The sequence below is a fragment of the Rattus rattus genome, chromosome 1, assembly GCF_011064425.1.
Source record: "Rattus rattus isolate New Zealand chromosome 1, Rrattus_CSIRO_v1, whole genome shotgun sequence".
NCBI classification, from domain to species: Eukaryota; Metazoa; Chordata; class Mammalia; order Rodentia; family Muridae; genus Rattus; species Rattus rattus.
Window position 1 is genome coordinate 260,831,636 of NC_046154.1, and position 68,566 is coordinate 260,900,201.

At 50.3% G+C, this 68,566-nt stretch overlaps 4 protein-coding genes across 11 annotated transcripts in view; 3 read left to right on the forward strand and 1 right to left on the reverse strand.

Annotated features, from left to right (window-relative positions):
• The window catches only part of Rarg (retinoic acid receptor gamma), a 21,683-nt gene extending 14,047 nt beyond the window's left edge, over positions 1–7,636 (forward strand). For both annotated transcript variants that reach the window (XM_032884713.1, XM_032884707.1), the window contains 7 exons: positions 1,072–1,220; positions 1,835–1,976; positions 2,583–2,743; positions 2,831–3,007; positions 3,276–3,480; positions 3,909–4,067; positions 6,359–7,636. In XM_032884713.1, coding sequence (XP_032740604.1) covers positions 1,072–1,220; positions 1,835–1,976; positions 2,583–2,743; positions 2,831–3,007; positions 3,276–3,480; positions 3,909–4,067; positions 6,359–6,558 — 1,193 coding nt within the window. In that variant the 3' untranslated portion in view covers positions 6,559–7,636. The remainder of the gene's footprint in view (positions 1–1,071; positions 1,221–1,834; positions 1,977–2,582; positions 2,744–2,830; positions 3,008–3,275; positions 3,481–3,908; positions 4,068–6,358) is intronic.
• A 2,833-nt stretch (positions 7,637–10,469) lies between these two features.
• Positions 10,470–26,217, forward strand: Itgb7 (integrin subunit beta 7). The gene is made up of 15 exons (XM_032890930.1): positions 10,470–10,531; positions 14,474–14,677; positions 16,810–17,011; positions 17,097–17,267; positions 18,540–18,781; positions 19,073–19,231; positions 19,449–19,544; positions 19,711–19,800; positions 22,384–22,533; positions 23,367–23,560; positions 24,264–24,487; positions 24,776–24,995; positions 25,142–25,347; positions 25,607–25,767; positions 25,891–26,217. Exons 2-15 carry the CDS (start codon positions 14,477–14,479, stop codon positions 25,996–25,998), a joined length of 2,424 nt encoding a protein of 807 aa, XP_032746821.1. The 5' UTR covers positions 10,470–10,531; positions 14,474–14,476; the 3' UTR covers positions 25,999–26,217.
• A 345-nt stretch (positions 26,218–26,562) lies between these two features.
• Znf740 (zinc finger protein 740) lies at positions 26,563–37,291 on the reverse strand. Of its 7 annotated transcripts, none has more exons than XM_032884759.1 (8): positions 36,998–37,290; positions 35,918–36,237; positions 35,493–35,570; positions 33,119–33,268; positions 32,686–32,811; positions 32,165–32,288; positions 31,767–31,885; positions 26,563–29,545 (listed from the first exon to the last, which is right to left on the reverse strand). In XM_032884759.1, exons 4-8 carry the CDS (start codon positions 33,200–33,202, stop codon positions 29,456–29,458), a joined length of 543 nt encoding a protein of 180 aa, XP_032740650.1. In that variant the 5' UTR covers positions 33,203–33,268; positions 35,493–35,570; positions 35,918–36,237; positions 36,998–37,290; the 3' UTR covers positions 26,563–29,455. The 7 variants fall into 7 exon arrangements, with proteins under 7 accessions (XP_032740650.1, XP_032740646.1, XP_032740639.1 ...); XM_032884755.1 differs by having other exon boundaries at positions 35,715–36,237; XM_032884748.1 differs by lacking the exon at positions 35,493–35,570 and having other exon boundaries at positions 32,686–32,775; positions 36,998–37,291.
• A 15,435-nt stretch (positions 37,292–52,726) lies between these two features.
• On the forward strand, positions 52,727–64,953 carry Csad (cysteine sulfinic acid decarboxylase). Its single transcript, XM_032884777.1, has 15 exons — positions 52,727–52,803; positions 52,990–53,126; positions 53,379–53,505; positions 53,589–53,679; positions 54,014–54,120; positions 54,507–54,622; positions 55,218–55,297; positions 55,568–55,622; positions 62,216–62,332; positions 62,410–62,474; positions 62,699–62,780; positions 63,107–63,306; positions 63,431–63,482; positions 63,622–63,711; positions 64,472–64,953. The coding sequence occupies exons 2-15, from the start codon at positions 53,001–53,003 to the stop codon at positions 64,643–64,645; spliced, it is 1,482 nt and encodes a 493-aa protein (XP_032740668.1). The 5' UTR covers positions 52,727–52,803; positions 52,990–53,000; the 3' UTR covers positions 64,646–64,953.
• The last annotated feature ends 3,613 nt before the right edge of the window (positions 64,954–68,566 follow it).

Genomic DNA, 68,566 nt, shown 5'->3' on the forward strand with positions numbered 1-68,566 from the left:
GATTTTCAAATGTCCTGAGCCTCCGAGGGTGAACCCCACACTCACCCAGCCTGTGGCCCGCTTGTTCTCAGCAGCCTCCTGTATCAAGTGTGGCTTCCCCTTACTCTGGGCCTTGGCTAGCACTCCATATAAACTGCAATTACTGTTTTCTGAAGCAGTTCGGCAGAGAAGACTGGCTCAGAAAGGGTCTGGGGCAGCTCCCTTCCCCCTCAGCTCTGTTTACCCAGTGTCACCTGACTCTCTGCTACACCCCAAACTCCTCCTGGACCTGAGGACCTGAGTGAATCCCTGTCTTCCTCTACAGCTTCTTTTACTAAGGGCCACATAACTATGGTCAGAGTGCCTAAGAAGAGAGCCTTGGCTCCCCTGTCGCTGGAAGCAGGACGTTGAGCCGGTCACTCAGCTGCTAATGAACCCCTTCTGACCTGAGAGTCTTTCAGGAGTGACTTGAATTAAGTCATTCAGCCAGGTGCCAGCTGTAGGTAGCCTGAAACTGCCCCATTTGCCTCTACATCTGCTGCCCTCCCCCCAGTTGCTTCCAGAGGCTGAGGATGGTGGAACCGTGGGGTTACCAGAGTCAGGAGTGAGCCCTAACTAACCCTTCAGCTCTATGCCCCTCCCCTTTTAAAAAAATGTGTATGGTGTTCGGTCTGTATGTATTTTTTGTGTGCCATTTTTGTGCCTGGTGCCCATGGAGGCCAGAAGGGAGAACTGGTCCCTCCAGAACTGGAGTTAGAAATGGTTGTAAACCACCATGTAGATGCTAGGAATTGAGCCCTGGTCCTTTGGAAGAGCGGCTAGTGCTCTTACCTGCTGAGTCCCAGCCAATCTTCGACTTTATGGAAACAGAGCAGAGACGTTGACTCCTAGGTTGGGCCTTGGCCTGGAATTTGAAGAATTGAACATTAATGTAGAAGAGTTGGCCTGATGGGTGGGGGTAGGGGGCGGTGGTGGAGCTGGAATTCCCAACAAGCTACAGAGAGGTGGTCTGGGCTTTCCAGGGAGTACAAGAAAGAGAGGCCGTGGGATGAGGGTGCTTCTGCTGATCTTCTCACGATGCTTTCCCTTCAGCCGTGGAGACTCAGAGCACCAGCTCCGAGGAGATGGTGCCCAGCTCTCCCTCACCCCCACCACCTCCTCGGGTCTATAAGCCGTGCTTTGTATGCAACGACAAGTCTTCCGGCTACCACTACGGGGTCAGCTCCTGTGAAGGCTGCAAGGTGCGTATCTGGTGGGGCCGGTGAGTTTAGGACTCAGGGTGGCCTGGGCTTATGATCAGACATGGGAATGCAAGGTTGGGGATGTAGCCTAGTTGGGGAAGTGCCCGTTTGGCATACTCAAAAACTCCCAATAGACCCTCCTGTGCCAACGGCCTAGAGGCGGAGGCAGGCAGATCCCTGTGAGTTCGAGGCCAGCCTGATCTACAGAGCTAGTTTCAGGACACACAAAGAAACCTTCTTGGAGAACCGAAAATCAATGAATAAATGACTAGATAAATAAAAAAATTATTTTAAAGACAGGGGACCCAGGTGCTGTGTTCACACGAGTTTGTTTTTGCCTGTGAGGGACGAGGGACTGCTCTGGACATAGATGATTAACTGACTGGGTGAGGTGCTAAGGATCTAGCTCAGTGGTAGAATGCTTGCATAGTGTGCAGAAGGTTTGATCACACATGCATGTGCGCATGCACACACACACACACACACACACACTCATGCGCCCCAAACAAACAAAACACTAGACTGGTCAGGTCTAGCTAGGGCCACTTGTTTTGTTTGAGAAATACAGGTATGCCCAGGACCCTGTTTAGTGACACTCCTGCTCCCAAATCCAGGGCTTCTTCAGACGCAGCATCCAGAAAAACATGGTGTATACGTGTCACCGCGACAAAAACTGTATCATCAACAAGGTAACCAGGAATCGGTGCCAGTACTGCCGGCTACAAAAGTGTTTCGAAGTGGGCATGTCCAAGGAAGGTGCGTTCTCCCCCATCCTGGCCTACCGTGTGGTTGTCCCTATTGCCTTCCCTGACCCTAGCCTGCCCTGTAACTGCTTTCCTCATCGAGACCAGTCCCTATTAGATCAGTTCCCTTCACCCTGTAGGCTGCAGCCTTTTACCATTCTCCGCTCTCTTTGAAACCTGGTGGGCCGAGGGTTTCTCTTCTGTTTGGTGGGACAGGAGGGCTGGGCTCATCCCTTCCCTCTCCTGTTCTTTCACGGGACAGATCCTGAGATGGCTCTGAGCTGGCCCCTCCTTTCCACCCCCCCCCCACCATTGTACTGCCAAGGCTATAAGTGGATATCCTGCCTGCATATCCTGCCCCCCTCCAACCCCCAGCTCCTGCAGGGCAACCGGAAGGGCAGGATGGAGCCGAATTGGCCTGGGGAGGGAGCCTGGCTGTAGGCTCTGGGTGGGGCTGGGGCAAACCAGCCTGGAAATAGGAGCCTATGTATCGGAGAGGGAAACTAAGGCACTAACATGTGTTCTTAGTGAGAACTGAGCCCAATAAGCTAGTCTGAAAGAGGAGGTCCAGCGGGAAAGTCTGAGGGCCCTGATCCTTCTCTTTGCCTCCAACCCCAAGCTGTAAGGAACGACCGGAACAAGAAGAAAAAGGAGGTAAAGGAGGAAGGCCCTCCAGACAACTACGAACTGAGTCCACAGTTAGAGGAGCTCATCACCAAGGTCAGCAAAGCCCACCAGGAGACTTTCCCCTCACTCTGCCAGCTGGGCAAGTACACCACGGTGAGGAGTGGGCAGAGTCTGGGGGTGGGGCGGTGGGGAGAGTGCCCAGGGGGAGGCTTCATGTCTCATCTCACTTCTCCCCTGCAGAACTCCAGCGCAGATCACCGGGTGCAACTGGACCTGGGGCTGTGGGACAAGTTCAGTGAGCTGGCCACCAAATGCATCATCAAGATTGTGGAGTTTGCGAAGCGGCTGCCTGGTTTTACAGGACTCAGCATTGCCGACCAGATCACGCTGCTCAAGGCCGCCTGCCTGGACATCCTAGTGAGTTAGGCAGACGAGTTCTGGACCACTTTGACCCTCTTCTACCACCGCCGCCGCCGCTGCCTTGTCCTTCCCCCTTCTCCTCTACCTAAGCTCTTTTTGTCTTGGCCATTGCCTCCTGGTTTGCCTAGCCTCCGCTTCCCAGTCTCAGAGTTCCACCTCTCTGCCTTACTCCTCAGGTTCTGGCTTTACTTACTGGGAACCGAACCTACTTAGGAGTCCTTCCTCGGGGGCAGCACTAACCGTTGTCCATACCCCCTACCTCCAGATGCTACGGATCTGTACAAGGTATACCCCAGAGCAAGACACCATGACATTCTCGGATGGGCTGACCCTGAACCGAACCCAGATGCACAATGCTGGCTTTGGGCCCCTTACAGACCTCGTCTTCGCCTTTGCCGGGCAGCTCCTGCCCTTGGAGATGGATGACACGGAGACTGGGCTGCTTAGTGCTATCTGCCTCATCTGTGGAGGTGCGGGGGCGCCCCCTGGCGTCTGCATGGGTTCCCTCTCCCACCGGACTCCATCCGCAGTTTGGCCAGGTGGCAGAGCTTGGGGGTCACTTCCCTTGAAACTATTCCCGTCGATTCCCGTCGACCAACTGTATCCTACAGACTTCTCAGCTTATGTGTAGCCTTTCTGGCTAACCAAGCGAAGGGAAAAAGAAGGAGGCGGAGTCCTGAGGACTCTGAAGCCCTGGGTGCAGTGCTGGGATAGGAATTTGGTAGGAGTGATATCCTAGAACAAGGTCCTTACGACAGGGGAAATAACCCGGAGGGTTCAGTGACAGGAGTAAGGGTTGATGAGACCATCTGGCTTTGAGGCCCTCAGAGTAAGGTCTGCTAGGCATCAGCCGCCTGTCCCTGTGTCCTTCCCCGTCTCATCCGTTGTCTTTGTATAGACCGAATGGACCTGGAAGAACCCGAGAAGGTGGACAAGCTGCAGGAGCCCCTGTTGGAAGCCCTGAGGCTTTATGCCCGGCGACGGAGACCCAGCCAACCCTACATGTTTCCAAGGATGCTCATGAAAATCACAGACCTCCGGGGCATCAGCACTAAGGGTTAGTTCTGAGTCAACCCCCCTCTCGCTCCCCAGAGCTGCAGGTCTCCTGAGTCACATAGGCGGACAGGCACAGGCAGGAAGAGAAAGGAACTGAGAATCCAGTGACCTCCATGGTGTCCTGGCTTGACGTCTACATCCTAATGGGCAAAATTTTTGGGGGGAATTTGGGACAAATTCTTTTCGGTTTTGGTTTGGTCACTGCTCTCTCTGTGTGTGTGTGTGTGTGTGTGTGTGTGTGTGTGTGTGTGTGTGTGTGTGTGTGTTGTGTGTGTGTTGTGTGTTGCTAGGGTAGAACCCCATGCCCTGCATATACTAGGGAAATGATCTAAGTGATCTTTCTTTACTTTTTCTTTTTTTAAGATTTATTTATCTATTATATGTAAGTACACTGTCGCTGTCTTCAGACACACCAGAAGAGGGCATCAGATCTCATTACGGTTATGAGCTACTATGTGGTTGCTGGGATTTGAACTCAGGACCTCTGGAAGAACAGTCAGTGCCCTTAACCACTGAGCCATCTCTCCAGCCCCCTCCTTTACTTTTTTATGCCTTATATTTTCTGTTTGGAAACTAGATGGGCTAAACTTAATCCCACCTCAGAGCTTACCATAAGGACTAAGTGACTGCACTACATAGCATACTTAGAGAGGAGAACTTAGAGCCATGCGTGGTGGGTGGTTCATGCATGTCATTTCAGTACGAGGGACGCTGAGGCAGGAGGCTTACTTGGAGTTCATGAATACAAGGCTAGCCTGGACACTTCTACTATCACAGTGTTTGTAACATCATGAGTATTTGATAAACATTTCCATGAACGTTATTAAAAACCGGCCTTGCAAAAAAAAAAAAAAAAAAAAAAACCAGCCTTGCAACAGCTGGAAATCCTGGGCATTAGAGTCTGGCTGCCCTGCTGGGAAACGGAGCTGGAAGTCGCATATGGTGTGTCTTCAAAAAAATATATTACAACTCGGAGGTGATGGGGCACACCTTTAATCCCAGGCCCCAGGAGGCAGAGGCAGGAAGGACTCTGTGAGTTCGAGGTTAGCCTAGTCTACAGAGTGAGTTCCAGGACAACCAGAGCTGCACAGAGAAACCCTGGCCTGAGAAACAAACAAACAAACAAACAAAAACCAAAGAAATATTTTGTTTATTTATTGGTTGATTGATTGATTGTATAGGGGCTGTTCTTGGTCACTGCATAATGCAGAGATCAGGGGCAGTCACTCACGGGAGTAATTTCTGTTCCACATTGGGGGGGAGGGGGGAGCGCCATAGCTTGTGTGTGGAGGTCAGAAGGCCAACTTGGTAGAGTTGGTTCTCCCCGTTCAGCTGGATGTAGGTTCTCGCATCAGTCAGGTTGTCAGACTACATAAGCACATTATACACTGAGCTGTCTGCCATCTCACAGACCCACAGTGCAGTTTTGAAAAGATGTCGAGCATGGTGGCTCACGCCCAGCACCCAGGGGGCAGAGGCAGGCAGATCTCTGTGAATCCAAGACCAGCCTGGTTTACACAATGAGTCCCAGGACAACTAGGACTACACAGAGAAATCCTATCTCAAAAGAACAAGCAAACAAACAATAAAATAAAATAAAGGAAGGAAGGAAGAAGAGACGACCGGAGGTCTGGAGAGATGGTTCAGGTTTTAAGAGCACTGGCATTTCTTCTGGAGGTCCTGAGTTCAAGTCCCAGCACCCTGTGGTAGCTCGCAGCTAATTACAGCTGTAGTCCCATGGGATCCGGTACCCTCTGCTGGTGTGCACAAGTACTGCAGACAAGTCACTCACAGACACCCTGAGAGTTAGGCATGGTGATTGTAGCACACTGGAGGCAGAGGCAGGAGGATTGCTACTGGTTCAAAGTTCAAGGCTGGCCAGAGCAACATAGTAAGACTCCATCAAATCAGAGAGAGAGAGAGAGAGAGAGAGAGAGAGAGAGAGAGATTGATTGATTGATTGATTGATTGATTGATTGAGATTGAACTGAAGCTGCATGCTTTGGCCTGCACCTCTGACCCCGGAGGATGGCTGCATGCAGGTTTGAGGTCACATGACAGAGGTCGGCGATATCCAGGGTTCCTGTCTCTAAAGACAGCGGAAGCTTGAAAGAAGGAGTCAGGCAGCAGGCTAGGTGAAGTTCAAGGCAGGGTGGGAGCACCCATGGAGCACCACAGGAAGTAAGAGGGTGAAGTCTCACCAGGAGTGGCAGGTCTGAGCTGCGAGCACCTGTGAGGCAGAGGGCGGGACTCCACCCATGCACTTCTGATCCTCCTTGCTTCTCTCTGTAGGAGCAGAAAGAGCTATAACCCTCAAGATGGAGATTCCAGGCCCGATGCCCCCCCTGATCCGAGAGATGCTGGAGAACCCTGAGATGTTTGAGGACGACTCCTCGAAGCCTGGCCCCCACCCCAAGGCTTCCAGTGAGGATGAAGCTCCAGGGAGCCAGGGAAAACGGGGCCAAAGTCCCCAACCTGACCAGGGCCCCTGACCTACCCAACTGTGGGGTTGGGCCCCAGGCAGCAGACTGACCATTTCCCAGATACCGCCAGTGACTGGGGGAGGACCTGCCCCGCCCACTCCCCACCCTTTCAAGAGCTCGTTGTTTTGCCAAAGTTTCTAGGGGTGCCTGTGTTCATCCCTGTCCTGTTCTAACTGGCTCCCTCTACAGTCCCAAGGGACTGCCGCGCACCTACCCGAAGAGCCGGAGAAGGGGCTAGCCTGGGTCTAGACTCTAAAATCTCAGCACTGCCTTTCAGATTCAGGCCACAGGTTCCCCACGCAAGAGGAAGCCCCGCCTTCCCATAGCCCTTTCCTCTGCCAGGTGCTTGGGCCTCTGGGAGCAAACAGGAACACTAGAGACCAAAAGGGGGGCCCTCGGGGAGGGCTGAGCCCACCCTTGCGCCCCACCCTGAGCGCCTGACGCCGCGTGATGAAACTGCCTCGCTCAGTGCCCTCTGTGCCCCATCCTAATCCTCCTGCCAGGTGTAGGGGCAGGCTGGGGCCTGCATTTCTGGGGTGGGGCCTGAGGGAGAAGGGAGAAATGTGAGCCCATTCTGTACCTCTGCTGAAGTACGGCACTCATCCTGGGCCCTCCATTTTATAAGCCTCTCCCTTACTCCTGTCGCGTGCCTTGGCCTCCCGCCCTCATAAACGCCATCAGGCAGGGCCCTCCTACACTACAGAGGGGCCAGGGGTCCCTCTCCTAGTGCCTTCTACCCTTGACCCCCCAGAGCAGCTTGGCCCCGGGGAGGGGAGATGCTGCTTAGCTGATCCCACCCTGACCCAGAGGAAGGCCTCTATTTATTTATTAGCTTTTGTTTACACCCTGGAATGACCCCTTCCTCCAGGGGTCTTGGGAGGGGGAGCCCAGGGCCTCTGTGACCCCCCCTCCTTTCTTTCCCCAAGCCCCCAGTTTATATTTAGCTGCCAAATAAGATTCTTGCAGGCTCCCCCTTTTCTCTGGGGGGTTAGGGTGCTGTCCCCTCCCCTCTGTTTACATCTCCTACCCCGCTGTTCGCATATTGCTGAGTTTTCTATTTTTGCAAAATAAAGTGATGGAAACTCAACAGGGCGTGGATCCCTCTAAAGTCACCCAAGTCAGGGGAGTGACCTGCAGGCCTGGAGGAGAAGCTGGGCCCGGTGGTGGAGCTGCTAATGGACTTTATAGTTTTCTTAGGGGAGCAGAATACCAAGTATGATTGGGGGAGGGGGCGGTGGCAAGGGAGGGCTGCACGGTGTGGGAGCCACTCTGAATGGCCTCTCCCCCACCCCCATAGCCAGCAGTGAGTTCTTGCATTAGGTGGGATCCTGTGGATTCATGCTACACCTAGTTATGTATTTGCCGGCTCTGGGCAGTGATCTGAGCTGCCATTTTTTTTTTTTTTTTTTTTTTTTTGCAAATAGTCCCGGCCTGAAAGACCTGCCACACTTAAGCTTTACAGTGTTTTTAGAGTTCGTTTGTTTGAGAAAGGGTCTCACTGTAACTCACCCTGGCCTCCAACTCGAAATCCTCCTCCCTCAACCTCCTGAGTGCTAGATCACAGGCCTGAGACACCACTCTTGGCTCAGTGTGGAACTGAGTCTCAGGGACCTCTCCCATCCTCGGCGACCACACTATCACCTTATGACCCACTCATTGGTGACTTCTCTTTCACCCTGTGACCTCCGTCCCTTCCACAGCCCTCAGGTCACTTCGTCTCCTAATGTTCTTTACCTTCTCCTTCAGGCCTTCACTCTGCCCCATCCCTTTGGAAGACAATTGCCCTCCACCACTGCCCCTTGCTCTCTGTGACTCCCCCTACAGCCCCCACTGAGCCCTGGGACAGCGCTTTCCTTACCTTGCTCCTGGCTTCTCTCCACCGGTGACCTGAGCTATGGGAAGGAGGTGGGTGTGGGACAGGGGAGGCAAGAAGAGGAGGGGGGAAAGCAGAAGAAGAAAGTGAAAGAAGATTTAGAGGAAACCACAGGGCCAGGGGAAAAGAGGGCATTGTCATGGTTACCATCGGTTGAGGGGGAAGGGCAGAAGGTCTGGCTGTTCCTTAACCTGGAGCCAGCTAGGGCTCACCCAGAGGACTCCCCTCCTGTTTCTTCCAGCAGCTCCCCTTTCCGGAGCATCTATTTGCAATAGGAATAGTTTTGCTCTGTGACGACAGCAGGGGAGCCAACAGGACTTGTCTGTGCTCACCGGGAACGTGCTTCCTGTAGGGAACCTCTACCAGCACTGAAGAGCAGCACTGCTCTCAATGGTCAGCTGAGGTCCAGGAGAAAATCCCATTTTTATTTACAGAACTCGTTCTCCCCTTAGTTATCCGACCTCACCCCCAGCTGCTGTTGCTGCACTCTTTCCCAGACTCCACCTCTGTCCTGGCCCCTGGACCCCCAGTGGTACCTGCAGACTTGGCCATCTGCCTCTCTCTGAGTTGCCTACTGAGACCCTTAAAGCCTCTACCTTCTCTCCCCTTAGACCCCTCCCCTCATTCCTACAGATACTGCCTCTCCCTTCCAAGTGATGGAGACTGAACCCAAGGGCTCTTGAGAGCAAGTATCTTCCCCCCACCCCACCCCCGCCCTCATCGTACCAGGTGGTCTCTTAAACAGGCAGCATCTTATTTTTACCACGATCTCAGTGCAGATGAATTAGCAGCCACGGGAAGTTCCCCCCTTCCTAACGTCGTGACCCCCTTAATCCAGTTCCTCACGCTGCAGTGATTCTCCCCCCCCCAAAAACAAAATCATCTTCATTGCTTCTTCATAACTACAATGTCTGCTTCTGTTATGAATCATCGTAACGCCAATATCTGGTATCTCGGATGGTCTTGGGCAACCCCTGTGAAAGGGTTGTTCAACTCCTATGGAGTCGTGACTCACAGGCTTGTGAAACCCTGGTACAGCTAAGGAGTTTTACTACGTCCTGTTCATCCTGTTGACGAGGGACAGCCAGGATTTTTAACTCAGACAGGTTGGCCTCAGAGCCCAAGTAGTTTAGCGGTTAGGAGTTCGAGACTTCTGGGGAAAGACCTCCACGCAATCCAGATTATAATTAGTTAAATTTATTGATACTGGTAGTGGGACAGCAATCTCTGAGCCAACTTAGACACTGTCACTCAAAGGGGGACAAGGAAAGGATTTTTTTTTTTTTTTAAAGATGAAGACCACCACACGGTCTTGAGTATTGGCATAAGCAAGCCAAGAGCTGTTTGGCTCTGCCAAGATTAGGCTGTCAAGGGGACCTCACGGTAGTCCTTGAATGTCTGCACAAGAATGTTAGAGAAAACAAAAAACAACATCAACAACAGCAACAAATACCAGTTACTCCAAAACAAGTACGGATGTATGCTTCTGAGGGGAGGCCAGTGTGTCAGGGTCATTAGGAACTTACCTTCCACGGACTGGTGTCAAAAGACAAATGGCTAGTGGAACCAAGATGGCTACCTAGCATAAAATGTAGTCATCACAACACAATGGTCCCTGAGCTTTCCAAAGGAACGTAAGCCATCTTCCTTCGTGTTTCTTCCTGTCTGATGCCTTCCTCTCTGAGATACTGGAGAGATCATCGATTTTGGAAGGAAGCTGACCTGGATTTAAATTACAGCCCAGCCCCTTGGCTGCCTGTGTGACATTTTGTGAAGTTGGTCTCTCTTTAAATTCTCAGCCTCAATCTCTTCAGTCTGTGGTATGTGTGGGGGCAGGGGTGGGGGCACCGCCACTATCTGACACGGTGCTTGTGACCCTTAATTGTGCTCCTTGATAGTTTAGCACATGAGCAGAGCTTAGTAGATGGGACTTCTAGGTCCTTTCTTTACCCAGCCCTCTCCTATCTGCTCCACCTTCTGATAGATCAGTCACCCTCCGAGAGTCCCCCACCCCAGGGTGTGTCACTTCCTCCTCTGCAGCCTCTAGATCTGTACACAAAGGCTGCTGCTACTGCCACCAGCAGAGGAAGGGCTGCTCCGCCAGCACCTGTGAGTACCATCAGGGCAGCAGCCCACCCTCCTCCTCCCTACTTGTTCCCTACCTCTCTGGAAGAAAGCTGTGATCTGGGCTCTCCAGTGCCCTGTCTAGTCTTGAGGAAGGCTCTGAACCCCTCTTTGCACTCCCGTGGTCCCCGTTATTCCTTTCTCTGCTATCACAGCCTCCTGCTGCTCATCCATTCGTTTCTCCAGGGGAGCCAGAGGGAGGGAAGGAGATCATGATGCTATACATAAGTGTTTTCTGTGAGCCAAGGCTTACCCCAGCCAACATGGGCTTTCTCCCTGTCTGTCCCTGGCTGCTCCTTGCAGCTTGGTGCCTTTTGCACAGTCCAGAATCCTTCCCATTTGGTACTTTAGCCACAGACCTCTCATTCCTGGCCTACTGAGGCTTGAATTACACATGTGCACACTCACACACACTCACACACATGCATGCGTGCACAGCAGGAGACAGACAGCAAGTGGCAAGATATGCATGGATTGCCAAAGAAGGAAGAAGGGGACAGAATTGAGAGGGGCGGGGGAGGCCATGTATGAGTTCAGAGGCCCCTTTAGAAGAGATGGGTGGACTTGATGCCTCTGTCTCTGGAACAGGGTGGAAGTGGAGCCCCATCTATGAGATAAAGTCAAAGCTAAACTTTGTGCTGCAGAGTCTCGAGCCTCCCTGACCACAGCACAGAAAGCACGCAGGTCTGAGGTTTCAGTGAGGCTAAGCCTGGGGTCAGCCTCTCCCTGAGAGCAGAAGCTCTGTAATGTACTACACCCATCTGAGGTCACATGGGTTGGTGAGCAGGATGGGGTGTTCAACGGCTCAGTACCCCACCCTTCCCCACACTCCCTGTAGAGAGCATCAGTTCTTGACCCTGGACCCAGGCTGAGGAGAAGGTGGGTGCTTTTCGGTAGACTCTTGTACACTTCTGGTGACCATGGGAACGCCACAGCACAATCCCTAGGGAGCTGATGCTGTGGATGATTAGCAATGCTGCGAACCAATGATGGCTGCTGGGTGCCCCTGCATGTCTTCCAGAAAGTTCCTAGAGAGTCATATGCACATGTGTGAGAACCGCATGTGCTTTCCTGAGTGTCATGATTAGTAACAGTAGGCCATTAGAAACCAGTATGTTTTGGAGGCTGGAGAGAGCGTTCAGTGGTTAAGAGCACTCGTTGCTCTCACAGAGCATCCAGGGTTGACACCCCCCACCAGCACCCACATATCGCTTAACAACCATCCATAAGTCCAGTGGCAAGGGACCTGACGCCTCTTCTGAGCTCTGAGGGCACGCGTGTAGTGCAACGATTTACATACACATCAAGTAAAAGGAGTAAATCCAACAGCAACAACAAAAACCTAAAAGGAAGGGAAGAAACTATTAAGTTTTTATGTGAAGTTGAAGGTGGAAAGGAGGGGTTTTAACATGCTACACAGACGCTGGGCTAGGCAGCCACATTCATCAGACCCCAAATGATTGAATGTGACGCTCATCACAGTGGGAATTTAAAAGGAAATTCTTGGGGTTTTTTTGACAGTATCTCTCTATGTAGCCCAGGCTGGCTTAGAACTCCTCAAGTAGACCAGGCTGGCCTTAAACTCACAGAGATCCAACCTACCTCTATCTACAGGTCTAGACCGCTAATGCACACACTTAGCTTTATGTCAGTGCCACATCCTTTTGATTATTTATTTTTGATTAATTTGAACGTCTTTTGAGACATGTAGTCTAGGCTGGCCTTGAACCCCTGTTCTCCCGGTGCTGGGATAACAGCATGCATTGCCCCATCCAACACCTTTTATTTTTGAACCATCACCCATTCAGTTTTTATTCATTTTAAAAATTTTTTTCCTTCGAGACAGGGTTTCTCTGTGTGGCCCTGGCTGTCCTGGAACTCAATTGGTAGACCAGGCTGGCTTCTGCCTCTCAGGTCTCTGGGGTTAAAGGTGTGTGCCACCACAGCCAGCTGGGCCTGATCAATTTTTAAAATTAACTAACTAATCAATGTTTGCAGTGCAACCTAGGACCTTACGCATAATCACACTTCCCACCACCGAACTCTCCAGCCACAGAAAATTTGGCTGGGTATGGCCACTCACACCTGTCATCCTAGTACTTGAAAGGGCAAAGCCATGAGTTCAAGGCCAGCCTGGGCTACACAGTGAGGCTCAGGCCAGCCAGGTCCCTGTCTCCAAAACACCAACACCAAAGCAACAACAGAAAAGCAACCGGAGGGTTTGCTTAGTGAGCAAATATGCCTGCAGATGACGAGCCTGCTGCCCTGTCCCACAAGTTGTCCTCTGACCCCCACAAACACGCTATAACATGCTGTGCTCTGTGCATGCTCTCTGCTACCAAGGAGAATAACATGCAAAACAAAACTAAGCTAAATGCACCACGCTGGAGATATAGCAGATATAATGTGACTAAGAGGCTCTTCTCAAGGACTTGGGTTCGGTTTCCATGACAGCTTACAGCCATCTATAACTTCTGCCCTCCAAGGGCACCAGCCACACACGTGGTGCACAGACACAATAATAAAATGAAATATAAATCCCAACATCAAAGGGGGATTTCTTCTTAGGCATCCTTCCTCTGGCTACTGCGTTCCCTGTGTGAAGCCACCTTTCCCTGAGCACACAGGTCCCCATCTCTACTCCTCGCCTCTCTTCCGCTCTTCTAGACTCGAAGGCTGCCGAATAGTTTACTCAATTCCTTCACTTGACAGATATGGAGGCTGAGGCGGGGGAAGTGAGAGGCAGGCAGGGCTCGGTGTGCTACGGAACCATTGAGGGATCTAGGTGGGATAGAACCTGGTGCTGCCTGAACTGCGGCCTGGAAAAGATTGGGGTGCAGATGTTTCTGTTCCAGACTGTCCCGCCCTCTTTCCTTCCTGCCTTCTTTTTGTTTTTGAGAGAGATCTCATTGTATAACCCTGCCTTGCCTGTAGCTCACTGCGAACACCAGGCTGGCCTCAAAAATCACAGAGATCTATCTGTCTCTGCGTCCCACATGTACCACTGGATTAAAAAAAGAAAAGTATGTGGGGGTTGGGGATTTAGCTCAGTGGTAGAGCGCTTGCCTAGCAAGCACAAGGCCCTGGGTTCGGTCCTCAGTTCCAACAACAACAACAACAACAACAACAACAACAACAACAAAAAAGTATGCATACGCAGGTGTATCTGTGTGGATATGTGCATGGGTTCAGATGCCTATGGAAAGGGAGTTACAGGCAGTGGTGAGATGCCTGAAGCAGGCTGGGAATAGAATTCAGGTTTTCCAGAAAACAGTGTGTGGTTTTCCACCCCCTTAGATTTTATTGATTTTTATTTTATGAATATGAGTGCTTCTTACTGTATGTACATCTATGCACCACATGCATGACTTAGAGGCTGAAGAGTATGTTGGATCCTCTGGAACTAGAGATACAGAAAGTTGTGAGCTGGCATACCATGTGGGTGCTACGAATGGAACCCAGGATGGAAGGGCATTTTTTTTTTAAAGATTTTATTATTTCATGTATGTGAGTACACTGTGACTGTCTTCATGCACACCAGAAGAGGGCATCAGATCCCATTACAGATGGTTGTGAGCCACCATGTGATTGCTGGGATTTGAACTCAGGCCCTCTGGAAGAGCAGCCAGTGCTCTTAACCACTGAGCCATCTCCAAAGCTCACAGACCCTTCCTTAAGCTACTCTGTCCACCCTGGGTACCTGAAGCCTATACAAAGGCTGATAGGTCTCTGAGACCCCTCCCTTGCTCTGGCATCTGTCCTTCCCACCATTTTGGAAAAGCTGCTGAATCCATAGAGGGATGTGAAACTGAGGAGAGATCCCGAGTTGGGGTAAGGTGTGGCTTGGCAACCACAAGCTAAGTTTAGAGGACCAGAGCTTGGGCCCTCCCTGAGGACCCATGTGTCTGTCTTTATATTCCATTATAGGCCATGGTGGATTCATCAACTGTTCTCATTTTTCTGCTCGTTCTGGGCGGAGGTCAGAGTGAGTTAGATACCAAGATTACGTCCTCGGGGGAGACCACAGAATGGGAGGATCCTGACCTGTCTCCACAGGGATCCTGCCAGCCAGCTCCATCCTGCCAGAAGTGTATACTCTCACACCCCAGCTGTGCATGGTGCAAGCAACTGGTAAACATGGGTCTGCGGCTCCTGAACACGTGGGGATGCGTGTTGGGTGGGCATATTTGTGATTTTTCTGGGTATACTCCTCAGTCTCACGTGTGGCTGAATTTGGACAGACAGGATTCCGATGTGTGACTCATATGCACATAAGTTTCTGTGCATACGTGGACGGAACCCGTGACCCATGAGCTCAGAGGAAGATGTCCTTGTGGGAGTTCATGCTTCTGCATGTGAGAAAGTGGCCTGTTAAATTCTGTGACAATATGCAACAGAAAAATATCTCTTATGAATTGAGAGGCTTGGAATTCAAGAGCAAAGTGCTGGCCCATTTGGTTCTCTCTGGACGATTTTTCCTGGCTTAGAGATGGGCCACCTTCTTGTTATATTATTACATGGGAGTTGGGGTTTGGGGAGAGGGTCCCTCTGCTGTGGATTCTTTTAAAATGATATTTATTTTATGTGAACGTGTGTTAGTATGTGGATGTGCACCCCATGTCTGCAGGCATCTGTCAAGGACAAAAAAGGGCATTGGATCCCTTAGAAGTGGAGTTACCATGTAAACCACCATTCGGGTGCTGGGAATTGAACTTGTGTTTCTCTGGAAGAGCAGTGAGTGAGGTTAACCACTGAGCCACCTCTCCAGCCCTACCTGTCACATCTGAAGAGGGCACATCCCATCGTGAGGGTCTTACCCTTAGGACTTCACCTAAACCCAACCATTGCCCAAAGGCCTCACCTCACATACCATCACAACGAGAGTTAAAACATTAAACCCAGGTGGGGAATTGTGGCACATGCCTTTAATTCAAGCACTTGGGTGGCAGAGGAAGCAGGTCTCTGTGAGTTCGAACCCAGCCTGGTCTACAACACAGATTCTAGGACAGACAGAGCTACATATTGAGGTTCTGTCTCGACAGTAGTAGATAGATGGATGGATAGATGATAGATAGATAGATAGATAGATAGATAGATAGATAGATAGATAGATAGACAGATGGAGGGACAGACAGACAGAGGGACAGACAGGTAACCACAGAGAATTTGGAAGAAGAATCTAGTCCATAGCAGAATGTGCATGATGGGGCTTCTGAGTCTGCCTCAGGTATGAATGTGTGGATCACTATTTCCCAGCATGCAACTTGGAGAAGGAAGTAAATGAAGGCTTCCAAAAGCCTGTGGACTTAGGTGAGAGTGGTGGGAGGAGGCCAGTGGGAAGGCCTGGGGTACCTGAGGGACCAAGGATGCTGCGGAGTGTGTAATCCTTGCTGGTCAAAAAAATGCTGTTCTTGATGGATGCCTTAAAGAGGAAGTGCTCCAAGAAGAGCTTCAGCGGCAGTCTCTCACAGGAAGATGGAGACTTAGATCAGTGCAGACTTGGTAAGTAAGATATAGGGCACACTGACAGGCAGCCATATTTACAACTGCCTAGAGGGACCAAGAAACCATTGATAGTGAAACTGGAAGATAGACTCTGTAGGCAGGGAGGTAGAGGTTCTAGACAGTGGCTAGAGAGATAAGACTCTGGGGACAGACGCTGATCTGTGTCTACCTCTTCCGTTCCCTAGGGGCTGGCACCAATGCCCACCGAGAAGCCACCTAACCATTTCCTTCCCCTGTGGCTTGTCAGTCAGTGTAGGGTACCAGACATAGTGAGTGTGTGTGTGTGTGTGTGTGCGCGCGCGCGGGCGCGCGGATGTGTCTGTCTTTATCATCCTCCTTCCCAGAAACTGGTGTGATTGACCGACCCCCTTCCTATTTTAATCTGGTCATGCAGGGGAAGTTGGACTACGGGGTGGTTTTTCTGTATCCTTGAGGTCCCAGAGATCTCAACCGGAAGTCTGTGGCTCTAGTGAGAAAGGATAGGTGGGAGGCTGCGGGGAAAGGGGAATTGAGATCAGGAAAAGGGGGAGGGACTGCTACAGGAAGTTGGGTGCTGATGAAGAAGAAAGGACTATAGGTTTTCCACAGTAGCTGTGGAGTACGTGAACTGTGAAAATAAATCAGGGCTCTGGGAAGCTGGTTGAGAACAGAGCGTGATGTGTAGGTGATTGCAGGCGGTGTGGTTTGCAGGATGGTGTTGGTAGTCGGGTTGAGGGCCATGGGAGCTGGGGTTCAGTGTGCCTCCTCTTGGTGTACAGAACTTCACTGCCTCGGGGGAGGCAGAGGCGAGGCGCTGCGCGCGGCGGGAGGAGCTACTGGCCCGTGGGTGCCCCGAGCAGGAGCTGGAGGAGCCGAGAGGCCACCAGGAGGTGCTGCAGGACAGGCCACTCAGCCAAGGAGACCGCGGCGAGGGGGCCACCCAGCTGGCCCCGCAGCGGATCCGCGTCACGTTGCGACCAGGTGAGTCTCGGGCGGCACAGGGTGCAGGTCTGTGCTGGCCTCGAATGCATTGGGCTGCAGAATCGAGCCTCCCCTTCTCTATCAGGGGAGCCCCAGAAATTCCGGGTCCGCTTTCTCCGAGCTGCGGGATATCCCGTGGACCTGTACTACCTTATGGACCTGAGCTATTCAATGAAGGACGACTTGGAACGTGTGCGCCAGCTCGGGCAAGCCCTGCTGCTCCGGCTGCGGGAGGTCACCCATTCTGTGCGCATAGGTGAGCATGTGCTACCCAGACCCTGCCAGCCCTTGTCACTACCTTTAGCTTCTACCACCACCTTAGAATCTCCCAGTATTTAACAGACTCGACTGTTGGATCTTGACATCTCTCCCAAGAGATACTCATCTAGGTCTAAGCTCGAGGGCCTTTAGGATTGACCGTTGGAGGATCCCATGCTGTACACGAAGGCCAGCTGAGGCGCAGAATCTAAGAGACTGTTCACACAGACATCCGCCCACCTGGACACTACCCTTATGCTACCTACCATCTCAACACAGTGTTTCTGGATAATCTAGATGCAACGTTCCTGTTCCTCATTCTGTAATGATTTTTCCCCCCATGGTTCAAAGGCGCCCCCTTGCCAGGTGGTGGTGATGCACACCTTTAATCCCAGCATTCAGGAGGCAGAGGCAGATAGAGCTCTGAGTTTGAGCACAGCCTGGTCTACAGAGCCACTTCCAGGACAGGCGACATAGAGAGACCTTGAATCAAAATAAACAAGCCCCCTCCAAAACACCTGCTCTGTGACACCTGCTGCTTCTACATTCTTTTCGTTCGTTCTTTCTTTTATTCTTTCTTTCTTTCTTTTTTTTTTGTTTTTGTTTTCTTTTTTTCGGAGCTGGGGACCGAACCCAGGGCCTTGTGCTTGCTAGGCAAGCGCTCTACCGCTGAACTAAATCCCCAACCCCCTTTCTTTTTTTTTTAAAGATCTATTCATTTATTATATATAAGTACACCAGAAGAGGGCATCGGATCTCTTTACAGATGGTTGTGAGCCACCATGTGGTTGCTGGGAATTGAACTCAGGACCTCTGGAAGAGCAGTCGGTGCTCTTAACCACTGAGCCATCTCTCCAGCCCGGCATTGTTGTTCTTATGGGGATTCAAGCCTTTTCAGCTCCTTCAATCCTTTCTCTAATGCTTCTACATTCTTTTTTTTTTTTCCCTTTGGTTCTTTTTTTTGGAGCTGGGGCCCGAACCCAGGGCCTTGCGCTTCCTAGGCAAGCGCTCTACCACTGAGCTAAATCCCCAACCCATGCTTCTACATTCTTGACCCTGGTAGCCTCAACCTCTAGGAAGCCTGGCTGCTGCTGTTGGGTCCTCCTCTTCATCTCCCCCATTCCCATGTTTTTGAGCCACATTTTCGTCCTCGCCGTACCAGGTCCCTGTCATCTAGGTGTAACCTCCTGTCTGAGTGTTTAGCAGGGACTCTTACATCCCATCGACACCCTGTGACCCCTGGCATGGCCTCATTGCTTTCCGCTTGCAGGTTTTGGCTCCTTTGTGGACAAAACGGTGCTACCCTTTGTAAGCACAGTGCCCTCCAAGCTTAACCACCCATGCCCCAGCCGGTTGGAGCGCTGTCAGGCACCCTTCAGCTATCACCACGTGTTGCCCCTCACCAGGGATGCTCAAGCCTTCGAGAGAGAGGTGGGACGCCAGAACGTCTCTGGCAACCTGGACTCACCCGAAGGAGGCTTTGATGCCATTTTACAGGCTGCTCTTTGCCAGGTGAGATGGGGTTAGAATCGGAGCCCAGGAGCTGTCTGGGGCTAGGACTGGCTGTGACAGGTATGAGGTCCATCCATATCACCTCACTGAGGTGTGCGTGCTTACCCTAACAGTTATCTGGTAAGGTTATGCTATCCTGAAGAAGAGGCACCTTTCCCAGAGCTTGGAGCAGAGAATTAGAGATGGGAAGGGGGGACAGACAAACCAACTTAGAACCATCCTTCCGATTTCTTCGACTGGGGTGGCTCAAATGCCACGGCCAGGTATACAGGCTGCCCCCTTACCCCTCAGGAGCAGATTGGCTGGAGAAATGTGTCCCGGCTTCTGGTGTTCACTTCAGACGATACGTTCCACACAGCCGGGGATGGGAAACTGGGTGGCATTTTCATGCCCAGTGATGGGCGGTGCCACCTGGACAGCAACGGTGTCTACACTAACAGCGCAGAGTTTGTGAGTCCTCCCTCCCTCCCCCATCTGAGCCTCAGCTCTTCTTTCTGGACTCTTTGGCTCTCATGATTCTCACCGGATAGCATCCCGTGACACTGCCGTCTTTCGGGGTCTCTCCTGCTAGTGGGATTCTGGGTCCTGGCTTTCTTTGTTCAATCTGAGCTTACTTGGCACACTGGAGGGAGACCAGCAACAGTCGCCTGTTCCTTCCTTGCCTCAGGACTATCCCTCTGTGGGCCAAGTAGCCCAGGCTCTCACAGCAGCGAATATCCAACCTATCTTCGCTGTCACCGGCGCAACACTGCCCGTGTATCAGGTGAGAGTTCTCTGAGGAAAGGCCTCCAGTCCCCTCATTTCTTAGCCCCTGACTCCTCCCACACAACTCTTTCAGACCGCCCCCACCCCGCCCCCTCCCGCGCTTGCGCAGGAGCCCATTCTCTTAAAGCTTTATTCACCGTCTCTCTCCCCTCTTCCCAACACAGGAGCTGAGCCAGTTGATTCCCAAGTCTGCTGTCGGGGAGCTCAGCGAAGACTCCAGCAATGTGGTGCAGCTCATCATGGATGCTTACGACGTGAGTGGAGAGTAGGGGGTAGAGGCAGGGCAGGGGAGAGGGAGAAGGGTCCTCCGGGCATAGCTAAGAGTATGAGAGAACTTTGGGTTCTGCACTTTCGCAGTTCCTACCTACAGTTTGCACATGACTGCCCTTAGCTGTTCGTATACTCACATCCACAAATGTAATTATATGTTGTTGTTGTTGTTGTTGTTTTTTGCATATGGAAGATTGAACCTAAGGTTTTGTTGTGTTAGGCTATCACTCTGCCGCCAAACTACATTCCTTGCTGAGCCATAAGTCTATCACTTTTTATTAGTGTAAAAAATATGTAAGGACCGCTGGAGAGAAGGCTCAGCGGTTAAGAGCACTGACTGCCCTTCCAGAGGTCCTGAGTTCAATTCCCAGTAACCACATGGTGGCTCACAACCCTCTGTGATGGGATCTGATGCCCTCTTCTGGTGTCTGAAGACAGCTACAGTATACCTAAAATAAAATCTTTTTTTAAAAAAAGGATAAGAACATACATGCAGACAAAACATCCATATACATAAAATAACTTAAACATTTAAAAATGTAATATTTATACATACATATAATGTGTTTGGACCAAATCTACCACCCTGTTCTCTCCTCTACAGTTCACCACTAGACATCTACCATTTCCCCCTCTTGACTTCACATGATCTTTTTCTTTTTTGAGTATCCATGACTCCATTTAGTGTTACATGTATATAGACGAGTGTATATGTATGTACACGCATGTGCAAACATGTAGGTTTTTTGTTGTTGTTGTGTTTGTTTGTTTGGGTTTCTTTGAGACAGGGTTTTTCCATGTAGCCCAGGCTGTCCCGGAACTCACTGTGTAGCCCCGGCTGGCCTTGAACTCAGCGATCTGCCAGCCTCTGCCTCCTGAGCACTGGGCTCAAAGGTGTGTGTGCCCTTACCACTCGGCTGAAAAAAATTCTTGTAATTTGTAATCTATTATTTTGTGTTTGTGTGCACGTGTGCACGTGAGGTAGGCGTACATGAGTACCACAGTGCATATATAAGGCCAGAGTCAAGTTTGTGGGGTTAGTGCTCCCTTTGGACCGTTATGTTAAGGGTTCTGGGGATCTAACTAATCCAGGCTCTGGGCTGACCTGGCAAGTGCGTTTACTTGCTGAGGTGCCTCGCTGGTCAGAGCCTCACTGGTCAGAGCCTCGCTGGTCAGAGCCTCGCTTTTTATTTGGAGGCGTCGTGTATGTAGCATTGATCTGATTGGTCTACCCATACTCTTGCTTGGATTACCTTAGATTACCATCCTGTGTCACTGGGTCCTGCACCCCACCTGCTTCATAACTATTATCACCCCCATTTTACTGAGGCAATAGAGACAGGAAGCTAAGCATAAAGAATGGGGGACTCAGAGCTCACACTACATTTGTAACAAATCAGGGACAGAATTTTATAGAGCTTGAGTGTCTCTGAGCAGGAGGCTCATTTCTGCTCTAGACTGCAGATCTCTTTTTACTTTTCATTTATTTTATTTAAAGACTTATTTATTTATTATATATAAGTACACTGTCGCTGTCTTCAGACACACCAGAAGAGGGCATCAGATCCCACTACAGACGGTTGTGAGCCACCATGTGGTTACTGGGATTTGAACTCAGGACCTCTGGGAGAGCAGTCAGTGCTCTTAACCGCTGAGCCATCTCTCCAGCCCCCTACTTTTTATTTTTTTTAATTACAGGGTCTCTCTATGTAGCCCTGGCTGTCCTGGAACTCGTTGTGTAAACCAGGCTGGCCTTGAACTCACAGGGTCTCCTCTCCCCCATTCGGGGAGTCAAGGTGCCTAGCACCTTGCCTGGCTGTACTACATTTAATATCAAGGACCATATTATTATCTGGATGTGGTGTCACATGCCTGCCACTTCACACCTGGGAGGCAGAGACAGGAGGAATTTCCAAGGCCAGCTTGGGCTACAGGAGACCCTGACGTAATAAGCAAGAACAATGTGTCCTTGACCTCGGTGAAATGAGTGGAGATACAGAACTTAGTGGTTGCTTGCCCGGCATACCCAACGCCAATCTCTTGACCGTGGCGGGAAGTCTTGAGACAGTGCTGGCCTTTGCAGAGTAACCACACCGAAACCACGTCTGCCCGGTGGATCTTACCCACCATGGCTGTGTGTTCTGGTTTGGGTTTGATTGACAAACACACTGACCGCATGGACTGTCACACTGTGGCCCGGGTAGGTCTAGCCCTTGGGTGTTCCAAGATGGTTCTTCTTTCAGAAATGACTTCTTTTATTAATTAATTAATTAATTTATTTATTTATTTATTATATATAAGTACACTGTAGCTGTCTTCAGACACAGCAGAGGAGGGCATCAGATCCCATTACAGATGGTTGTTAGCCACCATGTGGTTGCTGGGATTTGAACTCAGGACCTCTGGAAGAGCAGTCGGTGCTCTTAACCACTGAGCCATCTCTCCAGCCCCAGAAATGACTTCTAACTGTGCAGAAGGGATCAGGTGTGACTGTGAGGGCAGGAAGCGGGGTGCGTCGGGGGAGGGGCTTGCTTTCACACGATGACATCCTCGCTCTCTTTCCACAGAACCTGTCATCCACCGTGACTCTTGAACACTCTTCGCTCCCACCTGGAGTCAGCATCTCTTTCGAGTCTCACTGTAGGGGTCCTGAGAAGAGTGAGGGTGAGGCTGGGGACCGGCGGGGACAGTGCAATCATGTCCGAGTCAACCAGATGGTAAGAGCCAGCCAGCCAGCCCAGCTGCAATAGATATGATTTCCCACTTACCTCCACGGGGGAGAAGTGGGCGTGGAAGTGGGAAACAAGCAGAAGAACCCATGGGATCGCCATTGAGGAGGGGTGCACTTTCACTTGTTCTTAGTTTGCTAAGGGCCAGGATTCTGTGTGGTTGGTGGACTCTGTGTGTGTATGTGTGTCTGTGTGCGTCTGTACATGAGGGTGTGTATAGCTTTGTCTGGTCCTCCTGTCTTCAGTGTGTGAGGATGTGTGTGTGTACCAGAGGTGGTGTGTGTACATGAGTGTGTATGTACATGAGGGCGTGTGTGTGCACAGCTTTGTCTGGTCCTCCTGTCTTCAGTGTGTGAGGATGTGTGTGTGTACCAGAGGTGGTGTGTGTACATGAGTGTGTATGTACATGAGGGCGTGTGTGTGCACAGCTTTGTCTGGTCCTCCTGTCTTCAGTGTGTGAGGATGTGTGTGTGTGTGTAGGACATGAGTGTGTGTGTACAGTGTGCACAGCAGTCTGGTCCCTGTCTGTGTGGGAGTGTGTGTGTGGTGTGTGTGCATGAGTGTGTGTACATGAGGGCGTGTGTGCACAGCTTTGTCTGGTCCTCCTGTCTTCAGTGTGTGAGGATGTGTGTGTGTACCAGAGGTGGTGTGTGTACATGAGTGTGTGTGTACATGAGGGTGTGTGTGCACAGCTTTGTCTGGTCTTCCTGTCTTCAGTGTGTGAGGATGTGTGTGTGTACCAGAGGTGGTGTGTGTACATGAGTGTGTATGTACATGAGGGCGTGTGTGTGCACAGCTTTGTCTGGTCTTCCTGTCTTCAGGTGGATTTCTGGGTCACTCTTCAAGCCTCTCACTGCCTCCCTGAAGCCCATGTCCTACGGCTCTGGGCCCTTGGCTTCTCAGAGGAGTTGACTGTGGAGCTGCACACACTGTGTGACTGCAATTGTAGTGATGCCCAGCCTCGCGCTCCTTACTGCAGCGATGGACAGGGGGACCTTCAATGCGGGATATGCAGGTGAGGGTTCTATAGACTCCTTTAGCTCCCAGCAAGTGGCTGTCACCTTTATTTCTCCTTTGCTTTCTGTTCACCTGGAGTCACCTAGATATCTATCGCAGGACTCTACCTGAATGTCATACCCCGAAGCTTCCCATAGATGCTAAGGCTTTCACTTTGACCTGAGTCCCCTGCCCCCTTGACCCTTGGTACACTTCTATATCAGTTTGTTTCAGCTGCTCTGTATCCTCCCCTTTTTAAAAAAGATTATTTATTTATTTTACACCGTCACTGTCCTCAGACACACCAGAAGAGGGCATCAGATCCCATTACAGATGGTTGTGGGCCACCATGTGGTTGCTGGGAATTGAACTCAGGACCTCTGGATGAGCAGTCAGTGCTCTTAACTGCTGAGCCATCTCTCCAGCCCTCTGTCTCCTTCCTTGAGAACATGGCCTTAGTGCAATGGTTCTCAATCTTCCTAACACTGCAACCCTTTAATAGAGTTCATAAAATTATTTTTCACTTCGTAACTATAATTTTGCTACTGTTATGAACTGTAAATATCTGTGCTTTCCCATGGTCTTAGGAGACCCCTATGAAAGGGCCATTTGACTCCCAAAGGGTTGCAACCCACAGGTCAAAAACTGCTGACCTAGGATATTTTGAGAGACAGATCAGAGAAGATTGAACTCTGACCCACCCCTCTGCTTTCCCCTCCCAGCTGTGCCCCTGGCCGCCTTGGTCAGCTGTGTGAATGCTCAGAGGCTGACCTGTCCTCCCCAGATTTGGAATCTGGTTGCCGGGCCCCCAATGGGACAGGGCCCCTGTGCAGCGGGAAGGGTCGATGCCAATGTGGACGCTGCAGTTGCAGTGGACAGAGCTCTGGGCGTCTGTGCGAGTGTGATGATGCCAGCTGTGAGCGACACGAGGGCATCCTCTGTGGAGGTACCTAGAGCCTTTGGGATGAGGGGGAGGAGGGGGAGGAGGAGGAAGGGGGGGGTAGGGGAGGAAATGAGGGAGGGGAAGAAGTGGGGGAGGAGGGAGGGAGGGGGGAAGGGAGGGAGGGAGGGGGAGGAGGGCTTTCTAGGGTACTTATGACTCTGAGAGTAAACTTCAAAGACTGTAGTATATGAGTCAGAGGATGTGTCTGGCAGAGTTAGCACAGACTGTGGAAATATGCTGTGCTAATTGTGTGTGAGAATTGTGGTCACCCTCTGCCTGGCTCTTCTCTAGGCTTTGGCCACTGCCAGTGTGGAGTGTGTCACTGCCATGCCAACCGCACTGGCAGAGCATGTGAGTGCAGTGAGAGTGTGGACAGCTGCGTCAGTCCTGAAGGAGGGCTCTGCAGTGGGCATGGTGACTGCAAATGCAACCGTTGCCAGTGCCTGGATGGCTACTTCGGGGCTCTGTGTGACCAGTGCCTAGGCTGCAAGTCACCATGTGAGCAATACAGGTGAGGCCTTTCTTTCATCTCAGGATTTGGGGCAGTGAAGCTTGCTGAGAATTCCTGCCTGCCTGTTCTCCTTGAGGGTGTGTGGTAAGGGCTGGTTGGTAACAGCTGCCCAGATGTGAATCCATTGATTGGCATTCACCGGACAGGGACTGTGCGGAGTGCGGGGCGTTTGGTACGGGTCCCCTGGCAGCCAACTGCAGCGTGGCTTGTGCTGACGTGAATGTGACCTTGACCTTGGCCCCCAATTTGGATGATGGTTGGTGCAAAGAGAGGACGCTAGACAACCAGCTGTTCTTCTTCCTGGTGGAGAATTCGGCCAGAGGGGTCATACTGAGAGTGAGACCCCAAGAGAGTAAGTGGGCAGAGACACCATGTATATGATAAGTGGAGCCTACCAGGCAGGATCTCAGAATTGGGGATGTAAGATAAGGGCAATGGGTTTGAAACAGCTGCAAACCTAGGGCAGATGCAGAGGGAATGTGACTAAGGCCCTAGGAGGGAGGACAGCCTTCAGCTCTGCTGGGTCCTCGATTTTAATGACAGGGCCGGGGAGGCTGGACACCCTTGGGTAGGGTAACTGTGGATCGGCCTTTATGCCTTGTCTCCATCAGAGGGAGCAGACCACACCCGTGCCATCATATTGGGCTGCGTAGGGGGCATTGTGGCAGTGGGATTAGGGCTGGTCCTGGCTTACCGGCTCTCCGTGGAAGTCTATGACCGCCTTGAGTACAGCCGCTTTGAGAAGGAGAGGCAGCAACTCAACTGGAAGCAGGTGAGGCCAGCTCTAAAGCTTCTCATGCCAAGTCCCCCCCTCAGCACAACCAGGCCTTCTAGATTTGGCCTCATGGGGAGAGCCTGAGAGGTGTTCTTACACTGTGCAATGTTTCCTCCACAGGACAGCAATCCTCTCTACAAAAGTGCGGTCACAACTACCGTCAACCCCCGCTTCCAAGGGGGCGACAAACAGTCGCTGTCCCTCCCTCTGACCCAGGAGGCTGACTGACTTAGGATTCTTGTCTTGGAGGACAGTGGGGGCAGTAGGGCAGGGGCAGTGTCTGTTGCAAAGTTTTTTTCAGAGTGGCCTTCAGAGGGCAGCGTAACCACGGCAACAGCTACCCCACGTGAAGGGCTGGTCCTTCCACCATAAAGTTCTGCCTCAGACTTCCGGCCTGTGGCCTGTACTTCACCCCGGGACAAAACCAGAAACAAATAAACAAACAAAACAAAAAAACCAGACTCTGTAGCCTGGGTCTCTCACCTGAGCCGGTGGAGTCTTGGATGACGGAGGCACTACCTTTGAAGGGACCCTGCCTGGCAGGCGTCAGACCTGATTCTGTCAGGCTGTTGAGAGCCTTGTATTTTTTTATTATTTCTAAATAGCGGAAATGGTATGTTTTTTGCCTCTACCTGATGTTTCTCTATGGAAAAAAAGATGTTTTAACAGGGCAGTTGGCCCTGCTGCAAGTTGTAGGGTGGTCGTATTGAGGGAGAAGCAACCCACTGAAACCACTGTGGCCTCTGGAGAAAGCTTCCTCGACAAAGCAAAGTCCTTGAAGAGGACATGGAATGTAGAAAAGCGCCATCCTTTTTATTTAAATATCCTAAATGTGTCACGAAGGAACATACACTGCACTTTAATGGTAAAAAGATACGAGTTTATAACATCTTATAAAAACTACATTAAAAGTGATCTTGTCCATTCGATAGTCCCCTCCCCCATAGCAAAATAAGTATATTTAAAAAAAAAAAAATAGAGCAGGACAGGAGGGGAACTGAAGATAAAAGCCCAGGGCCATAGCAGGGGCAGAGGGAACCCGGGGAGAGAGTGGCCACCGCACTCCTCTAACCCTATGTCAAGCCATGAAGTACAATCAGTAGCTAAATGATGACAAGAGGCTGTTGGGGATGGACGGACGGACTGACGGAAAGGGCAGGCACCAGAAAGGGCAGGATGGCAGGGCCTGATGTGGGAGTCCACCCTAGGACTGGTATTACTCTCCCCACCAACCCCATATCCACATCCTGATGTCTGAGCACCCACCTTCTCCTCATGTCCCCTTCCACACACACCTGAGACATCTGTCCAGTGCTAACGACCCACCCCAGCAGAGGCGGCGTCGGGCCCAGGAACCTTTGCAGCTGTCTGCATTCCCTGGGTAGAGATGTGGCTCCTGGGCTGTTGTATTACCTCCACCCCAGAACCTGTCTGCCCTCACCCACTGCCAACTTCTGAGCTTCTCAAACCTGGCCTTGGAAGTGTGGTTGAGCTGTATGTACACATTCAGTTCTCTCACTTCTCTCAGCCATGGTCTGCAGGGTCTGCTCTGACCCAGTACACACATTCATACATGCAGAGGCACGGGTCACTCTTACAACTTTCAGCACAAACGGATCATCTTCAAGTGGCAGAGAGGGACCCCCACTCTCAAAAGCATTTTTTGGAAGGATATCTTTCTCAATGTATCCTCTTTCCCAGAGTTTTATGACAGAAAAATCCCAGCCCAGCAGAACCCTCTAACAGTAAAGGGTCTGTGTGACATGCGCACGGATGCCCAGGGACCATGTGGTGGATGAAGGTCTGAGGTACAGGTCCTAGAGCATGTCAGAGGGACAGCAGACAGCTAGGACACACGGCAGTGCATGTTCCTCAGACCTCCTCTCAGGTGCTACCAGAGGAGAGCTGAAGGGTGAGACGCCCTCCCTTCTTCCGTTTAGTGCCTCTGCCCTGAAGTTGTGGCAGACCATCCCCCCCAAAATTGGAAAAGACCTTAGGATAGGTTGCTGCCTGGCTTTCATTTGCAAGTCAAGAACTTCTTCCTGGAGGCCGCCATCTCAGAGTCCTACCCACAGCTGCAGCTGCAGCTGTGCACTCAGGTGTAACCCAGTGATTACACCTGAAGTAGGCCTCGGGGCGGGTGGCGCTCAACAAAATCCCAACATCTCCCTTGAGAATCCTCTCTTTAGCAGGAAGAGTGTTATTTCACTTTAGGAAATACATGTTCAGAAGCCCTGGCTTAGAAACACTATGGCCAGTACACTGTTAAATCAACCTAACAACAACCAAAAGCCTCAACACCCTTCTGGAACAAGCCCCTCTGCTCCCTTGTTCTCAGCGAGCTCTGGGAGACAGACGTCCTTCAAGTCTGTCTGTCCTCTAACTTGGTGGCCGAATAAATTTCGGTCAATAATTCTCATCCCTTCCAAGCAAAGAAACACAAGCACTCACAAATCAGACATACAAACAAATCCAATCACTATTCCAGGGGAAGACAAGATGGACAGGGTGTTGGAACAGAGTTAAGGTCAAGAACAAAATAGACATTAGGTGTCTTCCTGCAATCCTCTCTCCCTCTGTAGCATCCTCGACCACCACTCTGTAGGGATGCCTATCAAGGAGGGAGCCAAGGTCGGTTCTTTGAGACTGAAGACCAGACCAGACCTCCATCTCCTCTACTTGAACAGGCGGAGGATTCCAGCAGGGAGAGGGCTCTATCACGCACGTCAGTCAGGACTGTCACAATCTTTGTTCTCACAGTTGTTAGCAAAACTTTGGACTATCCTTGTTCTAAGAGGGCACAAAGGACAGCCCACTCAGACACAACTCCCTGCTCAACTCCGCCTGGGTTCTGGAGTCAAGGACAAGCGAGGTAGCCACAAACCACAACCAAGACCGACTGCCCAGAGAGAAGGGCTGCATGGGCTACCCCACCCAAGTTTCCTCCACAAGGCACTTGAGCTGACCCCATCAGGCCCCAGGGCTGCACAAACCATGGGAATGCCCGTGGCACAACACCGCTCTTCTTGAGGAGATAAAAAAAGGTATGCCCACTCTTCTTGTCCAGCCCACGTCTGTCCTTCCTAGTTTCTCCTTTTGTCCTCACAGTGTATAAGAAGTCCAAGGAAGCTCAGCTGCCAGCCCCCGCCCTGCCTGCTTTCAAAGAGGAAGTACTGTGCAGGGCTGTGGAACACTGAGGGACTACGGTAACAGGAACGGCCAGACCAGCACAGTCCTCCCTGTGCTTCAGGACTTTACCCCTCCACATTACCTGTGTCTCCAGTTTACCTGCTGAAACTGCTTTTGGATAAACAAAAACAAGAGCAGAACAAACGAATACCCCTCCCCAGTCCTTTCCATTTTAGCTGCCAGTTCCAGTCCTAGGTTGTGGGAACACTTCAGTCTTGGTCCTGCACCTGAGTCCCCACCTCACCTCAGCTGAGGTTCAGGGACCAGCTCCCTTGCCCAGGAATGCTGCAGGTGTCCCCGGGACACTCATAGTCCCAGACTAGTTACAGAGCTGAGGCTCTGGAGCCGATGTCCTCAGATGCTCTTCTGCTCGCCGGGGGCCAGTCCTCTAGAAAGGGGGACAGGTCCAGAGTGAGTGGTGGTGGGACGTCAGAGCAAAGGTCATGCTCTTCAGGAGACGCTCCTCATCACTCCCACCACCTAGGGCCCCTCCTGCCTATAGAGAAAACTGCCCATCAGAAGTCTTGGACTGGCATCCTTGGCACATCCGTTTGTGTCTGAGTAACCGGTCTGTCCGAGAAAAACACTGTGAAGAGAGAAGAGGGGGGACTAAGTCACTAAGAGAAGCTCAGAGGCATACGCTGTGTTCTTATTACCTTTGCAGCTGCAGAGCAGAAGCTGTGAACAGAAAAGCTCATTTTGCTGGGCTTTGTGACAAATGTCTGCAATCCCAGAACTCAGGAGGCAGAGATAAAATGCGTGCATAACTGGGAGTTCAAAGCTAGCCTGGTCTATGTAATGAATTGTAGTACAGCAGCCAGGGATAGTTGAGAGAGAGAGAGAAAGAGAGAGAGAGAGAGAGAGAGAGAGAGACAGACAGACAGACAGACAGACACAGATAGACAGACAGACACAGACAGACAGAGACACCCTGTCTCAATAAATAAAAAGAACCAAATGCTGGCCTGGCCCAAGGGGCTGGGATGCAGCTCGGCTGCTGGACTGCTTGGCTGGTACACACGAGGCCCTGGACTTGGACCCCAAACCTAGGACCTGAGCACACCTGAGCACCTGAGGTGGTGCACACCTGGAATCTGAGCTCCTGGGGCCAAAGGCAAGAAGATCACAAGTTCAAAGTCATCCCTGGCTACGAGGCAAGTTGGAAGCCAGTGTGGACTACTTAAGACCCTATCTCAAAAACGGGAAGCAGGGGAGGATGAAGGGGCGGCTCAGCAGGTCAAGCCACATGTTGCCCAGCCTGATGACCTGGGTTTGATCCCTACAAGCAACATATAGGAAGGAGAGAACAATTTCCAAAAGCTGCCTATGCTCTCCACACTTGTGTTGTACCATGTCTATACAGTAATAAATGTTAGGACAACATCAACATCATCATCATCACCACAATGTCTACCACCATCATCACCATCATCTGCTGCTGGTGCTGGAGCCACAGGGCCTGGCCTTTGAACACTGGCTGTATCACTTAGTGATATGACATGGGGCAAATTACCCTGAACCTGTCTGTTCATCTGAGGGAACAGGTTAAAAGCACCCAAAGTGTAGCTGCTTCCTTCATCAAATATCTATTGTTTTGCCAGAGTGGAGATCAACCTCAGAAAAGCACTCATCCCCACCAGCCTTTCAGCACATACTTATCCTAAGGCCAGAGGACTATGTGGAAAACTGGAAGGGGGAGACATCCCTCGTGTTTCTGTGAGACTGGTTTTGCTATTTAACTGAGGTCAGCCAAGAACTTGTAATCTTCTTGCTTTGCCTCCTGAGTGCTGGGATTACAGCCTGTGTTAGCTACCAAACTCAGCTCCTCCACGGCACTCCGTTCTCTCAGCTTTGGCACCGTGATGAGAGATGCTGGGTTAAGGCCTCACGCTGTCATCAGGGGCAGTAGCAGCTAAAGGCTCAGTGTGGAAGGGTGGGCAGAGCATGCAGGAGAGCCAGTTACCACCGCCTCTCAGCAGCTGTCCTGCCTCCCTCGGTCTCTTCCCTACACTCTCAAATCAGACACCAGACCCCACTGCAAAGATGACATCTCACCCTCCTAGGTGCAGGAGCACTGAAGTTGGACCAAATCCAACTCTACTCGTATCTGCTGTGTCTCCGGGAAGTTAACCTCCCTCAACTTCAATTTCCCCATTACATGAAATGAGGGTGGCACGGCTACGCTAAGGAGATAATGTGAGATTAGAACACTCCCAGCAGCTGAGTGGTGGTGCACACTGTTACTCCCAGCACATGGGAGGCATAGGCAGGAGGATCTCCGAGTTTGAGGCCAGCCTTGTCTACAGAGTGAGTTCCAGGACAGCCAGGGTTACACAGAGAAACAGCACCAAAAACCAAAAAAACCAAAAAGAAAAAAAAAAAGAAAAAAAGAAAAACCTACCACCATGTCCTGCACTCTTCTAATTCTGTCAAATTTGTTCTCACAGTGCCTGGCATAGAATACTGGCATAGTACTCAAGAAATGATATTATCAGGCAGATCTCTGTGAGTCTAAGGCCAGTATGGTCTACAGAGTGAGTTCTAGACAGCTAGAGCTACCTAGTCAGTCTTGGGAAAAAACAAAACAAAACAAAACAAAACAACCAAAAACCAATACCACAAAAAGCAAACCAAACCAAACTTCAAATAAATGACATTATGATGATATCCTAACAAGCATTCCCAATGGTGAACACCGTAAGCCCAGAGATGTGTCTCTTTCTGGGGTGCTGATTGTACTGAGGAGGCCCCTGTCAGCCTGGAAGGGCCTGGCCCTATTTATCCAGAGGGATGGCGGGAGAGCTTACCTGATGACATCGTTCACACTGGTAAGGCTTTTCGCCACTGTGTACCCGCTTGTGGCGTTCAAGATGGTACTTCTGGATGAAACGCATATCACATACGTCACACTCAAACGGTTTCTCACCTGGCCCAGGGGCAAAAAAGAAGTGAGCACCAAGAGAAATTACAGCAGGGACTATACATTCCAGTTGTCGTCCAGACACCTAGTGACCATAAACATGTAAGGGTGCTGGTCTCAGTGACACCAAACACAGAGCCATGCAACCTTCATGCCTAACATTCTCCTGCAAAACAAAGCCAGCGGGAATACAAGATTCAGATTCCTCTCCCATCTGAACGCCAGTCTGAATAGAGCAGGGACTCACCAGAGTGAATAAGGACGTGTTGAACACAGCAGACTCACCAGTGTGGATAAGGACGTGCCTCTTGAGGTGATAACTGCTCCGAAAGGCTCCAAAGCAGTGTTCACAAATAAAATTTTTGGGGATCTTTACTTGAAAAGAGCCATTTTGTTCCACTACCACCACCTGGGGGCAACAATCAGGCATGTCACGTGGGTGTCTCTGTCCTCTTCCCAGAGGTGCTTCTACTCTGGGTCCAAGTAGAGCTGCTGGACCGAGAACCTGAGAACCTTTCTGATTCTGTGAAAGGTGGTGCTGTCACCTGTCACACCCCTTGAGCTAAGAGCATCCAAAGGAGGAGGATGGGGTAGATGAACCAGCTGTCTTGCCACAGCCAACACACACAGCGTGAGCAAGCTAGGGTTCACCCTCTGCTGCACAAGCCACACTTCCCACCTGTACCAAGAATGTCCAGCAAGGGTGGATGGCATCGTGCCTCAGAGGCAATCAGGGAAAACTGTAAGTCACGGTCTTAAGGAGATGGCCCCCATTACTAATCTGCATGGGCTTCCCCATTACCTGCCTTTTTAACAGTCTTTTTTGAATGAGAGGCCTCAGCCAAGCTGTCATCATCTTTGCGGTTGCGGGATTTATCACTGTCTTTTCGGTGGCCCTTTGAAGACAAATCAAATCTAGGCTTACAGTCCATCTGGGAATATAAAATGTGAAACCAAATAAAGTCTCTTGATAAACAGTTTGCAAAGGATATAAACCACTGCTTCCTCTCCACACATCTACTTCCTCTTTCCCTCTCCTGGTCTAAGAGTCTGCAGGTACCACAGGGACCTTCCTCAGCTCTCCAGACACCCGCACTCCTTCCTTCTCAGCTGGATCCTAGTTCCCCACTTCCCTAAACAGAAAAATCAAGGCAGAGCCACAGGAGCCACAGCCTAGTGCCTCCAGGCAGGGTTGGGCCACCCGATCCCCGAGCACCATAATGGACTCAAGTGCTGTACCTGACTGGAACACCTCAGCACATCGGGGCTACCTGCCCGCTCGCCATTTTCGGCCTGCTTGCTGGCAATCTGACTCAGCATCATCTTCTTGCTGGCTGCAGTGGGAACCAAACTCACACCTGCTAGGCCTTCACAAGCCAGAAGACTTGCCTAAGTTGAAAGGAGATGAGGTGTCAGGTCTCCTGGCGGGGCAGGGCAGAGACAGGCTGCCATCCTCAACAGACCCACATCTACACCCAGCAACAACTCGCTTCTCTCCAGGGAAAGACTCCCTCACAGCCACGCCTTGCTTCCTCCAAGTCCTTTCTAACTGTCTTACCAGGAGCTACTCCCCCTGTGCACCCCCTTAGGCAACGAATGAAACACTGATGAAGTTAATCATGCAGCATGGACACTTGTGGTTACCAAACAGCACGTGGGATGACATACGACCTAAGACACTTCCCAGCTTTAACTGTAGATATGACATCTGTCTGTCTGACCCAATGAGATCGGAGATTCCTAGGGCAATGTCTTCCTTCTGAATTCTTTTATCTTTATTACCTCTGCCTATTTATTTTGTGTGCGCGCCCGCAGGCCAGTGTCATGGAGCATGTGGAGGTCTGAGGACCATTCAAGGAGTCAGTTCTCTTCTTCCCGTTGTCAGACTGACAGCAAGACGCTTCTGAGGAAGAACCTTGCTGACCCCTCTGCTGTTTTTGAAATATTTATTACTTTTGTCTGTGTGTGTGTGTGTGTGTGTGTGTGTGTGCTTATGCCACATGTGGGCAAGGTGCCCAAGGAGACCAGAAGAGGGCGTCAGATCCTCTGGAGCTGAAGTTAGTTATCTGGGAGGGACTGAGGTGGGTCCTTTGGAAGGGCTGGGCCCCCAACACTGACTGGATTCAAAGCACACTCTGGACAGGTAGGCCTTGTTGGTGCCAACGACATTTGCTCTCGGGCTCTCTCTCACCCTAGATTTTAAATTCCCTAACTGCTGTCAGCCACAGCAAACAAAACCTCCAGGTTCTGGAGTTGAATATACAGTTTCTTTTGATCACTTTGGCCATTCATTTTATTTTTAGGTTTTTCAAGACAGGGTTTCTCTGTGTAGCTCTGGCTGTCTTGAAAGTCACTCTATAGACCAGGCTGGGCTCAAATTAAAGAGATCCGCCTGCCTCTGCCTCCCGAGTGCTGGAATTAGTATGTGACACCACACTTGGCTCCCTTCAACCCCCTTTAGGTCATTTCTAAGTGTGCACTAAATAAAATTTGGAAAGTTAATTCAATAGGGGTGCTTTGAGATTTCTCTTACTCAAGAAAGTCTCTTAGTCAACAAACACCCGGATTAGTAAAAATATTTTCCTTTGGATGATCAATGTGTCTTGGGAATCTCTTCTTTCACTTCCATGAACTTTGAAGTTAAAAAAAATCTTAGTTTTGCTGTTTGGACTTTGCAATTCTGGGCAAGCCTCTCTACCTTTGAAGCCTTGCTTCCCTCAACCGTAAAAACCTGTCAGAGTGCCTACCCTCACAGGGCCAAGGAGGACGGGAGAGGGATGTAGAACGCTTAGTGCCAAGCACAAAGTCAATGCCTGGTAGAAGCAACCTCCTCAGAACAGTAAGCACAGCGAATGCCGTGGAGTAAGCTGCAAACAGACAAAGGGAAAGGCCCAGAGGCTGCAGCACTTGGAAGGAAGCCAATCCCACTACAATCAGGCTGCCATCCTGCTGAGACTGGTAGAGGTTTTCCTTAAAGAAAGCTCAGAGAAGCGCACGACTATCCATTCAGAAGACTGTAACTGTCCCTCTGGTCATCTCGTCCTTCCAATCAATCCATCTGCCACCTTCACAATGACAGCTATCTTCTGAAAGACATTGCCTTGAGGGGGGGGAGGTCCCCACTCCCTGGACAGTAACATCTAATTCCTTAGGAAGACACAAAAAACCCTTGGGCCACACTCTGCTGACTTCTCCAGGAAACAACTCCCCACTTTCGTTATCTTCCCTGTCTCTCTGACGCCTCCAGAAAACAAACCCCCTCCTTCGTTACCTACCCTGCCTAACGATCCCCCATCTCTAATCCTTTAGCTCCTTAACTACCCACCGACCGCCAGTGGCACCCCATGCCCACACAGTCCCTCTGTCTGAATGCCCTCCTGTTTATCTAGCAAAATCCTGTGCTAACTGCAAGCTTCTCTTCCTTTTTCCCATCCAGGCAGAAGTGCCGGCGTGCAGCAACACCCTTCTAGCGCCGTGAACTCCTTTAATCAACGGACTCGGAGAGTCTCTAGTACCAGCCAGCTATCGCGCAGGGCACCGTGAATATAAGAGTAGTAAATAACAGACTGTCTTTCCGTCATCCCCCCTCCCCCCAACTAGCCTGGAAGCTTACTGGGGGACAAGGACAATCTTATTCATCTTTGTACTCCAAGCACAATGCCTTGCATGTAACAGGAGCTCAATAAAATTCCTGTTGGGGAGAAAAAAAACAAATGAAGCATTCACCAGACCATTCACTCCCTTATGCCCGAGTACTTCATGTACCAAGAGTACACCGGGTACAAGGTGCTTTGCCAATGGCCCATCAGCGCCTGTGACATGGTATATAGCCTACCTCCTTCATTTGACTGGAAGCTCCCTGAAGGCAGGGGCTGTGGCCTGTCTCCTTTCCTTCCTCTAGATCTCCCCCTGGTGCTTAATACAGAGCTCGGCTCACTGGGGATGGCCAATACTGTTGACTAAGGCAGAATTCAAGAGTGACACTGCAAACAGGCTTCCCAGTGAACGGTCTTGAAGGAGGACGCTAGAGCTTTTTACCTGAGCCATGCTGACTCCTCACTTAACGAACCCAAAACAAGTTCAGAAATTCTTTATCCAATTTTCCTTAGGACACTGTTGTTTGAAGAACTGTCACCAAATCACAGTAACGGCTCTCCCTCCTGTTCTTTCAGTTCTGTTGCCATACTGAACTGTCTTGTCTTCCCAAAGAACTTAGCGTCCTCCAAAAGGAAAACAGGTGTCCCAAAAATCCGTAGTCTCTCTCTGACTTCTGCTTCTTGCCGGAAGAATCGAGAGTCTACCAGTCTTGGTTTCCAAGTCGAATTCTCTTGGTGAAGCTCTAGGTCTGTTCCAGAAACCTGAAACCAGAAAGGGAGATGAGGCCCTCAGGTGCAACATCCTCAGGCCATACACCGAGAGAAGCTCTCTCAACTTATTTTGCTGGGCGTTCTGAAGCTCGAAAGGAGGACATGAGTCAAGAGCTTTCTTTCTAGGTCAGTAGAAGAAATTGGCCTTCTGGGCCAGAACAAACAGCCAACAGGAGCAAAAGTAAGTTGGGCCTCCTATAGAGAGGATCTGCCAACGGAGTTAGTGCTGGGATTTGCCATCTTAGGAACGGAAGAAGGGGGCGGAGGCCCTTTGGGGCTTTTGTGCGGAGTGGGCCGGCCTGCAAAGCTGGCACTCCACAGACGAGGGCAGAACCGTGGTGGGAGGAAGCTCGGGGGCCTCCGCCGAGCACCGAGGTGGCTGGCAGTGCCCGCACGTGAGCGTCACTCGGAGCTCCCCCGAAGGTGCGTAAATTCACCGCGGAGGTGGGGGGCGGGCGTATGCGCTCTGCAGGCAGCCGCAGCGCGCGGACCCGGAGCGCAGCGCGGGAGCGCCGAGCTGCGCGCGACCCGTGTGCTCGCGCCCGCGCCTACCCCCCCCATCCTCCGGCGAGCCCCCTCTCCCGGCGGGGGCGGGGCGGCGGCAGCCCTCCTCGCGCCCCTCCTCCGCCGCGCCCCTCCTCCGCCTGGCTCCCTCCCCCTTCGCGCGCGGCGCCCCCGGCCTGCGAGCTGCTGAGGCGCTGCTGCCCGCTCGTCCGCCCGCTCGACGCTGCCCTCCCCGCGGCGCGCCTACCTGTCCGGCGCGGTCTCCCGCTGTCTCCTCCGCCGCGCGGCGCCCCCTCCAGGCCCCAGGCGCCCCGTGCCAAGCCCGCGGCCGCCGCTGCTCGCGCCGGGACCGAGGCAAGTTTACAAACACCAACCCGGGGCCCGTTTCCCCGGAAGCACTTCTCCCTCCCCCTCGCCCTCTTTGCCAAGCGGCCACATCCACTTCCGGGCTCGGGAGCCGCGACAGGAGGGGGCCTCCGAAAAGGGGTGAGGCTGGGGACGCGCGGAGAGCTGCAGCTGGCGAGTGGGAGGGGGACGGCAGGGAGGACCGGAGGAGGGTGGTGCGAAGGGCGGCGCGTGCGCCGTGGCGCTCGCGCGCCCCGGCCGCCATCTTGACTGAGGGCAGCTCCCAGGCTCGCCTGGAACCTTTAGGCGCTGCATGTTCTTTGAGAAGGTTCGCTAGGTGGGCTGGCTGGTTCTCGCAGAAACTCCATCCCTCTCCTGTCGCCCCAGGTAGAAGTAGGAACAGTTCGTACCCCTGATCTTTTCTTTAAGCTTGGTCAGGTTTGTCTTTCCGGTGCTTGCAGCTGTCGGGCGCAGACCTGCAGACTGAGGTCAGCTGGGAGGAGAGTTAAGCCATTGCACAGTCCTGCGGTATACACTAAACCACAATCTGCATATGAGTCTCAGAGACGTTCTCTAAATACCCAAGGCAAACGTGCCCTGGTCCTGCAGTCTTGTGACCCGAGACAGACATCTATTCTAGGTGACCTAACTAACTTAGGCTTCCTTTCAAGAAAAAGCCTTTTCCCCTTCGGTGGACGAGTCTTGTTGGAGATTTGGAAGTGCGTGTTGTCCTCTGGGCCAGGTCGCGTTTAGAATATTGAGCCCGCCCTGCACCGTGTTGCCCCACTTTAGCATTAGAGAGGAGTCGACTCCTAACCACAGACCTGGACATTTAAGACCACCAAAGTAAGTTCCATTTCTCTTAGAATCATTCTGAAGCTGACATAAGTAGAAATGTCACCAGGAATGTTTTAAAAACAAATTAGGGACCTGAAGAGATGACCTAGCTGTTAAGAGTGGTTGCTGGGAAATCTTGAGGACAGAGTTTGGATTCTGTTATCCAGGTAACAAGCCTGCTAATGGAAACATTCCTGTAAACCCAGCTCCGAGGAAGGTGGAGACTGGAGGATACCCGGGACTTGCTGGTTTCCACCTTAACTGAGAAAATTAGAGCCCCAGGTTGTGGGAGAGATCCTGCTTCTAAAGGAATAGGCCGAGTGATAGGCAGGGCGTACAACACCCTCTTCTGACTTCTGAGTGTGCACAGGCTCTTGAACTCACGGACATAGCCATATAGTAAACAAACATAGGATTTTAAACACTAGTTTAAGGGAGTGAGTGTGGCAAATATCTTTAATCCCAGCACCTGAAAGGCAGAGTAGGCAGATCCCCGTGAGTTCAAGGCCAACCTGGTATTCATAGCAAGTTTTACCAGCTAGAGATACACAATCTTTAAAAAATCAAAGGACAGCCTAACCCACTGCCGGTCCACAGAATGGAAAAATACATGATCTTTCCCTCTAACCGAGCTCCCGAGGACAATCATTCTTTTTTTTTTTTTTTTTTGGTTCTTTTTTTTTGGAGCTGGGGACCCGAACCCAGGGCCTTGCGCTTCCTAGGTGGCGCTCTACCACTGAGCTAAATCCCCAGCCCGAGGACAATCATTCTTTTACCGTTTCTTATCATTGTGTATTTTTTTTTTAAAACATTCATGTGCGGGGTTGGGATTTGGCTCAGCGGTAGGCGCTTGCCTAGCAACCGCAAAGGCCCTGGGTTCGGTCCCCAGCTCCGAAAAAAAAAAAAAAAAAAAAAAACATTCATGTGCATATGTCTGTTTTGCCTGCATGTCTGTCTGTGTACCACTTGAATGCCTGGCGCCCTTAGAGGCCAGAAGAGGGTGTAGAATCGAGTTCCTGATGCTTAGCCACCTGGAGTAACAGGCAGTGTGAGCCACCATGTGGTAGCCGGGAGTTGAACCTGGGTCCTCTGGAAGAGCAGCCAGTGCTCTCAACTGCTAAGCCATCTCCCGAGTCCCTGTTAGTATATATTTGATAGTGGGGCTAGTTGGAATTCATGGTCTGGCACACGCTCGAGAAGCTTTCAGCTACTGAGTTTTCCCCTACTCAGCGATTCCCCAAGTCTTACCAGTTTGGTGAACTCTGTACAATGAGACAGTCTTTCTGAGTTCGTGCTTTCTTTTTCTTTTTCTTTTTTCTTTTTTTTTTTTTTTTGGAGCTGGGGACCGAACCCAGGGCCTTTCGCTTGCTAGGCAAGCGCTCTACCCCTTAGCTAAATCCCCAACCCCTCGTGCTTTCTTTTTAACCCAGTGCCCTTTTTTTTTTGATCACCTAAAATGTACCGTTCACTATATTTTATTTTCTGTTTTTGTTTGGAATAGGTTCTTATTCTGCAGCTCATGCTGGCTTCAAAGTCTCCTAAGTTCCTCCTGCCTCACCCTGGAGTATTAGGTTTTAAACCTAGCAGATAGACCACGTGAGATATCTAAGCGAGTTCACATTTAAAATTCATCACAAAGGCCGTGTGAGACGATTTCAGACCTGTAGCCTCAGCTGCCTAGGAGGTTGAAGCAAGAGAGCCAGTTGAACCCAGGAGTTCAGAGGCCAGAGCAGCATAGTGTGACTGTCTCAAGGCGGAAAAACAAAACTAAACAAACAAAGCAAAACCCGCCCAAGCAGCAGTTCATAGCAAAGGTGTTGGTTCATGAACTGGGAAGGAGAGGCAGGGGAATCTGAAATCAGAGGTCGTCCTCAGCTACAGAGTGAGTCCGAGGTCAGCTCAGGCTGCCTGGTACCCTGTCTTGGGGAAGAAAAAAAAAATAGAAAATAATAATTCAGCAGTGAACGACCTTACGTGGTTATCTTCTTGCACTTATGCAGACTATGTCACTAAATATGAAATGTGACTATGTAAATACGCCTAGATACTTTGACGATTTATTTTCATGTGTGTATTGTAAATGTATGAATGGCGCGCCTGCATGTATGTATGTGCATAATATGTGTGCAGTGGAGGGCATTGGATCCCTCGAACTGGGAACCACATCTGGGTCCTCTGCAAGAGCAATAAGAACTCTTTACATTGAGCCGTTTCTCCAGCCTCCAAATTCTTCTCCTCCCTTCCTCCAATTTTAATCATGGTGTTGAAAATTGAAACCATTCTGCCGTGAAACATAGCTATATGCCGGGTTTCAAACTTTTTTTTTCTTTACAACATGTAATTTATTTTGCATGTACTTCTGTGTGTGGCCGCATATGTGTCCACGCAGAGGTCAGAGTATAGCTTTTTATTTTTTTCTCGAGATGTGTCTATGTAGGCCTGGCTGTCCTGGAAAACTCTATGTAGACCAGATTGGCTTTGAACTTGCAGAGTTTTGCCTGCCTCTGCCTACCAAGTGCTGGAATTAAAGACAGGTGTCACACCTTCTGAGAGTCAGTTTTCCCCTTCTATCATGTGGGTCTGGGGATGGAAGAGCTCGGGTCACCAGGCTTGAGAGCAAATGGGCTTTACCTGCTGAGCCATCTCAAAGGGTTCAGTGTTAACTTTCTAACAACAAGCCTAGTTGAAAGAACTTTCGGAGGTACCTAACTCCCAGGATCTTTCTGCCTTCAGGCAGGACTCCTCCGGTGCAGGGTCCCTATCTCAGCCTTTTTCAGACTCTGTCCAACATATAAGCAGGCACTGCTGTGATGATCCCTGATGAGTGTGTGCCCATTGGCACTACCTAAAGGACAGTGTGTGGCTTTTACCTGAGCATCAGACTGTGCAGCAGTGCCTCTCTGGAGTGAGTGCCTGCTCCATGACTTGGTTTTGCCTTCAGTCAGGATCTGGGTTCCTTTGCTGGCTGCTAGTTGGAATCCACAGGACAAACACAATCCCTGGGGCTGTTGCCAGTCAAGCGGCAGACATAGACAGTCAATGTTTGCTGAACAAGCTGAACCCATTCTCTTGAGAGCCAGCATGGGTTGCATAATAGAAACAAGCTGTCTAGCTCCCTTTGCCATCCCTTAGACCTTTGATGAGACTGAATAAAGAAGTTGGGAAATAGAATGATCTACAAGGGACATTTCCTGGAGCCCGGCAGTGCATGTACTTCGGAATTTTTGTTTTTGTTTTGTATTGCTGGGGATTGAACCAAGGACCTTGCCTATCACAAAACTAATATCCCCAGCTCCTTCTTCTTCTTCTTTTTTTTTTTTAATTCTTTTTTTCGGAGCTGGGGACAGAACCCAGGGCCTTGCGCTTCCTAGGCAAGTGCTCTACTACTGAGCTAAATCCCCAACCACCCCAGCTCCTTCTTAACTTTTTTTTTTTTTTTTTTTAAGACAGGGTCTCACTATGCAGCCCTGGCTGGCCTGGAACTTGCATATAGACCAAGCTAGTCTTGAACTCACAGAGATCTGAAAAGGTGTGCTCTACCACACTCAGCACCTTCCCAGTCCCTTCTTGTTTTAGAGTAACTTTTAATGTTATGTGTAATGTGAGGTTATTGTATAATGCTTTTAAATACAGAGGACTGACGGCTGTCTTTGTTAGACTAGCCGTAACAAGTCTCCTTTGAGGAGTTGTGTAAACCATGTTGACTTGTGGACACATCTGTGAGGTACTTCCTTCACGCAGGCAACTGTGGGGGATACCATTCCCTAGGCTGGGGACTCTGGACTGTATAAGAGGTAAAAGGGCTTACTGAGAGTTAGTGAGCATGCAGATAGAAGATAGAAGTGTGAGTTCATTTCTGTCTACTCTTTTTTTTTTTTAACCTAATTGTATGTGTATGGGTGTTTTGCCTGCAGTGTATGTGTGCAGCACATGTAGGCAGTGCCTGAGGAGGCCAGAAGAGGGAATTGGATCCCTTGGGACTATAAATACAGTCCATGTGAGTGCTAGGCATCTAACTCTAGTCTCCTGGAAGATCAGCCGGTGTTCTTTTTTTTTTTTTTTTTTTTTTTTTTTTTCGGGCTGGGGACCAACCCAGGACCTTGCGCCCTAGGCAAGCGCTCTACCACTGAGCCAAATCCCAACCCCACAGCCGGTGTTCTTAACTCTCCAGACCTCTGTACATGTCTCTTCCAGCCTGTGAATATGACATGATTAGATTCATCAGAGCCTACCCCTGAATGACCGCAAACTGGAACCGTGAGACAAATAAACCCTTTCTTCTATAAGTTGGTTTTTGTGGGGTCATTTGTCACAACAACAGTGAATTAGGACTGCTGGGGCCATGGCTTACTGTGCAAGCATGGGAACTGTGTTCGCATCCCCAGCACCACGTACAAGCCAGACGCAGTGGCAGACAGATTCATCCTGGTGGTTTGCTGATTGCCCACTCTACCTGAGACGTGGAGCTCTGACCTCTGTGAGAGAGTCTGTCTCAGGAAATAAGGTGGAGAATGATGGTCTGACCCTGCACACTGACCTCAATGTGAGCATTCAGGAGCACAGGTCATACTAAAGATCTTACTGAAGATTAGAGCTATACAAATACAGAATCCAAATTACCCATGATTCATTCCAACACGACAATAATATTCTGAAGTCTCTTCCAGTCTTTTGAAAAAAATGCACAGGGGCCATAGAAATGCCAAGGTCCGTTCCTGTAACCCACATCACCTGTAACTCCCAAGTTTCAGGGGAATTAAAACCCTTTCTGGGTTCTTTGGATACTCAAATGTTATGGGTAGCATGAGCACATGTGTCCTCCACCCCCAACCCAGGTGGGTCTCTGAGTTCAAGGCCAGCCTGGTCTATAGAGCTAATTTAAGGCCAGCCAAGGCTACACAAGGAAACCCTGTATTGAAAAACCAAAGCGAAGAAAAACGCATGGGGATAGGTTGGGGATGTAGGTGGGAGTTCACCCTTGCTCCTGCCTGGAGCCCGGCTATGTATGGTGAGATCAGACAGACTGAAAAACAACGGCTGTCAGAGGACTCATGAAGGACGTGGATGAACTGAGTCCATTCAGTTTGGAGGCAGGAAAATTCATGGTGGTCTTGCAGGTAGAAACTAGGTGGTGGTGCGCTGAGGGGACTGGGAGGAAAGGTAGTAAAAACAGAATGGAGGGAACTTCTGGAAGTTGACTACCAAGAGAAGGTGGCCAGAGGGGGACATATTACGAGAGGCTTGAGCAACATAAAGTATGAAGAAGTGGAGAGGACCAGGATTGAAGAAAGGAGGGCTTCATCCAGAGATATCCTTGAAGGAGAAGGAGGGAAACCTTAGGCCAGGGGATCAGACTTACCTAGCTGCAGGTGGAAGAGCTAGGGCAGGGCAGACTTGCGGAAACCACACGCAGGTCATGAAGGGGCTATGCCCAGCAATAACCCTCTGTACTCACTGTCCTGGCTTTGCCCTGGTATAGGAGGGACACATTCTCCCTCTGAAGCTGGGAGCTCAGCATGTGGATCCTCTGCCCTTTGAGGTCGGTTCTATCATCTAGGCTCTTGGAGTACAGGCGTGTGCCTCAGTGCTTTAGTGGACTGCACTATTAGTGTAAACCATGTAGAGGAATACACTTTTTTTTTTTTTTTTTTTTTTTTTTTGGAGAAAAAAGTTTCACTATATAAAACAAGCTGGCCTGGAACTCACCCTTTGCTCTGGGCTAGCCATGGACTTACAAATCCTCCTGCCTCAGCCATAAATACTGGAACTGCATGAATCATAAGTCTCTTAAGATGTGCTGTGGTTGTAGGATGTTTGTCAGGCATTCACCAGGCCCTGTGTTCTACCCAGGCCCACAGAAAGAAAAGAAAATGGAGCTGAGGACAGGAGTATGCACCCCAAGGCCCAGTGCTCACAAGGCTGAGGCAGGAAACTGCTTAAACTCAACGAGTGCAGGAGCAGCCAGGGCCACACAGCACAACCCCGATTCATAACCGGACAAACATGAGACCCTCTGTTCTGCTATCATGGGGCAGTGGGATTTTGAAGTGTGCCATTGCTTCAGAGAAGCTGACTGTCCACTTTTATAAAACCACACCGAGATATCTGTTTATGTGTATATATTCATGTGTGCATGTGTGTGTGTGTGTGTTTGGTGTGGTGCTGGGTGTCAAGTCAGGACCTCACACATAGCAGAAAAACCACTGTAGGACTGAGCTATACACCCAGACCTAAGAAATTTCTACTCCTCAGTTTCAGAAGTTGGGTATCCCTCTGCCTTGCTGAAGCTAAGGGCATGGACATTTACTAAGCACACAGCTTTGATCCCAGAAGGGGCAGGCAGATCTCTCTGTCAGTTCCAGGCCAGCCTGGTCTACAGATGAGTTCTCTGGCTTGGGCTGTGCAAAGAAACCCTGTTTTAAACAAACAAACAAACAAAGCTTTAATTTATTCCCTTTGTGTGTGTGTCTGTGTCCGTGCACACATATTTGCTATGGCACGTGGGTGAAGAAGGTCAGAGAACAACTTCTGCAAGCCAAGTCTTTCCTTTCACCATTAGGATTCTTGGGATCCGATGCAGAGCATCAGGCTTGGTGCCAAGCACTTTTATCTACTAAGCCATCTTACTGGCCCTGCAGGACATTTAAAAAATTATGTTTACTCATCATATATGCATGAGAGTGTGTGTGACTGTATGTGTCTCTGTGCCTGTGTGTATGTCTCTATTAGTGTGTGTGTGAATGTTTGTAAGTGTATCTATCTGTGTGAGAGTGTATGTGTGTATGTATGTATTATGTGTGTTATATGTGGATCGTGTGTGACTGTATATGGGTGAGTATAAGTGCGTGTGTAGAGGTCAGAAAACAACTTCTCAACAAGAGTCAATTCTTTACATCTACCATGTGGAGTCCAGGGATCACACGCAAGTGGTCAAGCATCTTTAACCGAATGGCTCACCATTTCGCTACTCCAACAGTTTTATATGTTGGTACAAGTTTTATAAATGTTGGCCCCTGTCAAACATGCAGGTGGCTGTGGCAAAAAAGGCAGCCAGTAACAAGTCTCTGCAAAGGTGCGGAACACCTTGTGTCCTCAGACATTGTCGGTGGGAACTGTAAAACGGCAACTATTTGGAAAACAATTTGGCAATTCCTCAAAAGGTTAAACAGAGAGTGAGCATGTGACTCAGCAGTTTTACCACCAGGAATGTCCTCAGGGGAGTTGAAAACACACGCCCACACAAAGACTTGTACACAAACGTTCAAAGCAGCACTGTGCATCAGAGCCAAGTCACAAATGACAGAAATATCAAGAATGAACAAATGGCCAGATGAAGCGCAGTATACACCTACGAAGAGTAGGATCCCGCCATGAGAAGGAGCGGAATGCTGGCTCACGCTACAACACGGATGAGCCTTTAAAACAGTGTACTAAGTAAAAGGAGCCAGTCACAAAACCCCACATATTACATGCTTCTTCGAAGAAGGGGCCGGGGCTGGAGAGATGGCTCAGCAGTTAAGAACATCGGCTGCTCCTCTAGAGGACCTGGCTTTAATTTCCAGCACCCACGTGGCAGCTCACACAACTGTAACTCCAGTTCTAGGGGATCTGACGCCCTCACACAGATATACATGCAGGCGAAGCATCAATGTACATAAAAATAAATAAATCTAAAAAAAGGAAAAGGACTGTGGATGCATGCAGAGTTACAAAGTGGCAGGGAACTGTCCAACCTGGGTGCTAGGAACCGAACTTGGGCCCTCTGCAGGAAGAGCAGCTCATGCTCTTAACCAGTGAGCCATCTCACTAGCGTCCGCTGTGTGCTTTTTAGGACCTGCCCAGCACGGGCAAATCTGTAGAGATGGAAAGTGGATTTGTGGTTGCCAGAGATTTTGGGGGCAGGGACCAGATGAGTTTATTCCTGGGATGAGAAAAAGGTCCTTAAGTCAGGTAGTGGTGGTGATTGCACAAGCTTGTGGCTATACTAAAACCCCTGGATAAAGGGCTGTGCTCTGTGGTATGTAAGCTATAGCTCCATAAAGCCATCCTATTAAAGAACAACGAGGAGGTTCTGTACACGCTAAGCAGGATTACTCAGATTTTATTTGTTGAGAAAAAGAGAAATAATTGTAGAATGATCTTGTGCCTCTTGTGTAAAAAGGGAAGAAATATGTTAGCATTTGTTAGTATTTGCGGTAAAACTCTGAAAGGACATCCAAGAAACCAATAAATCGATTCCTCGTGTGCACGGGAGTGGGCCATGAAGAAGGAGAACATTCTGGGAAACAGATGTTTGGTTATAGTGGTGTGTATTTTTGAGACAGAGTATCGCTTTGTTTTTTTAAATACAGGGTCTCTCTACTAAGGTCTGGCTAACCTGGAACTTAGTATGTAGACCGGGCTGGCCTCAAATTGACAGAAATCCTCTTGCCTCTGCCTCCCAAGTGCTGAGATGTAAGGCGAGCACCGCCATTCCTAGTTCAGTCCCTAATTTTTTTTTTTTTTTCTTTTTTTTTCGGAGCTGGGGACCCGACCCAGGGCCTTGCGCTTCCTAGGTAAGCGCTCTACCACTGAGCTAAATCCCCAGCCCCAGTCCCTAATTTTTTTAAAGTTTTGAAAATACTGTAGAGCCAAACAGAGCTGTCTGTGGGTGGACTTGGCTTCTTGTCTTCCACTGTGGTTTTGAGTTCCCCTCCCTGCTCCAATGTCCACCCAAGTGTGTGGTGCTCACTGGGGACTGAGTAAACAGACTGAGTGAGGTTCTGGGGGCAGGGTACAGGGTGTGAGCTTTGCTTTTGTTTACTTAAAAGTCAAAGTACATTTTATGTATGTGTTTGTTTATTTAGTGTGTGTATGTGTGTGTGTGTGTGCATATGCATGTACTACACATAAAACTGGTGCCCTCAGAGGTGTTGGCTCTGCGCGTGCACACACGCGAGTGCGCGTGCACGCACCCACCCCACACACACACACACACACACACACACACACACACACACACACACACCACTTTTAACAGAACTCAAATAGTCCATTAGGAATGAGATGTCAGTGTTTTATAAAAAATCAAGGCTGTCAGAGAGGGACGGTGACATGAAGGACCCTCAGCTGTGGTACTTCTTGGCCACAGTGAGGACAGTAGAAGGCTGTCCCAGTTCCTGAAGGAGCAGCTTCATGTCAGCCTCTGAGAAAGCTCATCTGGGGGAAGCCACTGAGCAAAGCACGTGGCCTTGATCCTGTTTGGGTTCCTTCCCATGGCGTGGAGCTCCCTGTGGGTCTCAGAGCTGACAGATGTTCCTGGGCCCCGAACATTTGGGTCAGTGAAGTCCTGCCAGGCAGCCTAACCTAGTTTTTGTGAGGGGGTCATTGCAGATCCCCCTCGTTACATTTTACTTTTCGTTTCTTTTTTTTTTTTGGAGCTGGGGACCGAACCCAGGGCCTTGCGCTACCACTGAGCTAAATCCCCAACCCCTACATTTTACTTTTAAGTGTGTGTGTGTGTGTGTGTGTGTGTGTGTGTGTGTGTGTGTGTGTGTACACATGTGTGCATATGGTGTGGGTTTGTGTGACATATGGATGTCAGAGACAATTTTGGGGAGTTAGTTCTTTCTTTCTACCTTGTGAATGCCTGGGATCCCACTCTGGGAATTGTCTTTGTAACTGGTGTCTTTACCTGCTGAACCATCTTTTTTTTTCCCTTTTTTTTTTTTTTTTTTCCGGAGCTGGGGACCGAACTCAGGGCCTTGCGCATGCTAGGCAAGTGCTCTACCACTGAGCTAAATCCCCAACCCCCTGCTGCTGAACCATCTTACTAGCTCAGTTTACTCATTTTTAGCTCTGTTTCTTTTGCCTTTTAAAAATTAAATATTTAATCTGGGTGATGGTGGCATATGCTTTTAATTCCAGCACTCTGGAGGCAGAGGCAGGGGGATCTCTGTGAGTTCAAGGTTAACCTGGTCTACAGAGTGAGTTCCAGGACAGCCAGGACTATACAGACAAACCCTGTCTCAAAAAACCAAACCAAACTAATTAAATTATATTCATACATGCATACAATGTGTTTGGATCCAACCCACCTCCCATTTCTTCCCCACAGTCCCTCCAACCCCATCTCCCCTGCTATCCTTTTCCAACATCATGTGTTCTTGCTTATATAGCCTAGAGTGGTTTCCAGCTTGAGGTGATCCTCCTATCTCAGTGCCACAAGTACTGGGATTGCATAGATGTCCATTAGCATTCCCTGCAGCTCTGGTTCTTGTTAGGTACTCTCTTTAGTTGTCTTGTCTTACATGCATATATATCTATCCATCCATCTATTTCTCCGTCCATCCATCCATCCATCCCTTCATCCATCTATCCATTTCTCCATCCATCCATCCATCCATCCATCCATCCATCCATCCATCCATCTCTCCCATCCATCCATCCATCCATCCATCCATCCATCCATCCTTCTATCCAATCTATCCATCCATACATACATACATTTGTCATTTGGAGTTTTTATTTTTAGTTTCACTTAATTGTTCAGGTTTTCTGAGGCAGCTTCTCACAGGCTGATTGGAATTCACAGTGTAGCTAAGGATGTCCCTGAACTTCGTCCTCCTTAGCCTCTCTGTCTCAACCTTTCAGGTGCTAGGATTGCAAGTGTGTGTCCACTCTTGGTGTCACTTCTGTCAGGCTTAAGAGTAAGGTATTATGAACTAACCATATGATTGGTGGCATCACTGATAGGGAAGGCCTGTGTTTTCTTTTTTTGGCAAACAAAGGCCCTGTGCAAGTAAGGCCATCAAGCCCCACCTCTAGCCCAAGGGTGAGTCTTTTCTCTGGATTTTGTTTCTTCAGAGAGATCCTCTCCAGGCTCTGGCCCTGGAAATTTTGATGCCTGACAACTAGGGGCAAGCGTCACCTTTTCCTGTGTCAAAATAGTGGCCTGTCCACCCTTCAGATGTTCTTATGTCTCAGAAATGGCTCCCGTGTTCCTGTTTCCCCAGAGAACAAGCCTTCTGTTTCTTTAGAAGAGGGTGGAATGGCTGCTACCTGGTAGATGAGCGTGGGATGGGAAGAGTCAGGGTCATGCAGGTTTCCATCGGTCTTTCTGAGACAGAGAGCTTAGCAGAATCAGGAGGATGCCAGCCCTGGCTGAAGATGACAGTGTGGCAGGGCCAAGTCTGCACGGCGTCTCCAGCTCCATAAGTTCCTCCATAAGTCCTCTATACATTCCCCCATACATTCCTCCATAAGTCCCTCCGTGGTGCACTCTCTGTCTGATATCCTCTCGTCCACAGCTGTGCTCTCCTACCACAGAATCCACCTGAGGGGAAGCCCAGTGCAGCAGCCTGCACTTCCTCCCAAATGCACGGTGCCTGCTGCAGCTGCTGTGGAAGTCACAGCCTTTCAAGCTGGTGTCCCTCTATAAAGTCATGGTCCCGAGTTCATCCCGTTAGACACAGCGGATTAAACACATGCACTTGCCATTTCTCCTTCCCCAGAACGCCACTGAAATTACAACAGCAGAATTTTAATCTGGAAAAATAAGGCAAACGAGAAAGAGATAAGACAACAGCTGTCAGTAATTACGCATGATAGGCTAGGAGGCAGGAGAGTGGCCCAGCTGGACGCTGGGAGCCATGTACCAGGCCACAGAGCTGGTTGAGTAACCTGGACAGATGTCATGTATCTTTGAGACTCAGCTCCTGCTTTAAAATGTGGCTTGTAGGCTTACCCTGAAGGTGTGAGTGCTAGCATGGTGCAATTTAAGTGCAGCAGGTGGTGTCCAGTAAGTCATGAGGTAGGACCCAATTTTTGTTTGCTTTTGCTGGGTCTTACATGTGGTAGGCAGGCTCTGATCGCCTCCCTAGCCCAGTTTGCCTGCTTAGCTAGTCTTTCGACCTTTGTATTGTGTTTGCCACCGTTGGGGCAGGGGAGCTGGCACAGTGCCTCTGAAGGACTGACCCTCCCTCCCACATCCTGGCCAGTGCTCCCACCTCCCCAGACCGAGGGTACTCATGAAACCTCTAAGCATCCCTTGGATCCGTGTTTCCAGCTAGTGAGGCCACTGAGTGCTGACAGTAGACTGTGTTTGAGCAATTCCTGTTGGGGAGGTGGTTGTGTTCCAGATCTGCTCGCCCTCTCCTGGGGCTCCTTAGACCTCAGTGTTGGCCTCTCTCCTCACCTCTCCCTCTGAGTATCACAAAGATTCAGCTCCCTGGGATCTCAAGTCCGCCTTCCACAGCATCTCTCGCTGGTGTTGGCTCTAGCCAGGCTGTCCCCACTCGTGGGTCCCAGGCTGTCCTCACTTGGATGAGCACTTGAAGGGCGTCCTTCATCCACTCTCACTCAGCTCTTTCCATCTTGCATCTGTAAGTGTCCTGGGGCATATAATTTGTCCAGTCACTGAGGCCTGAAACTCCAGGGTCAACTGTGATTCTGTGTAACGGAGAATGACTGGCTGCTTCTGTCTGCCCTTGTTCAGGTGGGGCGGCCCCTCGCCTGTCAGTTTGCCTGCATCCTGCTGGTACAAACTGCCCTCCTGAACATCAGCTCTATTGTCTTTCTTCTCTTCCTCCTCATTCTCCTCCTTTCCCTCCCCCTTCTTCTTTAAAGACGGGTTGGGCTTCCTATGTTGTTTAGGCTAGCCTCAAACTCACTATGTAGCCCAGGCTAGCCTCAGACTTACAGTGATTCTTCTGCCTGTACTTCCTAAGCACTGGAGTTATAGTAGTAAGTACACATAAATCCAGCTGAAAGCACTGATTTTTCTGAGGCAGGGTTTCTCTGGATAGCTTTGTCTGTCATAGAACTCACTCTAGTCCAGGCTGCCCTCAAACTTAGAGATCCACCTGTGTCTGCTTCCTGAGTGCTGGGGTTAAAGGTATCACCACCAGCCCGCCTAAAGCCTCAATTTTTTTTTCTTTTTTTCGGAGCTGGGGACCGAACCCAGGGCCTTGCATACCACTGAGCTAAATCCCCAACCCCAAGCATCAATTTTTAAAAAATATTTTTGTTTATTTTCTATGCACATGTGTGTATGTGGCCTGGTACAGGTGTGGAGGCCAGAGGACAACTTGTGGGAGTTGGTGCTCTCTCCCAGCGTGCGGGTCCCAGGAATCAAACTCCTACTGTCAGGCTCATTAGCAGGCGCCTCTGCCTACTGAGCCGTCTTTCCCATTATTATTATTATTATTATTATTATTATTATTATTATTATTATTATTATTATTATTATTTTGGAGGCAAGGCACCGACGATCCTAGAACTCACATTGTAGTCCAGGCTAGCCTCGACCTCAGAGACTGGCCTGCCTCTGCCTCCCGAGAACTGGGATTGAAGAGGTGTGCCACCACCACCCGGCTCATCTTTCCCGTTCTAATTCTTGTTTTGTTTTTGTCTTCTCAAATCAGGGACTTTGTATGTAGTGCTAAAACTGGCCTGGGTCTTGCTGTGATCCTCCTGCCTCTGCTTCCAGTTGTGGTTGCAGGCTTGAGCCAACACGCCCAGCTCTCAGCATCAGTTTAATTATGACTTGCTACAGAGTCTGTTGGTGAGTTTCTGCAGGGTAAGATTAGATTCCTAGGTCTGGTTAATGCTCAGGACTCACCAAAGTCTCTCACCTTTGACCCCAGCTGGTCAGTTCTGCCTGAGTCAGGACCAGCCTTGCTCATCCCCATTTAGCTCACGGCCTTCTTTCTACTCCAGGTGCTTCTCACCTTGTGTTTACCTGCTGTTTCTCCTGTCCAATCTCAAGTCTCAGCCTCCATCCCCTTGTAGGTCCCCGTAGACATCAGCCTCTTGAGCCTCCTTTTTGAATTCTGAGGACACTTAGGGTCAGGATCCATCAGGCCCCGGGCTGTTGCCGTTGCATTTGTGTGTCTTGTGTCCAGCAGAGCAGGGCTCTCTTCCTAACCTGGAGGGCAAAGGCTCATGCTGTATAATACAGTGCTTCCTCAGCATGGCTTCTTTGAGAGGACTTCAGAAACCAGGGCAGAGGAGGCTTTGACAACATAGGCCTGTCAAATCACAGGAAAGCAGGAGGATTGGAGTGTTAAGGCAAGTCCCGGCTCTGCCGAGGTCTCTGTCTAAAGAGGAGGGGGTACGGGTAGAGCTCAGTTAGTACACTGCTTGCCTAACACACAGAGCCCTGGGTCTGAGTCCCAGAATGACGTAAACTGAGCATGGTGGCTCATTCCTGTAATCCCAGCCCTCGAGAGGTAGATGCAGGAAATGAGTGGTTCAGAAATCATCGTTGGCTATCCATCAGGTTGGAGGCCAGCCTGATACATGCAGCCTTAAACAACCTTAAATAGCACTCCCAGAACTCCGGAGGCAGAGGCAGGCAGATCTTTGTGAGTTCGAGGCCAGCCTGGTCTACAGAGAGAGTTTCAGGACAGCCGGGGCTACCCAGAGAAAACCTGTCTCAAAAATTGAAAGAGGAGGAAGAGGAAGAAGAGGAAGATGATGATTAGGGAAAACTAGGATAGTTCTGGAAAGTCTCAGTTATGGGGTGGGTGGCTTGCTCCCTGGCCTGTTTCCTGGACCTCTCTGCCCTTGCCTTCCTCCAGCCTTCTCCCATTCCCTGAGCACTTGGATTCACAGGGGAATTCCTTCTCCCTGAGGCAGGAGCGTGCCACCTGCTTCTCATGCTCCGCCTTTCTCTGTCAGCTAATGATTATGCAGGGAACTTAGCTGCTGTCCCCGTCCCAAATCTGTAAAAGTTCTCTTTCGGGCAAGGGTCATGAGAGTAATGCCACTGCCATGTGACTCTGGCTTTACCCTGCTCCCTCTGCTGTCTTAGTCCTGTTCTGAGAAGTCCATTGTGTACCTTGTCACCAGCGCGTCTGAACCCTCTCTGAACCTTCCTGAGGCTGGAAGGTAAGTCCCCCCCCTGCTCTGTGCTGGGTGCCTTTCCCCTCTTTGTTCCCTCCATCTCCTCAGATGCCTGCCACTGCCCTCATCTGAACTCCGCCAGGACCTCAGCCCCTTACCAGGCAGAAGGCCTTGCTTGTGTCCAGGTGGGGCCTGCAGGCTGAATGAGGAATGGTTCGACCCTGTTTGCAGATTTCATCCTGATGGCTGACTCAAAACCACTCAGAACCCTGGATGGGGACCCTGTGGCTGTGGAGGCTTTGCTCCGGGACGTGTTTGGGATTGTCGTAGATGAGGCCATTCGGAAGGGGACCAATGCCTCTGAGAAGGTGGGCTCTGTCTCCCTCCTCCTCCTGCCTGTCCTTTTGTAAACTCGACTTCATTGAGTTCACCCCTGTCCCTGGTGTACCTCATGATTGGCACTCTGGGTCTTACGTCTTTTGCTTCCCCTTGCTTGGGTACACTTGTGAAAACATCCTTGACCTGTTCTAATTGCAAGTTGCTGATGCCTTACGTCTGTTACTTTCCGGCCAGATCTCAGCCAGGGGTCTGAGACCCTGCCTCTTGGCCTCTCCTCCTAGGTCTGCGAGTGGAAGGAGCCCGAAGAGCTCAAGCAGCTGCTGGACTTGGAGCTGCAGAGCCAGGGCGAGTCTAGGGAGCGGATCCTGGAGCGCTGCCGGGCTGTGATTCATTACAGCGTCAAGACTGGTGTGCCTGGGAGCCTGGCGGGAGGGCTTCGGGTGCCAGTGCCCAGCTCCAGCCTGAGTCCTCTGCCTGCTCCTCCTCCGCAGGTCACCCCCGGTTCTTCAACCAGCTCTTCTCAGGGTTAGATCCCCATGCTCTGGCTGGGCGCATCATTACGGAGAGCCTCAACACCAGCCAGTGAGCCACCTGGGCCTTCTGTTCACAAAGGACTTGGGTTTGCTGGGAGGAACCATCTGGGTAGGAGAGGAGAATGGTTTCTGCCACTTGCCACCATCTTCTACTGCTGCCTCTTGTCAGACAGAATGTTTCCCCTGCTGTCTGTCCCTTGAGCTCCTCCGCCAGCCTCCTTGTGCCTCCTGACCCCACTGTTTTCCTCATGTGAGCTTTCTGGTTCTTTGATACCCATCGATTTCTCTCTTGGGAGCCTTATTCAGCCCCCTTTGTCCTCAGCTTAAAGACTTAGCTGGGCCGTGCTTTCATCTAAGCCTCTGTCACCGATGTCCTCTGGCAGGTACACATATGAGATTGCCCCCGTGTTTGTGCTCATGGAAGAGGAGGTGCTGAAGAAACTCCGTGCCCTTGTGGGCTGGAACACTGGGGATGGGGTCTTCTGTCCTGGTATGTGAGAGGGGGCTTCCCTTGGGTCTTGGTAAAGGGTCTGCCTCCTGTACTTTCTCTTGTTCTGTGTAACTGGTGTGGAGGGGTAATGGCTCCACTGGGCTGGTCTGTGGAGAAGCTTCCTAGACCCCTTATCTTGTTGTTGGCCAGGAATGCTCTAGGGTCGTATGGGGAGGGAAAGTGTCCCTACCGGGCAGCTCAGGGTGTAGAGGGTTTATGTCCTGAGGCTGTTCAATGTGGGGTGCTATTTGTGAACCCCAGGAGTTCATGGCTTGGGAGCTAATGTGATGCCTGCTGCTTTGATCAGTTCTGGGTGGAAAGGTCAGGAAGGAAATGTCAGTCTTGACTCACCGTCTCTCCTCCATCTCCCACCCTGCCTGTGACAGGTGGTTCCATCTCTAACATGTACGCCATAAACCTGGCCCGCTTTCAGCGCTACCCAGACTGCAAGCAGAGGGGCCTCCGGGCCCTGCCGCCTTTGGCCCTCTTCACGTCAAAGGAGGTAGGGAAGAGTAGGGGGTAGGGAAGCGGCATACACCTGACCCGGGACTCCTGAGTCTGACCTCTGCCCAGCTCAGTCAGAGACCCTTCCAGTCGTCCTCCTGCCCTCAAAGGGCCTGCTTCCTTCCATGGAGGCCAGATAGGTGCTTGTGCTTGTTTTGCCTTCTTGGGGTTAGGATAGGACAAGTGCAGTAGATACAGGTCCCACCTCTGAGGGAAGTTCATGGTCCAGCAGCACCAGCATCACCGGGGAGGTTATTAGAAATGCAGAGTCTCAGGCCCCGCCAGCTCTAGGTCTCTGTTTAACTGGAATCCAACACAGCTTCTTCACAGAACACTTGAGCCGTGCGGTGGTCCATACCTTTAATCCTAGCATTCAGGAGGCTGAGGCAGGCGAATCTGCCAGCCTAGTCTACAGCCAGAGCTACACTGAGCAACTCTGTCTCAAAACAAAACAGAACAAGATCCTTTGAAAACCCTGGCCACAGGGCCCCTTCGATCGCAACTCACACAGCTTCTGCCAGCCCCTGCCCTCCTATCCTCAGCGCCTCCGGCCTGCTCAGGTCAAGCTGACCTGGCCTCTGTGTTCTTCACAGTGCCACTACTCCATCACCAAGGGAGCTGCTTTTCTGGGACTTGGCACCGACAGTGTCCGAGTGGTCAAGGCTGATGAGAGGTGAAGGTCCTTCTGCCGACATGGCCCTGACCCAGCTGGGCACAATGTGTCGTCTACTTGCCAAAACGCTCTGGCCTCAGGCCCTTACCCCGTCCCCTCCCCCACCACTTTCCGCTCCTGCTGCTCAGTGCCCACTAGCATCCCACCCCTTGCTGAGTTTCCGTCTGCACCCTGGCCTCTGCGTAGCCCCTCCGCCTTCCCTGCTGTGTCAGGTGACCCCCTGGTCTGGAGCACCCGAGTTTTCTCCACTCACTCATCTTTCTTTTCCAGAGGGAAGATGATCCCTGAGGATCTGGAGAGGCAGATCAGTCTGGCAGAGGCTGAGGTGAGTGAGGGCCCTTCTGTCCCCTCAGGAAAGGTGGCTTGGCTCTTCACTGGAGCTCCTCCTCTCGCCTCTCCTTTATTTCCACACCTGTTAGTGTGCAGAGATGCTGTGGGTTAGGCTCTGAATTTCCCAAGCAACCTTGGGGTGGGGGAGGTGGGGAGTGGGGTGGGGTGAGGTGGGAGTGGGGTGGGGGTGAGGGGGAGTGGGGTGGGGTGAGGTGGGAGGGGGTGGGGGTGAGGTGGGAGTGGGGTGGGGGTGAGGTGGGAGTGGGGTGGGGGTGAGGTGGGAGTGGGGTGGGGGTGAGGTGGGAGTGGGGTGGGGGTAGGTTCCTGAAGCAGACACAGTGAGGAAGGTTTCTGGGGCTGAGGTCAGTACAGGGAGCCGCTGAGGAGGACATGCAGGCGTGGTGAGCACTGCTGGCCTAGGGAGGAGGTGGGCTTTACCCCTTGCTTCCAAGTGGGACAGGCTTTGTGCACGGCAACTTTTAAATAAAATTGTCTGCAGATTCACAGTTCTTCCACTCAGATAATTGTTAATTATCAAAGGCTCTTAGAGTTCTGTGCATGAGGAGGACGTTTCCTGGAACAAAGCATGAAATGAAAAATATACCACCAGCTGGTAGATAAGATAAACGGTGATATCTCCAGTCAGTTTCTTCGTCTGTGAAAGGGATGTACTGCAGAAGTCACTGCATAAGGTGGTTGTAAGGATTAGGTAGTCAGTGTGTAAGGACTAGGTAGTCAGTGTGTAAGGACTAGGTAGTCAGTGTGTAAGGACTAGGTAGTCAGTGTGTAAGGACTAGGTAGTCAGTGTAAGGACTAGGTAGTCAGTGTAAGGACTAGGTAATCAGTGTAAGGACTAGGTAATCAGTGTGTAAGGACTAGGTAGTCAGTGTAAGGACTAGGTAGTCAGTGTGTAAGGACTAGGTAGTCAGTGTGTAAGGACTAGGTAGTCAGTGTGTAAGGACTAGGTAGTCAGTGTGTAAGGACTAGGTAGTCGGTGTGTAAGGACTAGGTAGTCGGTGTGTAAGGACTAGGTAGTCGGTGTGTAAGGACTAGGTAGTCGGTGTGTAAGGACTAGGTAGTCAGTGTGTAAGGACTAGGTAGTCGGTGTGTAAGGACTAGGTAGTCGGTGTGTAAGGATTAGGTAATCAGTGTGTAAGGACTAGGTAGTCGGTATGTAAGGACTAGGTAATCAGTGTGTAAGGACTAGGTAGTCGGTGTGTAAGGACTAGGTAGTCAGTGTGTAAGGACTAGGTAGTCAGTGTGTAAGGACTAGGTAGTCAGTGTGTAAGGACTAGGTAGTCAGTGTGTAAGGACTAGGTAGTCAGTGTGTAAAGCACTAGAGTGGCTCTGGGTGGGTGCCCTGACGTCAGCTGCCGTCTACTGCTGCTGTTACTTTTCTGTGAGACAAGTTCTTCCTGAGCATCACAGATTGGCTTTGAGCTCAGGGGGTAGCTCGTGTTGGCCTAGACTTGATCACCTTGGCTTAGCGCTCTTGGTGCTGTGATTACAGATGTGGGCCATCACGCCAAATGTCTGTCACCTTCATCGGTATCATCACCATCTCTAGGGTACAGTGTAACAAATGTAACATGAGAAAACCTTCACTGCACACGCAATATGAATTTCAAGTCACTGTGCAGGATGAACGGCCTATTCTTGCTATTTAGAATAATGTGTGTATATATTTTAAAAAACATTTCATTGTTTTTACGTTTATGGGTGTCTTGCCTGCATGTGTGTCTGTGATCTGTTTGAGGTCACAGTGTCCACAGAGGCCAGAAGACGGCATCATGTTGCCTGGAACTATAGTCACACATGGATGTTAGCTGCCGAGTGGGTACCAGGAACTAAACCTCTGTTCTCTGGGAGAGTGGCCAGTGCTTCTAACTGCCAGCCATCTCTCTTTTCCAAAGATCTATTTTTATAGCCAACTGATTAGTTAAATTTTATTTTATGTAATGGGTGTTTTGCCTGCATGCATGTCTGGAGTATTGTGTGCACTGCATGCAGTGTTCATATCCCTTGAAACTGGAGCTACAGACAGTTGTGAGCTGCCTTTTGGGTGCTGGGCATTGAACTAGTCCTCCAGAAGGACATCATTGATAACCTATGTCCTCTTCTACCACCATCACCATCACCATCACCTCCACCATCACCATCATAACCATCACCATTATCACCATCAACACCATCAACACTGTCCTCACAACCATTACCACCACTACCACCACCACAACGACCACCATCATCACCACCTTCATCACCACCACCACCACCACCACCACCGTCATCACCACCTCCCCCATCACCATCACCACCATCACCACCACCACCACCACCACCATCACCACCAACATCATCACTAACACCAACACCATCATCACCACCACCATCACTACCACCATCACCACCACCACCATCACCATCACCACCACCACCACCACCACCACCACCACCACCACCACCACCACCACCACCACCATCACCACTACCACCACCACCACCACCATCACACCACCACCATCACCACCACCACCACCATCACAACCACCACCACCTTCACCACCATCATCACTACCACCACCATCACAACCACCACCATCACCACTACCACCATCACTATCACCACCACTACCACCATCACCACCACCACCACCACCACCATATAGTAGCCTACTGATAGTAATGTATGCTGCCTATTACAGTATGGTCCCGAGTGCCGAACCCTAAAGAAAACTGACTCACCTCAGGAGCCATCAGCGTTCAGTTCCCAGCTAGGGCTAGAGGTTTTCTAAAGTAGCTGTGCCATTTTACAATCCCAGGAGCAAGGGATGTTCCAAATTGTCTGCATGCTCACCAACACTTGGTATTGATTTTCTTTCTTTTCTTTTTTCTTTCTTTTTTTTTTTTGGAGGCAGGGTCTCCTGTAGCTCAGGTGGGCTTTGAACCCTCTGTATAGCCAAGGACAACTATCAGTCCTGACCTTCCTGCTCTGCCTTCTGAGTGCAGAGTGCAGAGGTAATGAGTGTGCACTACCACCGGGTTCAAGTTGTGTTGGTGATTAACACACGGCTTTGTGAGTGCTGGGCAGGCACCCTGCTAACTGAGCTACATTCCCCAGCACACACACACACACACACACACACACACACACACACACACACACACACACACACACACACACACACACTCTCTCTCTCTCTCATGCATGTACACACACACTCATACTCACTCTCTCTCTCTCTCTCATGCATATATACACACACACTCATGCACAGCCACCCCCACAGCCCAGCCCACCCCACTGCACCCCCTCGCACACCCTCACAGCCCTCCCCATCCAGGTGGACTTTCCTGGGGCTTGGGCTGCCCCATATTGCTCCACTCCGTCAGTCATGGGGACATGAGAAGAGGGCAGCTCGGTTTCCCATTTGTTTCAGGCCATGGGCCATTCATTACACACTTGTTGAGAGCAATCCAGAGGACTGTGTTTGAGAGTGTCTGGAAGTTCGTGTTGTGACTTAATTTCCCTTGTATGTATCTGTCATTTTGATTAGCCATTCATCTATGGTAGGCATTGGGTTGCTCCTGTACTTCAGCCATTGTGAACAGTGCTAGCCAGACAACTGCCTCTTCATGTGATTCGCCTACTTTCAGCTAGTGCACTGAAGTGCCTGAGGCTTGGTAACGGATGAAGAAAAGAGGTTTGTTTTGGCTCACTGTCGTGGGCCAAGGTTCAAGGCTTAAATCTGGTGATGCCTTTCTTACTGGCAGAACACCACGTCAGTACAGGGCATCACATGACAAGAGACAGGGACCGGGATCGTGTCTCCTCCTCCCTCTCAGAATCCATAGTCAACCATAAGGGCTCAGCCTGTGACCTACACTAATCCCTACCCCAGCATCACTGTTGGATTGAATTTCTACTTTCTCAGTACTTTACAGTGGGGATTGAATTTCAACATGCAAACCCCAGGAGTCACCAAACCAGACCCAGACGGTGGCAACTGCTTTAGTTTTAAGGATTCATGCCCAGAAGGGGAATTACTGATAATTTCCATTTTTTAATTTTATTTATTTTGAGTCAGGGTCTTGCTGTGTAGCCCAACTTGACCTCAAACTCAGAGTGATTCTCCTGCCTTAGCCTCTTGAGTACATATGTGCCCTAGTATGTGTGTGGAGGTCAGAGGACAACTTTTGAGAGTTAGTTCTCTCCTTTCGCCATGTGAAGGGCTCAGGAGTCAAATACAAATGGTCAGATATGAAGGCAAACACTTTTACCAGGGCATCCTGCTGCCCCCTCCCCCTGCCTTGTTCCCTGTGTTTGGATATCATAGCTTACCTAACCCAAGAGCACAAAGTTTAAGTGTTTTATACTTTTAATTATTTAAAAATTTTAAAGATTCATTTTTAATTTTAGTTTTGTTTATGTGTGACTGTGCGTGGGTGTGCATGTGAGCGCAGTGCCCATGGAGACCAGAAGGGGGTGCTGGATCCCCTGGAACTAGAGTTACATCATCTGGCGTGGGCACTAGGGTTAACAACAGGTCTTTGGAAGTAGCAAATGCGTGTAACTGCTGAGTCATCTGCCCAGGTCTTCATAATTTACATCTTTTTTTTTTTCTTTTTCTTTTTTTTTTTGGAGCTGGGGACACATCATTTTTTTTTAATTTTTTTATTTTGTGAGACAGGGTCTAACTATGTAGCCCTCAATAGCCTGGATTTACATCAGGCTGGCCTTGAACTCAAAGATAACCACCTGCCTCTGCCTCTCAAGTGCTGAGAGTAAAGGTGTGCACCACCGCACAGCATAATTGAACGAAGCCACGCCTGCCAGCCCTTTGGCTTCCTGTAGCTTTGTGTCTGTGTGTATGTGGAGTGGTGGGCATCGGACTTCTCAAGCAAGTGCTCCGTCTCTGACCTCTCCATAGCTCTCTTTGGGACTTTAATTAATTAGCTAATTAATTGATCAACTGGTTGATGTTCTTTGGGACAGGGTTTCTCTCTGTGTCCTTGGCTGGTTTTATACTTGTTGGTCTTCCTCAGCTTGAACAGCTGAGATTATAGGCCAGCACCGCCAGGCCCTGCTACGGGAGATTATTTTCTTAGGTTTTTTTTTTTCCTTTTTCGAGACAGGGTCTCACTATGTGGCTGTCCTGGAGCTGTCAGTGTAGACCAGGCTGGCCTTGAGCTCATGGAGAACTGCCTGCGTCTGCTTTCCAAGTGCTGGGATTACGTGTGTGTGCACTGTCATGCCTGCCTCTTGGTGTCATGTATGTTCGTGCTCATGTTTCATTGTGTACACACGGTTGACGAATTAATTTAGTTGTTACCGTTTGCGTTTCGTTTGTTTGGTGTGGGAGATTGGGCCCCAGGTGTGCTGGGCATGAGCTCTCACACTGAACTGTCTGTCTCCAGCTCTAGTTGGTCTTCTGTATCCTGTTTAGGGGGGAGAAATACTTGGGAGCTAGTATTGTCTGTTGCTTTTAATTTTATTTTTATATGCGTGTGTGATTTGCCTGTATGTATTTGTGTGTCAGTGTGTGTGTCTGGCGCCCAAGAAAGCCAGAAGAGGGTGTTGAGTCCCCTGAGGCTGGATTTACACATAGTTACGAGCTGTCATATGGAAGCTTGAACCTGGGTCCTGTGGAAGAGCAGACGATGCTTTTATTGTTAGAAGATTTATTTTAAATTTGTTTTATGTCTGGAAGAGCATCGGGTGCTCTCAGCGGCTGAGCCACCTCTCCACCCAGCAGTGTTTATCTTTGTAAACATTTGAGAGAATTCATTAGTGAGGCTGTCTGGGCTTGGGCTTTTCTCTGTAGTAGTTTAATTTTTTTTTTTAATTACTAATTCGATGTTAGTATGGACTTTTGTAGTATTGGGGCTTTTCAGTAGTGTTTGGCCCTTCAGTAAGACAGTTCATGTTGAGGTTGGGGTTTAACTCAGTGGTAGAGCACTTGGTGCGCATGGCCCTGGGTTCGGTCCCTAGCTCCCGGGGAGAGGGGGGAGAAAGGACATTCCATGCTTCTGTTTGTAGGACTGTGTATCATGTGTCTGTGTGTTCTTGTGTGTATGTCGTGGTGTGCATGTGGAGCCCTGATATCAGCCCCTGGTGTTGCTCTCGGAAGCCATCCACCTTGCTTTCCGAGGTCGTCTTTTACTGGCCTGGAGCTCACCTGCTAGACTAGGCTGCTGGCCAGCAAGCCCCAGGGCCTGCCTACCCCTGCTCTGTAGAGCTGTGTTTACAGGCATATGTCACCACGCCTCAGCTCTTTTTATTTTGGAACGTAGATTCTGGGGATTGAACTTAGGTCCATCATATATCTGCAAGCTAGTCACATCACTGATGGATCTGTCTCCCCAGCATTAAAAGTTTCCGAAAGAGCACAAACTGTGGAAATAGGTGAATAGGAAATAGGTGAACCTAGGTTCTGCCGAGATACAGTGTCCCTTCCTGCAGACTTCAGGAGAGGCCAAACTCAGTGTTGGAAAAGGCGTGCAGAGAACTTAGGGCCTAGCAACACCCTCTGACCGACTTTAACAATGACCCCACAGCTTCTTTTTTTCTCTGCCTTTTGACTACAGGGCTCGGTGCCATTTCTGGTCAGTGCCACCTCTGGTACCACCGTGCTAGGGGCCTTTGACCCCCTGGATGCAATTGCCGATGTTTGCCAGCGTCACGGGCTGTGGTTACACGTGGATGTGAGTGAGACTTGGGTCAAGGGGGTAGGGTGGGCTACACTGAGGCCAAGACCCACGCTGTTCCTCCTGCTCCACAGGCCGCCTGGGGTGGGAGCGTCCTGCTGTCCCGGACACACAGGCATCTCCTGGATGGGATCCAGAGGTGCATAAAGCCTCCTTCCCCAATCCATCCCTTCAAATCCTTGGTTCTCACCATAGCCGTAAACTAGGGAGTCTGGGGAGGGTGGGGACTGGAGAGATGACTGACTTCGGATTAGAGGGAGGGTAGGTACAGGAATTCTTCCTGGCTGCAGGGGAAGGGTAGCCCCTTACCTTTAGCTTTTTGTTGGAGGAGCCACTGACCCAGCTTTGCCTTGTCTTACCCAGGGCTGACTCCGTGGCCTGGAACCCTCACAAGCTTCTCGCCGCGGGGCTGCAGTGCTCTGCTCTTCTTCTCCGGGACACCTCGGTAGGTCCTTTCTCTAGACCCTAGCTTGTCTGTCTCACCACAGAGATCTGGACTTAATGAAGCCACATCTCTCTGACCACCCTAACCCTGTGTTGAGCTCCATGTGCCCAGCGGATTGTTTTCATGGGACAGAAAGCGTTTCTATCTTGTACTTACGGTCGGAGGGATCCTGGGCAGGATTTGGGAAGAGCTTTGGTGTTGGTGGCGACCCAGAGAGAGGTCTGGGTTGGCTGGCCGCTGTCTCAGGTGCCAAACTCCAGGGAGAAGAAAGGTGGCTAAGCTGTGGCCCAGTAGCACCTCAGACGGCTGACAGCTCCCCCCCACAGAACCTGCTCAAGCGCTGCCATGGGTCCCAGGCCAGCTACCTCTTCCAGCAAGACAAGTTCTACGACGTGGCTCTGGACACCGGAGACAAGGTGGTGCAGTGTGGCCGCCGCGTGGACTGTCTGAAGCTGTGGCTCATGTGGAAGGCGCAGGGTGGGCAAGGGCTGGAGTGGCGCATCGACCAGGCCTTTGCTCTCACTCGGTAGGCATGGAGGACCCACATTGCGTTCTCTTCCGCTCTCCACGGCCTTCCTGGGGCCTCTGTCGGTCTCCCCTGTCTCCTTGCCTCTGCCTTCCCTCCATGTGTTTCTCACCCTTTCCCCCAGGTACTTGGTGGAGGAGATAAAAAAGCGGGAAGGATTTGAGTTGGTCATGGAGGTAGGATCCTGGCTCCTTTGAATGCCTCTCCCACCGCCCACCTCGCTCCGTATGTGAAGCCTCATAAAGGACCAGGAGCAAAGACAGGGAAACAACCCCTCCCTTCCCCAACTCATGCCTCCCTCATCCCTCCCCTCAGCCCGAGTTCGTCAACGTGTGCTTCTGGTTTGTGCCTCCCAGCCTGCGGGGGAAGAAGGAGAGCCCAGATTACAGCCAGAGGCTGTCTCAGGTAGTCTAGTCTTTGCCCTCTGGTAACCCACTTCCAGGAGCTAAGCAGCAGGTATGTTTCCGCCCTCTGCTGGCTGTGCCTCGTATTGCATACGCCTGCCTCTCCAGACATCGGACGCAGGAGAGCAAGCACCTCCTTACTCTCATTTTTCATGGGGTACAGGTAGGGAGAAAAATATTTTTCTGGAAAGTAAGGAGACAGGGGGGATTACCGGAGGAAGACACCAGCATGCACCACACAGACGTCTGTGCTGGAACTAAGGCCAAAATGAGACCAGGAATAGCTGATCGTCCCAGGTGTGCTTTCAGAGGCAGGGATGTGTTATGTCCTTATTCCTAAGAATGGGTTAGTGCTGGCTGCCTCAGTAACCTGAAGGAACCGCAGTGCCCTGCCCTCCGGGGCTGTTACTGCAGAAGAGGTGTCCCCTGTGTACATTGTGTTCAAGGCGGCTTGGTGAGTTACCTCTAGATCACATGGTGCAGGTCAGAAACAAGTCAGGAACTAAGAAGGTATTGGGGATGAAGGCTTGGGACTGAGGAGGAGCAGTGTTGAAAATCAGAGACAAGTCTGGTCCAGTGTTCCCAGCTCCTGGAGAGAGGAGAGGGTGGAAGAAAGCAGGTTTTAGATGGAGAAGGCCACTCAGGCTGCATGTGGTGGGAAAGGTGGTGTGAGCAGTGAGTGTGCACAGAGGTGGCAGCTTCTGGAGCCGGGTGGTCCAGGGAGCTGGGCAGCTGCTTCAGCTCCCTGCTGCTCCCCACAGGTGGCCCCTGTGCTCAAGGAGCGCATGGTGAAGAAGGGAACCATGATGATCGGCTACCAGCCCCATGGGACCCGGGCCAACTTCTTCCGAATGGTGGTGGCCAACCCCATACTGGTCCAGGCCGATATAGACTTCCTTCTGGGCGAGCTGGAGCGTCTGGGCCAGGACCTGTGAGCTGCTTCCTCTCTCTGCCCCACCCAAGCTCTGCATAAGCTCCTGGGTTCCCAAAAGCGACCTTTCTAGGAAACAGTGGCCTTGACTGTGTGAGCCCCCACACACTAACTCTCCTAGCTGAGTATTGGCTGCCAGGACGGTGTCTAAACACACTACAGTCTGTTCTTACGAAATGTGCTTCTTCTTTTAAGTCGGGCATAGTGGCACACACCGTTAATACCAGCCCTGGGGAGGCAGAGGCAGACACAAGCACATCTCTTGAGTTTGAGGCCAGCCTGGTCTACAGAGCTGGGCTACACAGAAAAAAAGCTCCAGGAGCTGTGTAGCCAAGGCTAGCCTCACACTATCAGCTATTCTCCTGTCTCAGAAAGAAAGAAAGAAAGAAAGAAAGAAAGAAAGAAAGAAAGAAAGAAAGAAAGAAAGAAAGGAAGGAAGGAAGGAAGGAAAAGAAAGAAGTATTTTTCATTAAGATTATGTCTATAAAGAATTTTTATTAATATGAGAGAAATGGTACGATGTATTAAGAAAGCTAGATATGAGTTTATATATCATGGTATCTGAGTTAAGCTATAAAAAAAAAAATACATAGGAAAAGGCGGTGAGTGGAACTGTGCCAAAGGTCAGCAGTTTTCCCTGGAAGAGGATAACAGGCTGTTCCTAAATCAGCCTCTCAGACCTTCCCTGCTTCCCCACTTTATCATGTAACCACATCACCTACTTCTGAGATACAACAATAAAGCTGTGTCACTATATTCTGGTATGTTTTGTTTTATTTATTTATTTATTTTTAAAAATATTTATTTATTATGTATACATCATACAGCTTTCTGCCTGCATGTATGCCTGCAGTCCAGAAGAGGGCATCAGATCTCAATACAGATGGTTGTGAGCCACCATCTGGTATGTTTTAAAGTTTTATTTTTTTTTTTTTTTTTTTTTTTTTTTTTTTTTTTTTTGGCATTTGATACTTTTTATTGGTGCTACTTTCAAACCTTTGAGAAATTGGTTGGGTTTGGTCTGAGGCGAGGGTAACCTTCAGCAGTATCTCCTCAGCAAACAAAAAATAGCTCCAGCTAAAGTTTTATTTCTAACTCAACAATGGAGAACTTGAAGCAAGCAGGCAGACAGGACGTGCATAAGAGAGGCAATCATGAGAGAGAGACATCGTCTCCACTCAGAACCTTAGTGGGAGAGGAACAACGCAGGGTGAAGGCAGTCACACCTAATAGCACCTTGGGATACCAGAAACAAAGCAGTCAGGCACGGCACCTTGAATCCCAGCACTGAGAGACAGAGACAGAGATAGAGGCAGATAAACCTCTGTGAGTTCCAGGCCAGCCTGGTCTACATAGTGCGTTCCAGCCAGCCAGAGCTACATGGTGAGACCTGGTGGAAAGGAGAAAGGAGACAGGCCCAGGATTTATCTGGAGAGAAGAGCCCCATCTCCTTACCTCCCGCGTGTCTTGAAGCTGTCTCACTCTGCAGCTGAAGCTTAGCGCACCGTGTAGCCAAGGCTAGCCTCACACCGTCAGCTGTTCTCCTGCCTCAGTATGCTGTGATTGGAGGCATGAGCCACCATATCCCTGCATGTGTGCATGCGTGCGTGCGTGCGTGCGTGCGTGCGTGCGTGCGTGCATGCGTGCGTGCATGCGTGCGTGTGTTTTGAACTAGCTACATAGCACTTCTGGCCCTCCTGCCTTCACCTCTCCTGAGATTTCAGGTTTATTGTTTTGTGTTTTTTTGAGGCAAGGTCTCACGTAACCTATGCTGGCCTCGAACTCCTGATCCTCCTGACAGCATTGCAGATGAGTGCGGCTATGCCCAGCCCTGCAAATCCCATTCCTTAAAAAATTCTCCACAAAAAGCAAAACAGGACTAGGGATGTAGCCCACCTGGTGGAGTGTTTGTGTAGTGTTCGTCCTCACTACCTTAGTTTTGAGCTCCAGGACTGCACCACAGTCTGGGTGTGTGCTGGCACTCACCTATAATTCCAGAACTCTGGACCGTTTCAGGGTCCACCTAGATATATGAGGACCCTGTCTTGAGAAACAACTTGTGTAATTCAGCCTCCAGTGCTGTGGCTGGGATTGCCAGTGTTTTGCACAAAGCACTTAAGGGCTGAGGTGTGCTTCTGTGGTAAAGCGCTTGCCTTTACCACTGCTCAGGAGGCTCCCAGCTGAGGCTTCTGTGCTTCACGGCCCAGATCCGTGCTCCACCTGAGGACCTGCAGCATCCCGAGAACACCAGGCTGTTGAGTTCTCCAGTGTAGCCTCCCTGTAGAGGCTCCTGCCGCTCCTGCAGGTGAAGTTCACAGCCCTGTCCTCAGATGATCCCATTCCCAGCTTCCAGGGCATGCTGCATTCTCCTGTGCGTCTCTCAGCCACGGGATGCCTCAGAGTGACAGAGACTGTGGCAGAGCCTCCTCGGCCTCTGAGCTGAGATAGCGCATGGTGACAGATCGCTCTAGACCAAAAATTTCCATGTGGTATAGGAATTTAGCCTGATGGCCCAATTTTAACAGTATCCCTAGAGTATGTTTTAACCATACCCTCTACCGCCAACATAAGTAGATCTCACATTAAGTTACTTTGTTTATTTAATTTAAAAGATTTTTAGACAGGGTCTCACTTTGTAGAGCCCTGGCCATCCTATAACTCACTTTGTAGACCAGGCTGGCCTCGAACTCACAGTGATGTACCTGCCTGTGCCTCACGAGTGCTAGGACTAAAACCTACACCACTACACCCGTACACATAGTTCTTTATAGCCTGTTTTCAGCCTTTTCTTACAATACATACTGAATAGTCTGCTCCTGGGGCTGTTGAGATAGCTCCCCAGGTAAAGGTGGTTCTTGCCAAGAGAAATAAGCTGAGCTGGAATCTCAGAGCCAACACAGTTGGAGGAGCGAACTGATTCCTGGTGGTTGTTCACTGACTTTACATGCATGCTGTGGCGTGAGTGTTCTTACATACAGAGACATACATATTGTAAATTACATGCATGCTGTGGCACAGCTGTTTTACACACACACACACACACGCATAGTAAATAATTTTAAAGATGTATGTATGTATGAATGCATGCATGCATTTGTACATGAATGCACTTTTTTTTTAAATCTAGTTATGACTCTTGCCTTAGCACTCAGGAGGCAGAGACAAGGGGGTCTCTGAGTTCAAGGCCAGGCTGGTTTATATAGAGATCCGGTCCAGAATGGGTGCATGGTAAGATCCTGTCTCAAAAGAAAAAAAATCTACCTAGTTAATTGATAAAGGCTATTGAGATGGTTTCATTTTTAGTAACTGGTAGTTTTTGTTTGTTTAGTTTTAAGAAATTTGTTGGAGCTGGGTGTAATTGCGTGTACCTTTAAATTCCAGTACTCAAGAGGCAAAAGCAGGTAGAGCTCTATGAGTTCTTGGCCAGCCTACTCTACATAGCTAGCTAGCTCTAAGCCAGCCAAGCCCAAATAGTGAGAGCCTCTCAAAAATAAAATAAAATAAAAATAAATTTGTCGGGTTGGGGATTTAGCTCAGTGGTAGAGCGCTTGCCTAGCAAACGCAAGGCCCTGGGTTCGGTCCTCAGCTCCAAAAAAAAAAGAAAAAAAAATTTGTCAGGCCAGTAAGATGGCTCAGCTGCTGAAGGCACTTGCTGTCAAGACTGATGACCTGAGTTTAATCAACAAGACCCACATGGTGAAAGGAGAGACCCCATTCCCACACTGTGACACCTATGTAAAATAAATAGATAACATTTAAAAACTTAATCCTTTCTACTTCAACTGGGCTGAGGGGCTTATTGACATAGACTTGTTTCTTAAGTCCTGTTAGGGTCTATACTATTGTGACTGTAGGGTCTGTAGTATCACTACTGTAGGGTCTGTAGTGTTGCTACTGTAGGATCTGTAGTATCTACTGTAGGGTC

What these genes read in the sequence shown, in the direction of transcription:
- Itgb7 (XM_032890930.1), top strand. Translation starts at nt 14,477, where the DNA reads ATGGTGGATTCATCAACTGTTCTCATTTTTCTGCTCGTTCTGGGCGGA. An exon ending in CAACACTGCCCGTGTATCAG is followed by an intron (nt 19,545 to 19,710) that starts GTGAGAGTTCTC and finishes TTCCCAACACAG; the next exon opens with GAGCTGAGCCAGTTGATTCC. An exon ending in TCATCATGGATGCTTACGAC is followed by an intron (nt 19,801 to 22,383) that starts GTGAGTGGAGAG and finishes CTCTTTCCACAG; the next exon opens with AACCTGTCATCCACCGTGAC.
- Znf740 (XM_032884733.1), bottom strand. An exon ending in TGCTGAGGTGTTCCAGTCAG is followed by an intron (nt 32,812 to 33,118) that starts GTACAGCACTTG and finishes TTATATTCCCAG; the next exon opens with ATGGACTGTAAGCCTAGATT. An exon ending in CAAAAAAGACTGTTAAAAAG is followed by an intron (nt 32,289 to 32,685) that starts GCAGGTAATGGG and finishes TGTTGCCCCCAG; the next exon opens with GTGGTGGTAGTGGAACAAAA.
- Csad (XM_032884777.1), top strand. Translation starts at nt 53,001, where the DNA reads ATGGCTGACTCAAAACCACTCAGAACCCTGGATGGGGACCCTGTGGCT. An exon ending in TCATTACAGCGTCAAGACTG is followed by an intron (nt 53,506 to 53,588) that starts GTGTGCCTGGGA and finishes CCTCCTCCGCAG; the next exon opens with GTCACCCCCGGTTCTTCAAC. An exon ending in CCCTCTTCACGTCAAAGGAG is followed by an intron (nt 54,623 to 55,217) that starts GTAGGGAAGAGT and finishes TGTTCTTCACAG; the next exon opens with TGCCACTACTCCATCACCAA.